The 67506-nt window shown below is 34.7% G+C and overlaps 8 non-coding genes across 8 annotated transcripts; 5 read left to right on the top strand and 3 right to left on the bottom strand.

Moving 5' to 3' along the window:
- The first annotated feature begins 17508 nt into the window (after window positions 1-17508).
- Window positions 17509-17580, top strand: TRNAH-GUG (transfer RNA histidin (anticodon GUG)). The gene has a single exon. It is a non-coding gene; the product is annotated as a tRNA-His (tRNA).
- An 812-nt stretch (window positions 17581-18392) lies between these two features.
- On the bottom strand, window positions 18393-18464 carry TRNAH-GUG (transfer RNA histidin (anticodon GUG)). Its single transcript has one exon. It is a non-coding gene; the product is annotated as a tRNA-His (tRNA).
- Window positions 18465-24928: 6464 nt separating this feature from the next.
- On the bottom strand, window positions 24929-25000 carry TRNAH-GUG (transfer RNA histidin (anticodon GUG)). The gene has a single exon. It is a non-coding gene; the product is annotated as a tRNA-His (tRNA).
- A 2561-nt stretch (window positions 25001-27561) lies between these two features.
- TRNAH-GUG (transfer RNA histidin (anticodon GUG)) lies at window positions 27562-27633 on the top strand. The gene has a single exon. It is a non-coding gene; the product is annotated as a tRNA-His (tRNA).
- A 4799-nt stretch (window positions 27634-32432) lies between these two features.
- Window positions 32433-32504, top strand: TRNAH-GUG (transfer RNA histidin (anticodon GUG)). Its single transcript has one exon. It is a non-coding gene; the product is annotated as a tRNA-His (tRNA).
- A 1634-nt stretch (window positions 32505-34138) lies between these two features.
- Window positions 34139-34210, top strand: TRNAH-GUG (transfer RNA histidin (anticodon GUG)). The gene has a single exon. It is a non-coding gene; the product is annotated as a tRNA-His (tRNA).
- A 3474-nt stretch (window positions 34211-37684) lies between these two features.
- On the bottom strand, window positions 37685-37756 carry TRNAH-GUG (transfer RNA histidin (anticodon GUG)). Its single transcript has one exon. It is a non-coding gene; the product is annotated as a tRNA-His (tRNA).
- A 10653-nt stretch (window positions 37757-48409) lies between these two features.
- TRNAH-GUG (transfer RNA histidin (anticodon GUG)) lies at window positions 48410-48481 on the top strand. Its single transcript has one exon. It is a non-coding gene; the product is annotated as a tRNA-His (tRNA).
- Window positions 48482-67506: the final 19025 nt, after the last annotated feature.

Raw genomic sequence — 67506 nt, 5'->3', positions numbered from 1 at the left:
TATTATTATTATTATTATTATGAAAACACGATTAATGAATTTCATCTTAGCTATATGGATAGCGTACGCCCTCCCCCGCCGTATTCGGTTCTTGGTAGGAGTTCACGTGGTTCGGATCCTGCGTTAAGCTGTAGATCAATGTTGTGTATAGCCTTGGTGCTGAAACCAAAATTAAATATGATTGCAAGACTCTTTAAAAAAAATCTGGTATCTTTGACCAGGGATGTACGCAGGGGTGGGTCGTGTGTGTCTGGACCCCTCCGAAAGTCCTACTTTTGTGTATATTCAGTCCAGTTTTAGGGGTAATCTTACAAATTTTAATGTAATTTATCCTCATATTGAATTTAGACTTCCCCAATATATATTCCTGGGCAATCCCTGTTGACTAGTATTATTAATAATATAGATGAGCACTATATTACACATCAGAATTTTTCTCCCATATTTTCATCGTGCATCGACGCAAGTTACACAAACTAACAAATATCTGGTCTGCATAATAAGACTTCTATATAACAACACAAATTTACAGTTATTTACAACATTTACTGTTGTTTGTAATTATTTTCGATATTATTTATTTCATCTAAATTTGAAAGAACGGAAGGATTCTTCCTAAAGGGTCCTAAAAGCATTCATACGTAGGGTCACTATAATCGAAATCTTTTCCCAACCAAGATCAATTGAAAGAGACAAAAAAAAACTTTCTGTGCATTCAAATATTATACAATTAGAATGAAACTATAACAGAAAGCAAAAAAAGAAAAAAAATCTAATTTGTTATTCTAAGTTGAATTTCTGTGTATATTAGTTAATCGGAACCAGCACCCACTGGACCTATTTTCTCAAAGTGGACGTAACGGCACTGGATACGTCTATCAAAAGATGATCCCGACAAATTAGAAATTCAAATTACCCGTAGTCTCACTTAATTTGGACTATAGACACACAATTCTTCACTATTATTTAGGTTTTACTTAAAGATTGAAACGTGATATAAATGATAAATATAGAAATGGTTTAAAATATATCATACCTAATTGATACTCTAGTATAAACATACGTGTCCCTCGCACTTGTGAAAATATTAAAAGAAATAGGTCTGATTACAAGCAGGATTAAAAATTCGAGGACAGTCAATAGTTTTTTTTAGTATTATTATTTATTTTTGAATATAAATCTATCTAGCATTATTGAAGATTTTTTTTTTTTTTAAATACACTGTCTTGCCATTACTAAAATTCGAAACCTTAGTTATTACACTAATCACTAGGTAGTCACGGGCCGCGCATTCTGAAGATCTTCCTATTATAATCTTCAAGAACCATTCAATGGAACACAAATTACGTGTAGTCTCACACCATACTTTTTAAAAATCTACACACGATAACTGAACACTAGGGGGAAAAAAACTCTTAGTGGAACACAGTTCTTTGAAGAAGAGAACAGTTGTCATAATTTAAAGATATTTTTCCAACATCATAAGGAAAATATCCACAATGTACGAAAAGGCATAAGTTTCAGAACGTCAATGCCATAAGTAAAATTACTTGCCTTGTGCCCATCCCCTCGCCGCTAATTTTATTAACTGTATATATTCTACGCCAACAACACTTTCGCGTAGTCCGGTACAGCGAGTTCTTATTGCGGAAGGGAAGGGAAAGCCTATTCTGTGAGGTAGGTGTTACTTAATGATCTATGCAGCCGACAGCAACACAGGATACAAGTACCATCATGGTCCAGACCCACATAAACACAGAAGGCTGATCATGTATACGTGAGCTCCTGTTACAGTAAGTGGCACAGATGGTCGTTACTATGTCTTACCTTAGTATGGCTATTCTCAACCTCTTGGTCGCAACACACTGTTGAGTCCTGACAAAGTACCTGGAGAGTCACAAAGCTCAACTACAATTAAGAGATGAACATGATTAACTTCACTTAAGTGTTATTTGACAAGTAACACTTTTGTCAAATATCTAGGATCAACATTAACAGACCAAAACCATATCCACTTAAAATGTCGTCTAAAAGCAAGAAATTCATGATATTATTGAGTCCAAACACTTTTCTTGGCGAATTTTGTAGAAGAATTTGAACCTTAAAATTAAAAGCGATAATTATGGCTCTTGTGCTATACGGTTGCGAAACATGATTCCTTACTTTGAGGGAAGAACAATGATCTCTATTGCAATTACCTATTATTTGGTTGTAGGCCAATTAAATATATAGAGATAGTATAAATATCTTCTAAATTGGACTCAATTATTCCAACTTAAAATATCCTGCATACACAAGTAGTCAACTTAAGAAACAATAATAGCCCGTCTATCGTAAGTAAAAATTCATAGGTGTTTGACCTCAGTTTCAACTGCATAGGGTCTGTCTGATTGAGGCTTAATGCAACGAGGTATTTAAATTTCGGACTCAAATAGGTATCAATAGTTAAAAAAATAAATACCTGTTGCCGGGAGCAGGATTCGAACCTGGCTTATTGCGGCCACAACGCAGTGTTCTAACCACTAGACGATCACGGCTATGGTGAGGCTTCAGAAATAATTTGTTCTTCACTGCTCTTAACTGGTTAACTGAAGTGAAACAGCCTTTTATTCACCATTACAGATAAGTTATTTTGTTTAATTAAGTTGTATGACGTTAAAAATTATTATTATTATTATTAATAATAATAATAATAATAATAATAATAATAATAATAAAAAGAAGAAGAAGAAGAAAAGATAGTTGATTGAAGTCGAAAATTCAGCTGTTATTAAAGATAAGGGCTGATAGTTTATACTTCGAAGTATTATTACTCCGGAAAACTCAATATTTGGCCCTCAACTAATTAATTGTAAATATTTAAGTCTTCTTGTTCGTAGTTTACGTCTATTCGTGCATCCTATAGGAAGAAAATAGTGATGGATTAGTGAACAATAGAAAAAATCAGTTTTTGTTAGAAATAAAATGGGTTGAATAATAATAAAAAAGTGTTTCCCTTTAGCGAAACTACTGTATCTCTTACATCAAGTGCAACTTATACAGAGCAATGAAGTCAGTTATACGAATTGATGAGGGTTATGTCAGGGATTTTCTTCCTAACTAAAATTTAGCCCACCTAGAATGAGAAAAAAATCATTCCTGGCAGGGATACCTTTCACCTCCTCTATTTTTTTTTTTCGAATTATCATGAAGATAGAAACAGGTAACAATTTTCATTTTATGTAACCAAATTTTATGTAACACTTTTTTAAAAATTAAAATAACAGACATCTCCCTTTCCAATCTTTTTTAAAAATCGACTTCAAGAAAAGGAGGAGGTACTCAACTCAATCCGTTCACATATATACACAAAAGATAAACCATTCATGTACAGGAAGACATTGTTTGACATACACTGCAATATAATTAGTTTAACAATGTTGGCAACCCAAACAAAGTTTTACATTTTCAAATAACGCTACGTTTAAGTTATTACAGATTTCAAATATATACATCAAACGAAAACTTACAAACTGACTGGAACTCATGCCGAACTTCATCAACTAGAGCTAAGCATTCACTGAGCAGCATTCCTCGCATCTCTTGTTTCTGAATTGATATCAATATGATATTACAATATCTTTATCATTATCAGATTTCTCTTAACGTCTTGGCAATTGTATGAAAGCGTCTTTGCTCTGCTCATCGGTTTCTAACATTATTGGTCTTCCATAAACTGGCATTCTTCCATGCGACAATCCGTTCTGTTGCATTGAAAATACAACTAGAACTGGATTTATTCTATACTATTAGCATACATCTGAAATAAAAACTTACAAAGTATAATATATGCTCTAACCTTTGAAAAATGCGTTTATATGCACTATAAAATTTCAAACTCGAGCTGTATTATTGTTGTTGAAATCCCTACCAAGTTTAACAGAGATGTATGTAACCAAACAAAATATGCATTTGCATAAAAAAAAATCCGAAGTCTAATAATCACACGAAGATCCACTACTAGAGTATATTCTTCTCATATTCTCAATGACGATCATCCATTCCAATCGAAATCCCTGATACAATGCGCAGTACAGCACCTGACTCCAACCGGATCTATTATCAGCATATCAAAGAAGCTCCACTCCTTCTTCTTCAAGTCCTCGCTACCATCTATAACTTTGTATTAAGCACTCGATTGGAAATTTGAAAAGGTAATTATGTTTAGTGCGTTGTCTACTTGTCTATTTATCAACTCACGCAATATCGCTAAACTGGTTTCCCTCCTCATTACAGTTTACTAGACAACTTGTTGCGTCTTAGCACCTTGATATCCAATCCTACAACAAATCGCTACCGTCCTGCATACTTCTGTTTGACCTGCAGAAGGCCTTTGATCATCTGGCAAGTTTGGCATCGTGAACTCATATATAAGCTGCATTTTTTTTTTTTTTTTTTTTTACTACTGCCTGAATACATACGTCTCATCTACCAAGTACCATTTCCTGTATAACCGTCCGATCTAAGTGTCTATCAAGGACAGCCTGTGTTACTCTATTCAGCAATTTGTTGGTGTTCCAGAGGGTTATGCATTATCACCGCTCATATACAGTATATAATCTCTTTGTAAGTGACGTCTCTACTATACTGGACACCATTCACATATTTACTTTCGTAGACGATACAGAACTTTTGGCCTGCGAAAGTACTTACTATTCAAGCACTCGCCGCAGTTCAAGTTGGTATTTTTCTCACCTTGATCAATAAATGGACATTCCAAATTAAGTTAGCAAGACTTATGCTACTGTATTTTAACCACCAAAAACTCGAAGTTGGATACGCCAAAATCCATCTCTCTTAAACCTGACTGTTAACAGTGACAAAATCTAGCGTACTACCACCGTGAAATTTCTGGAAATCACTTTCGATTCTCAGTTGACCTATAAACACCATGTGGACAGTCTGCACACCAAAACTAACCAACACCTCAATCTGCTCAAGTGATTTGCTGGAACTACCTGGAGACTTCATGTTGATACACTTATCAACACCTACAAGGCTTTCCTCTGACCGTGTTTAATCCATGGACATAGTCTGGATCAGTGTTCCCGACGGCTCTCTATCAACAACTACTTATATCTAAACACTATGCACTCCGATTGACCTATAGCATCAGGTTTCCAACCCTACACAACTAACTTCCTCTCTCTGCGTTTACTGTCTACTATTTACCCATTCTACGTCTAGACCTCATGCTACTTTTTTTTTTATCACGTTCTTTCCTCATGCCCAAGCATACATTGTTATTTTCATAGATCATTAACCTAGTCACTATTATTAATTCATCTCTAAGGAAGAGATAGCAAAACAATCTGAGGAAAACAGAACTAAAATAAAAAGATAAATAACACAGCCAAATGGTAACCTCAGGAAGTTGTTTTAACACCTCTTTTTTTTATTTTTTTTCTGTGCATCCACAGTTTAAGTCTAACGAGGACACAATATTAGTTTATACTATATGTAATGTAATGATAATAATGTTTATAGTAAGCGCAGAACGGAAAATGTTGTTACAACAACAACGTAATAGTTTGAATGACTATAAAATGTAGTTATACTAACATATTCACATATTACTTTAACCACCTTGGCATTTTGAATATGGTTACAACGGCTACACAAATCGGGGCCACAACACATCATATGCTTTTGGGACAGCCACAATAAATCCTGTGAAAATTTCGATAACCATTCTATATGATATTGGTAACTATGTAGCACTTTATAGTTAACAAAGTACAATAATTTACATAGTTGCTAACATCATAAAAATGACTGGGACAACAATACTGTTTGTTTACCTAGCAATACTTTTTAACAATATAAATTTGTACTCCCAACTATAAATATTGTTGGTGCTACATTATCAATCTAGTACTGTCGCATTCAATCACATTTCATGTATTTCCAACTATATACAATTTTTAGAGAGTACCACATTTGTTTTATGTTATTGTGGCTCCAGGTTTTCAGAACTGGCACATAGGAAAGATTTTTTTTCGAGCCCTGTGTATACAGAGTGTCCCAGGAGGAAGGGCAATATTTTGGGAAATGGTAGTATAGGCGATTCTAACAAGGGACATCACCCAATTGTCTGGCTCCGATTTCAATGAAATTTTTCTAGCTGATAGAAGACATATATGTGTTATTTGTGATGACAGAAATTTTTGCCATGGTGCATGTTTTCTATTTTTTATAATTTTTAAGAGTTGTGATGTGGTTATTAGAGATTACTGCAGAAGTCCCTTACTAACCTTTGTAAACGGAGCGTTAATGAAAGAACAAACATGTAGATACATATAAGGCCTAGGGGGAAGTTGTATGGTAGGTATGACCTTAATGGAAGCCATCTTAAAATCCGCCATTTTGAATTAAAGTGAAGTTTGAAAAATGAAAACCATAGCATGTGACACCTCATTTTAATAGCAAATTTTCCCAAGTAGCCAATGGTATGTTTATTTTTGTTCTATAATTAACCAGTGCGAATTTAGGACTGCTTCTAATGAGCACCAAACGTCCATTATTCGATCTTTCAAATTGGCAACACTCCTAATTTTCACCGCATGTTTCAAAATTCGAACTGGCACTTTGCAGTTGTTGCCATCGCTCATGTTTTATAAGTTTATTACACTTTTTAAGAGTTGCGATTTGTCAGTTCGCCAATAGTGTTGGGATAAAGCATCCAGCAATCTTTCAGAATTTTGAAGACTTGCAATGTAATTATTTATTTTAACCGAGAATACATGAAGAAGCTAAGGAGCTATGTGACGTAAAGAAATACAAATAAAATTATAACAAATTGGTGTTATACGAACACAAAATTATCAGAAAATGTAGCCTACATGTTGCGCAAACGATAAACAATAAAATATTTTTAATAAATACAACATTAAAGAACCAGCAGCAATGCTAGAAAATATCAAAGAGGCATTATATGACTGTTCCTACAACATTGTTTGTACCGTGAGCATTATATGAAAACAGGCAACTTGTTTATATAGAGGTGTAACTTAATTGAATGCCCGATCAATACTGATTATAAATTTTACAATCTTGAATCATCGACAACAATCGCTAGAAAACGAATGACTTTTTTGTCTGACTAGCTAAAAAATAACATAGAAAATAAATAAATATACAATATAGAAAAAATATAAAACAAAAGAAAAGGCCCTTCATTTACATAACAATCATATTTCGTTTTCGTTTTTGAAGTGAATTTTCATTTGATTTTTCGTCTCATCTACTACACAAGCTACGACTTCGGTATTACCTGAATGCAAAGTTGCAGTTGTTTCGTTGTGCGATGATTCATGTCAGTAAAGGACTTTTTGAAGGGCAGGTATAGGAAATAAATAATTACATGGCAAGTCTTCAAAATTCAAAAAGATTGCTGGATGCTTATCCCAACACTATTCGTGAACTGACAAATCGCAACTCTTAAAAAAATGTAATAAATTTAGAAAACATGAGCGATGGCAACAACTGCAAAGTGCCAGTTCGAATCTTGAAACATGCGGTGAAAATTAGGAGTGTTGCCAATTTGAAAGATCGAATAATAGACGTTTGGTGCTCATTAGAAGCAGTCCTAAATTCGCACTGGTTAATTATAGAACAAAAATAAACATACCATTGGCTTCTTGGGATAATTTGCTATTAAAATGAGGTGTCACATGCTATGGTTTTCATTTTTCAAACTTCACTTTAATTCAAAATAGCGGATTTCAAGATGGCTGCCGTCAAGGATATTCTTACCGTATCACTTCCCTCTTGGCATAATATGTATTACCGAAGCTTTTCTCTACTTATTATCATTAATACGTAGCTTAGAAGCGGAGGTAAGGAACTTTCGCACATAGTAAGCGAACAATTAAATGCCTGTAACTTTTCCCCAAATGGGTGTATCTCAAAACTAACTTCACCATTATCTTCCTAATTAAATTCTAGCCCGAAATTATGTATCATATAACCCTATTCCCATCTAAGAAACGCGACAATTCAAAATGGTGGATTTCATGATGGCTTCCATCAAGGTCATACGTACCATACAACTTCCCCCTAGGCCTTATATGTATTTACATGTTTGTTCTTTCATTAACGCTCCGTTTACAAAGGTTAGTAAAGGACTTCTGGAGTAATCTCTAATAACCACATCACAACTCTTAAAAATTATAAAAAATAGAAAACATGCACCATGGCAAAAATTTCTGTCATCACAAATAATACATATATGTCTTCTATCAGCTAGAAAAATTTCATTGAAATCGGAGCCGGACAATTGGGTGATGTCCCTTGTAAGCAAAAAAGTTCATATGAACATAGATCATAATTGAGAGCTACAGGTTGTGAACCATTTTTGACTTTATGTTGCCTATTGCTCACCCTCTTGGTATTCTACTGAGGTGAAATATAGAGGATTTGAAAGACGATGGAATTACCTTTCCAACGGCATGCAACATGCGGTAATGGTGTCTTTGGAAGAGAAGTTATTGAGGAATATTTGGGAATCAGTGTTTCTATCCAACTTGTTAAATAACCTTAACTTTCTCAAATTTCCCTCAATAACTTCCCTTCCAAAGACACTACATGTTGCATACCGTGTGAAAGGCCATTCCATCACCTTTCAAATCCGCTATGTCCCACCTCTGTAGAATAACTACAGGGTGAGCAATATGCAATAAAAATTTAAAAATGGTTCACAACCTGTAGCTCTCAAACCGTTGAGATTAGGATCCTTTTCATGTGAACTTTTTTGCTTAGAATCGCCCGTACTACCATTTTCCGAAGTATTGCCCTTCCTCCTGGGACACCCTGTATAATTTAATGACGTTATGGTTGATTGAGAGCTTAAAGTGTTTGTGGCTAAATACAACTTAATGTCTTCTTCATCTTCTAATAAAAGTAAACAAAAGACTCCTTACTTTCTTCACTTTTGCATTCACGGAGGTAATGCTCGTCTTCTATTAGCGTCGAATAAAACTCTTTCACTTTATCTTTGATAATACAAATGTTATTTAAACTTTTGTGTTCTAATTTTAATACTAAGTTTATCTGAAGTTTTCAACTTTCTGTTACTGTCATAAACCTTTAACGAAACAGCTTAAATGAGCTTACTAATCTTAGTTATTTTACTTCACTACAGTTGCCAACAAGTATATTAGAAAATAAAATGAAGTATTTCAGTTTAACGTTCCACGATTATGCTAAAGGAGACAGCACCACAAATTTACTTGACTGGGCGTCGAACCAGAGACCCCACCCACCAAAGATAAGCGCTCTGCCACTGAACCCCTGTGCCCCCCAAGTATATTTAGAAAGTAGCTAAATGGCACACAGAATTTAGCTAAAATTGCTAAACTCTTTTTAAAAAATATGGCTAAATTTATAGCTAACAGAATTTAACGGTTAAAAAAAGCAAAAAGTTTCATAATTTTGCTGACTTACTGTACATAAAGTCAAATCCTTTTTCATAGTACACAACTCAAAACTTTTCGGCAAGAGATGCTAAAAATCCCTTGAAACTTTCCTTCCTTCCCAGTTCTTTCTGTAATATTGGCTATGCATATATAGGATAGACAACACTAAAAATACACAAACACAAAAATACAATTTAAATATTCATTCCCAAACTAAGTAGGGGTTGAAATTAGCTGTTGGAAGACATAATATCCCAATTTGCCGTTGGACCGTAGTATAAGTGAGAATAATATTAGTAAGACACTTAAATATATTGTGGTGTGGCAAACTAAGTGAGCACTACTACAAACAGAAGGATTAATAAAACGGGTAACCAAATTTGATTTTGTCTTTATTCATTTCTATTAAAAAGCTCCGATTTAAGTACCACTGAAGAGAAATGTCTACAGATATCGGCAACAACTAACACAGAATTGGCTAAAATTATGACCCATAGCTAAATTATATTTTTACTTGTTAATCTTCATGTGAAAATGGCTAGATTTAGGAATAAAGTGGGCTTTGGCAACACTATTGGAGTTCAGGTGAGTTAAGTTACTTTATAGAGGACCCTTGACATCATAGAACTTAAATGAACCAATGATATATAATGGTGAGTAATTGGCTGTTTCATTTTACTAACAGTTGAAAGCAGTGAAGAAAAGTGTACCTTGAAGTTTCCTCGTAACTGTGATCGTGTGATGGTTAAGGGGCCAGACTACTAAATATTTTTCAAAAGCTAACAAATTTTCTTTTGCCAGTTTTTCGTAAGTGAAAAGAGATAATGAAATGTATCTTACCTCAGTAATAGATAATGTTATTCTACAGCCGAAAATACGAATCCGGAGAATTTTCAGTGTTGCCATCCATAGAAATTATAATGTGACCAGAATTTGAATTACCCAAAAATCTACGTTATTGCAGCGACTGGAAAAATGAACTCAACGGCAATTTATGACTTATCATGCTGTCTGTGTTCATTGTTAATTACTTTTTAAGAAATATTTGTATTTTAATTCTTTCTGTTTATTAAAGTTATTTATTTTGTGCTCTTTATTACAAAATAAATACAAATATTATTTAAAAAGCAGTTAACAAGGAATACAGACAGTGTAATAAGTTATCAGTTGCCATTGAGTTCATTTTTCCAGTCGCTGCCATGACCTAGATTTTTGGGTAATTAAAATTCTGGTCACACTGTAATTTCTATGGATGGCAACACTGGAAATTCTTCCGATTCGTATTTTCGGGTGTAGAATAACATGATCTATGATCTATTATTGAGGTAAGTTACATTTCATTATCTCATTTCATTTACGGAAATCTGACAAAAGAAAAATTGTTAGCTTTTGAAAGATATTTAGTAGTCTGCCCCCTTAAGTCAGTTCAGTCAGTCAGACAAAGTTTAGTAGTCTGCCCAACATTGCGTTTTGGCTCGAATCCTGCTCACGGTAATGAAAGTATAAAATGATAAAGAGACATTTATATTCTCTTATGCTTTTTTTTTTTTTAATCGTCTAGTAGTTAGGTCATTATATTGTACTTGCAATAACCCAAGTTTGAATCCTGGTTACAGTATCACAATTGTGAGAGGACTTTATTTATTCCATATTTTTCTCTTAAAAGAAGTAAAGTATACGCAGGGACATGCAATGACAGCCCAAGGTACGAGGATATTTCCAAACAGGTACGAGGGTATTTACAAAAAAAAAAAAAAAAAAAAAAAGTTCTAGCATGTCACTGAAATATCACGTCACTATTAATAAGCCGTTTATGGCATATAGTGCCACCTATGGAAAGAATGTTGTATCAGTGTCAACTCTTTAGCTACGTCAATTCATTCAAAGTGGCCATTAGCATCACTCGCTGTGCGTTGATCTCACATATTGCACGACAATCCTCCAACCCACATGATTGTTGTTGCCAAGGCTGCAGTGAAACACTGTAGCTTCGGGGAGTTTAAACACCCACCCAATAGCTCAGATTTAGCAGTGTAGCCTTGGCAACATCAGCCATGAACTGGAGCATCGGCATGCAGATTCATTGAGTATGCGAGCACAAGATTCATTGAGTATGCACAGTTACCTCCACAGATATTCAAATGGCTACCTCCAACAAACTGACGCAGCTAGACAGTTGAAACTGATGTATTTTTTCTTCTATAGATGGCGCTATAGACAATAAACGGTTTATTAACAGTACCGCCGCATATTTCAGTGTCAAACCGAAAACTTCTGGAAATACCCTCGTAAAGACTTCACATATTCTTGATTTCGGTACTTACGGAGGTTATATATGATCAGCAATACGCTTTGGCCTTCTTTACTTTCAGCACTTACGGAGGTGATATATGGTCAGCACTATGCTTTGGCCTTCTTTACTTTCGATACTTACGGAGGTGATATGGTCAGCACCATGCTTTGGCCTTCTTTACTTTTGGCACTTACGGAGGTGATATGGTCAACACCTTGCTTTGGCCTTCTTTACTTTCAGCATTTACGGAGGCGATATACGGTCAGCACAATGCTTTGGCTTCCTTTACTTTCGGCACTTACGGAGGTGATATATGATCAGCACTATGATTTGGCCTTCTTTGCTTTCGATACTTACGGAGATGATATGACTAGCACCATGCTTCGGCCTCCTTTACTTTCGGCACTTACGGACGTGATATATGATCAGCACTTTGCTTTGGCCCTCTTTAGTTACGATACTTACGGAGGTGATATGGTCAGCACCATGCTTTGGAATCCTCTACTTCCGGCACTTACGGACGTGACATATGGGCAACACCTTGCTTTGGCCTCCTTTACTTTCGGCACTTACGCACGTCATATATGGTCAGCACAATGCTTTGGAATTCTTTACTTTCGATACTTACAGAGGTGATATGGTCAGCATCATGCTTTGGCCTCCTTTACTTTCGGCACTTAGGCCTACGGAGGTGATAAATCAGCACCATGCTTTGGCCTTGTCCCAAGTACACATATTAAGAAGCCTGGTTGAACCTCTGGGACACATGATAGAACGGGAAAAAGTTGGCACCGCCACTGAGAATATAACCCAAGTAATCTAAAAATGAAAAATGAAATGAAATCTTTGAGTTTTACGTTCCACGGTTATGCTGGCTAGGCTAAAGGAGACGGTGATGATGAGAAATTAATGAAAAGTGGAGTGAAGAAAGTAGAAGAGCGCTGAGAAAACCCACGCACACAGTGTTTGTGGACCACAAAGCTCACTTGATGCGAGGTCCAGGTCAATTACACTACCTTCGTTCTATATTTTTCTATTTAAAAAAAATAAAAAGCAACGAAACAGCCAAGCTTTTGTAATTAACGCGATAATAAGTTTAGTATTAAAAAAAAACAAATATTGATATACTTCTATTTAAAAAAAAAATGCCTGGAATTAAATAAGACAGAATCTTCGATTAACTTTCTAAGTACGAAGGCTAGAGGAGAAAATTTTAATTCCGGAAGCACTTGATATATACAAAGCCCTTGACTTAATGTTCCCACCACCATCTCCATCACTGCGACTATTAGTACTACTACCACTACTACTATTACTACGTTCCATTCTTTATTTTCTCATTCTTTCATTCTTCCAAGAACTCTTCCCCTCCATTTCTTTCCTTTTTTTCTCTCTCTCCTTTTTATGAGGCATCAAATCAGTTTTTAAACACCACGCTCTCAGGATATTTTTCGCGGCTTTCACACAGATTTCAACTTCATGCCATAAATGCTCATTTCGGTCTCATTCATCCAATTTTCCAAGCACTACTTTGCATAAAAGTAATTGTGTTATTTATAATTTAAATAGATGTTCCGCGAAGAAAAAGGAGAAGAAGAAGAAAGAAAGGAACATTTTAAAGGGAAAAGTACACCCTGAAGAAGATTCGACTCAAGAAAGAAAGAAACGAAGGAAAAATGCTGCTCTCTTGACTACGAAGCACGAAATATGCAGCTAGAGACATCTATGCGGGAGTTTTACAAATTACTTACATACGATGGTGTGATGCGATGAGAACATTTCTAATAAAGCTTTCTTACATTACTTAATGATTTTGTGTTTTTTTTTTTTTTTTTATTTCTTTCGTCTTCAATTTCTTTCATAAAAAAAAAAACTTCATTCACTACATGTTTTCGTTTCCCATAAAGTGAAGGCGTTCCATTTACATTTTCTTTCGTTTTTAAGAAATAATAATAATAAAAAGAATGTACTCTGTTCCTCATTTCTTAAATAAGAACTAGTTCGTTTCTTAAAGTGAAGGCAAAGGCTAGATTATCTCCAATAGATGGCAGCACATTTTAGCCATCGTTCCAATGTATTTTGTATGTTTTTCCTTTCCAATGTAATTTTACGTAAATATGTTTTTCCCTTTCAATGTACATTAATCAAAATAAACCAATCAAATTCAAGAAATCAATATTCAAACTTTGCCCCGAAACAAATTGAATTGAACTATTAATAAGGAAATAATCCATGTAATTGTTAATTACTTTGTCTTAATCATAGTTCAGAGCACTTAATTTTACTCTTGAAAAACATTCCAACAATGAAATTTCTCTCAATGAAAAAAAAAAGAAAGAAATAAAATAATTAAAAACTCCAAGGATTATTCCCTAACTAGCATAATTACCCGCTTCGCTGGGTTGAAATGAAAATTTAAATGCATAACACCGTATCTCATGTGTTTAGTACCCGTGAAATATGCTGTTTTCGATTTTAATGGCAACGATTTAAACGGCATCGGAAAGATCATTGATCATCTCGTCGACCTCGGAAACCATAAATTCGACACTAATATTGGTCATTTTCGATCATTTTATTATATCCCCCTCTTCCAAGTTGCGGGGCTGAATTTGGTTTTAAACGGGATCGGAAGTGTCACTCTTCATCTCAACGACCCTAAAAACTACGAATTCAGCACTAATATCAGTCATTTCGATCATTTTTATAATATCTCTTTCTCTTCCTACCCCAAGTGGTGAGGCTGATTTTGAATTTAAACCGGATCGGAAATGTCACTGTTCATCTGAATGATCTCGAAAACTATGGATTAGACACTAATATTGGTCATTTTCGATCATTATTATATGTAGCTCTCCCTCCCTCTCCTCCGTGCTGCGGCACGCGGCATCAGAATTGTCACTGTTAATCTCAGCTACTTCTAAAACTATGGATTCTACACTAATATTAGTCATTTTTGATCATTTTTTAAAATGTTTATCCCCCTCCCCTACGTTGTAACCTCCCCCTCTCCAACTATCAGTGCTGAACTGAAGATTGAAACAGCTTCAGAAGTGTCACTGTTTTTCTCATCGATCCCGAAAACTATGGATTCAACACCAATATCGGTCATTTTTTATCATTTTTAAATTTCTCTCTCCTCCCCTTTCCCGACGTTGCATCGTCAAAGTGAATAGCTTAAAATAATCACTGCTCCTAAACTCATGTATGTTGAGAATTTGATTGAGATCGGTCTCGTGGTTCAAGAGTGATGAAGTCACAAAGACAATCATTTCTATTTTTAATTTTTGTTTACATATATATCTTCCCCTCCCCTAGGTTGGCTCGTCAAAATGAAACGATAGAAAACACCCAAGGCCCGACACTCATATATGTTGAAAATTTGATCGAGATTGGTTGGTGATTCAAAAGGTATTAGGTTTTATTAGTTTTTATTTATACGTTCCCCTCCCCTCCCCTTCCCTAGGATGTATCGTTAAAGTGAAATTGCAACAATGTTTCCAGATCCGAACCTCATTTGTCTCGAAAATTTGATTGAAATCGGTCGGATAGTTCAAGAGTTATTAAGTTACAAAAATAGTCACTTTCAGTCTTATATAAATTGATTTTTATATATCTCCCCTCCTTCTCTTCCCCTACGTTGCTCCGACAAATTTAAATCATAAGAACGATCCCAGGGCTGAATCTCATCTATGTTGAAAATTTGATCAAGATCGGTTGAGTGGTTCAGGAGTTATTAAGTTTTTTTTTTTATTTTTATACCCCTCCCCCAACACTCAGTCGTATACCATCAAAGTGAGTAACCTAAAACCAGCCCAGCCTGGAACCTCACCCAGCGCCGTGTGGACTTTGTGGTGGACAAACACCGTGCTCGTGGGTTTTCTCGGGGTTCTCCCGTTTCCTCCCACTTTCTTCATTCCACCATTTAACTCATCTCTCATTATCACCGCCTCCTTTAGCCTAACCGGCATAACTGTGGGACGTTAAACCTAAAGATTTCATTTCATTTTTTTTTCGAACCTCATCCATGTTACAAATTTGATTGAGATTGGTGGGGCTGTTCAGGAGATTTAGAGTCACAAACATAGTGATTTTCAATTTTATACATATAGATTAATGATTCAATTGGTTTTTTTCAATTTTATACATATAGATTAATGATTCAATCGGTTTTGGAGCAAAGTTTGAATATTGATGTTTTGAATTTGGTTGAATTATTTTGAACATTGCCGGACCTTACACTGAAAAGATAAGGAAAACATTCTAGCACGTATTGGTAAATAGCGCTGTTTAAATTCACCTTAATCGCTTCTTGTATTATATCAGTTTATATATATAATTAAACGTTATGTGTTTATTTTTTCAATGACCTAATAATAGAAATAGATGCTTATTCATGCAAATAGGTGGAAAATAATGTAACAGTGTGTATAAAAATCAATTAATTTGTTTAATTCTTAAGAGTTCATATAACCAAATTTTGTACTATTATGATCCAACTTAACTGTAGCCTGAATCGTCGGGCTACGATTAATCAAAATGCTATTTTGTACTGTATTGCATATAAGGCTACCAACTGGCTAACTTACAATCGTACAGTCGAAACAAAAGTCGCTCTTAATTAGACGAGTAATTTTATATACATATATGTAGTACAAGTTCAAGTTCAGTGATAAATATTCATTCGAAAAAACCTGACGTTTCCCTTTAGGTGCCTATTTTCACAAACACATATGAATCCATTACAGACTACACATCATACTTCTGGAGATTGGTATTACGTTAGAAATGAAATTAAATTTAAACTTCAGAAACAAACAGCGCAGTGGAATTTGCGTCATTTTTCATTTGCCCCCAAAGCAATTGTAAAAAAAGTTAGTGTAAAATATCTGAAAAGCATAGTGGCCTAGAACATAAAGAGTACTATGAGATACAGTGCTACTTATAGCTGAGAATTATGGTATGATAACTTACCTCATTGCTATATTTCTCATGTGTAAATAATATGTCTATATCTGAAAACCATGCCACTTTATTTTATATTATCTGTTATGTTCTAGCTCGCTATAACTTCCATCTTTTAATATTAACTTCTATTTTATAATAATTTAAAAGAGGAAAATCATGTCAATCATGTTGCAAATTGAATTTGTCATACATTGTTCATCAAGAACACCTGTCTTTGAAGATATAAGATTAAGAAGTTCAGTGAGAAAAAATTTGATGATATTCTCAACTCAGAATAACGTATAACATGCAAGACGTAGATGAAGGCTAAGGTTATATCCTGACCCTACATTGGCGTTCACAGTATTACCGCTATTGCTTACTAAAGAAGTAGATTCGTTATATTTCATGAAACTTAAGTTCGGACTTAGTTAATGTTCATTATCCAGAAATCAAAATTGTGAAACGGAGGGGTACAAAAGTATGTAATGCTTATATTAATAAAGAACAAATTCTAAAATTGCTTCTTTGTCCATTAATGAAGAATATTTCTTCATAATTACTCTTATAATACATTCTCCAAATTAGCAGTACATTCATTATCAATGATTTTCCTCTCTTGAAAGAAAATGTTGGCAAAAATATAGTATTGAATAACTGAATTGAAATTACGGAACGTTTTTCCCTATCTGTATCCATGACTAACTGAAAGTAGTTCAAGAACCGTGCCGCAATGATAAGCCAGTGTTCCACTTCAATAGATTTCCACTGAAGAATGCTGAAAAGAAAGTTCTTTAGTGGAGCCTCATCGTAGCCGTGATCGTCTAGTGGTTAGGACATTGCGTTGTGGCCGCAATAACCCAGGTTCGAATCCTGGTCACGGCAGTGCTAATATAGCGAGAGGTGTTATCTTCTATTTTCTTTCTTCCTATCCGAATAGTAGAAATAATTGTTATAATTATAAGCTTTCATGTTTTGTGTTTAATTTTATTTCTTTAAAGAAGAATTTACTTCAATTTGTCCCTTATAGAACTTTGGCAGTACCACGAAAAATATTATATTGGTTGATGGTGATCATACATTTTAATTTTCAGAATAAGTCATTTTTTTAACTGATCACGATGTCAGGAATGTTTCTCTAAAGAAAAAAAAATAACATTCGATTTTATCTCCTTTTAAGAAGATTGGCGAAATTAATACAATGAAAAAACACGTGTTACATAAGCTTATTTATTTTACCTTCCTTCATATTCTTCAATAAGAAGCATGTACTGTATTTCAGCTGAGAAAATAAATTCTGTGTTACTAATATTCTGTGAAGTTATATGAATCACATTGATTATGATTAAAAATTGAAAAAAAAAAAACACTTTGTGCGGGATTCTTCTTGATTTTATTAAGTTTGCCAACATTCTTAAAAAGGAAGAAAATCAGGCTTTTTTTAAAAAAGAGAGAAATACCCGCTGACATCATTGTAATCTGTCGAAAGGGTGACTTACCCGTGAAATATAAAATAATGATTATCTTCCTTATATGAAACATTTTTCTGGAACTGGCAAAGCTCTATAACGTACAAATTGAAGAAAATCCTTTTTACAATATAAAATTGAACACAAAACATTAAAGCTTATAATTATAACAATTATTTCTATCTGTATACGAAGAAAGAAAAACTTAATGCCTATTACCATTGCCATTGCCGTGACCAGGATTCGAACCTGGGTTATTGCGGCCACAACGCAATGTCCTAACCACTAGACGATCACGGCTACGATCTGGCTTTGATATTACACTTTCTTTTCGTTATTCTTCAGTGTAAATATATTGAAGTGGAACGCCAGTTAATCATCACAACACGGTTTTTGCGCGACTTTCGGTAAGTCATAAATGGATATGAAGAAAAAAATGAACATATTCCTTAGTTTCTATTCAATTATTCAATATAAATATTTTGACAGAGTTTTCTTTCAAGGGAGGTCAACCATTGATAATGAATGCACTGCTAATTTAATGAAGAAAGAAATGAATGGGTTATAACAAAATTTTCGAACAAAAAATCTTCATTTACGGATATAAAGAGGCAATTTTATAATTTGTCCTCTATTAATATACAAGCATTACATGTTTTTGTTTCTTTTTGTTTTAATTTTTTTTTAATTTCTCCATAATAAATATTAAGCAAGTACGAACTATATCTAAGGATCAATCTCGAGACCACCAAAGACACATGCGCGGCACTAGCCTCTAGACCAGCAAGGAAAGGTTGTAGGGGAGATAGAGACTAGCTTGTAAACAAGATTTTCCATAGATTAGAATGTTACCTATAGATCCTTCTAACTGCTCTAGACACTTTTATCAGATTTAGTATTTTTACTAATCTAGGTCAATACTTTACGAATATACTGGAAATACACCATGTCTAGATTCCCGATTGTTGGTTGAGAACGTTTGTTTGTTGAGAACTTTCTCGCCCATCATCTTAAAAATTAAAAAAAAAAAAAAAAAACATTTCAACATCTGTTTAAGTATTTATAATAAATGACCATCAGACCATTCCTAATAGAGAAAAGAGTATATTTCCAATTTTCGTGCCTCGAAAACATGGACATTCTGGAGACATGCGAAAAGAAGATAGCTCGTCAAGTAGCATTTTCCGTGGATGAGTGTTTAACGTTGTGGCTCTATAGCCGAAAGGTTCGAAACCTATCTCCGAAAGTTGTAAAAACTTTTAATCACTCGTTCTCAAAATGTTAAGATCATTTTCTTCCTGTGCAATCATCTGATGCTTCAAAAAGAGTTTTCTAGTTTAATTCAACAACTGTGAGTGTGATGTTTGCAGGTTCGACTGAGAAACTTTGACTCTTATGCTTCAAAAAATCACAATTTTCCTCAGAATATTGATGCTGACCAATCATCTGTTTCTCAAATTCTAACCTTGTGAATGTTTGGAATTGGAATAGAACCTTGGAACAGAAAGGGATATATGTGAATGTGTCCCTTTCTGTTCCAATATTTTGAATCTCTCTTCCTCTTTTCTCTTTCTCAATATCGTCCGTCACGAATTCACATGAAATGGGATTAAACACCCGACTCTTGTAAGTAGGTGTAAGTCTCTACTAATGGCCATTGTAACTCCCTATAAGTTTATTTTTAGTAAGCTGCGGATATTTAGGCACTTCAAACAGGAAATATACAGGGTTTTCATAAAGTCTGGACGGATTTAATTTGCTATTAATTTTCATAAAAATGCTCATAATGAAATCAAATAAAGTGCAAACGGTAGCGGAAGGATTAAATTTTTAGTTGGCAACACTGTTAGATAAGCGGCAACTCTGAACACGTTGAGAGAGGGAGAGGGAGGGCAAGGGTCAGTTTCTTACAAAATTCCATCCATTGTTGTTTCAATGTTGACTGTTAAAAGGTTTGCGTGTTACTTGCCACGGTGTTACTTGTCACTATTGGAATTTCGTGTTACTTGCCACGGTTACCTTATCGCATATTTATCTGTCTATGACAGCGTGTCCGTTGTCACGCACCTGCATCTATATTTGACCTTGAGGGGGTGGGAGTAATTTCCCAAGCAATTTTCAAAGCAAGGCAATCACCTGAAACGCAAGAAACAAAGCAAATTTCTGATTTAAGAAATAGGAACCTTGTTACAGAAGCGTCATTTCAAATTTTGCTTGGGAGGGGGGTAAGATCCCTTGAAATAAGTAAAATTTCGCGTTTTTCACTGATTTGCAACTATTCTGTTGATAAAATCTATATAAATCTCAAACTCAGGGGGGAAAATGCCCCTCCCTGCCCCTCTAAATGACGCCCCTGCCTTGTTACATTTATGCGTATCACAAAACTCACAAAACTCGCACGAAATACAAGAAACAAAACAAGATACTGATGAAAGCAGTATCCTTGCAAATCTACACAAACAAAAGTTCTTCAGTAATTCGAGCGCTCATTTTGCAGCCTGAAAGCATGGAAGAAACGCAAAGATTTATATATTACATCACATTCGATCCATACTCCTAGGTGGTTCCAATAGGAACCTTGCCACTTGCGCGTCGCACGTCATAATGATTATAAGTGGGGTTTGTGGTGGACAAACACCATGTAGATGGGTTTTCCCATTTCCTCCCACTTTCTTCATCTTGCCACTTCATTAATTCTCATCATCGCCGTCTCCTTCAGCCTACCCGGCATAACCGTGGAACAAAACTCCAAGGTTTCATTTCATTTTCATTTCAAAATGTAATAGACTCATGTGTAAATATCTGTGTTATTTTTTTCTTGGCTGGGAAGCTCATTCCAGTTTCTTACAATAGCGAAACACACTTTCTCCCACAATTTCTTCTCTCAATTTTTATCTGAATATTCTTGCAAACTTTTCTTTTTATATAACGCTGGGCGTTTCTCTATTTCCTCAATTTTTCATTGTCTTTACCACTAATTAAAGACATACATGTATTAGCTTCCATTGCGAACACTTCTTTTCATACTCTACACACGGAGCGAACTGTTATGTGAAAAAAAAAACTTGTAGAAAACATCTTTTTTTTTATCTCTCTGCTTGGATGTACCTCGGCAACTTTTCTGTCGCCATCGCCACAGTGAGCGGACCCCCATAAGACTTAATGCATCTTTAGATGTTACCCAACTGTTTCGTCGCCAAGCTGTTGCTTAGGCCTACCGCTCACTGGCAACATTTTGTCGGGCAACTATCTTGTTGCTCTGGCTAAATGCATTGAGTCTTATGGGAGTCCGCTCACTGAGACGACGGCAACAGAAAAGTTGCCGAGGTGTTGCTAAGTAGGGTGACAGCAGGGCAACAGCTCGGCGACGGAACAGTTGCGCAACATCTAAAATTGCATTGAATCTTATGGGAGTCCGCTCACTGAGGCGACGGCAACAGAAAAGTTGCCGAGATATCTCCAAGTAGAAAGGTAAAAAATAAATGTTTTCTACAAGTTTTTTCACGTAACAGTTCGTTCCGTGTGTAGCGCGTGAAAAGAAGTGTTCGCGATGAAAACTAATACATTCTTTGATTAGTGACTAGCATGTCTTTAATTATTGATAAAGACTATGAAAAATTAATTGAGGAAATAGAGAAACGCCCAGCATTAAAGAAGAAATATATATAAAGAAGAAATTGTGGAAGGAAGTGTGTTTCGCTGTTATAAGAAGCTAGAATGAGCTTTCCAGCCAAGATAAAACAACAAAGTTAAATTACTCCCACCCCCTCAAGGTCAAATCTAGATGCAGATGCGTGGCAACAGACACGCTGTCATAGATAGATAAATATGCGATAAGGTAACCGTGGCAAGTAACACGAAATTCCAATAGTGGCAAGTAACACCGTGGTAAGTAACACGCAACGGTTAAAAGTAAGTTGTAAGCTGTATTGGTGTGTGTATCTTTTAAAGAAATAAATAAATGAAAAACTCTGAGAATACTATTTTTTTTACCGTATCAAAGACTTTTTTTTTTTTTTTTTGGCGTCGGTGAAAGAGAAAGCGCAATGTGTTCTGTGGTACGCAGAGCTAAAATCACCAATTCTGGTGTGTCGAAAGTTCACCAAAGAGTTCAAAAAGCCGGCACCGACTGAGAGTGCAATCCGAAAGTGGCATGCTAAGTTCTTGGAGACAGGAAGCGTCCTGGACCGTCCTCGAAGTGGGAGGCCGCCAATATCGCCTGCAACAGTGAGCAGGGTAAGGGAAAGCATCATCAACAGCCCACAGAAGTCGATTCCTAGACGGTCCATGGAACTCGGAATTCCACAGACAACCGTGTTTAAGATAGCCAAGAAGACGATCAAGGCCAAAGGTTACAAAATCAAGATAGTCCAGGATCTGCATGATGAAGATTTGGACATCCGGTTCAACTTCTGTGACGCCATGCTCAAGCAGTTGGAACATGGCGACGTTCTCCTTTCATCCATCATGTTCTCAGATGAGGCAACCTTCCATGTCTCCGGGAAGGTTAACCGACACAACTGTCGCGTTTGGGGCACGGAAAACCCAAAGGAATTTGAGACACATGAGAGAGATAGCCCTAAAGTGAACATTTGGTGCGCTGTGTCCAATGATCATCTGATTGGACCGTTCTTTATTGAAGAGGAGACCATGAATGGAGATTCGTACCTGGATATGTTGCAGAAATACCTCATTCCGGAACTGGAGGCACGTGGAATCCAGAACGACATCGTGTTCCAAAAGGACGGGGCACCCCCTCACTATGTAATCAAGGTGAGACAGTTCCTTGACGAGAAATTCCCTAACCGATGGATTGGCCGCGATGGCCCGACCGCTTGGCCGCCAAGATCACCCGACCTTACCCCCTGCTACTTCTGGCTTTGGGGTCATGTGAAAACGGAAGTTTATGCAAAGAAACCAAGTGGTTTGGAGAACTTAAAGGACAAAATCAGGGCGTCTGTGGTTGGCATTTCGGATCAAACACGGCGGAACGCTGTGAGTGGATTCCAGCGCCGCCTACGCGAATGTGTGGACGTAAATGGCGCCCAGTTGGAGGTGTGGCGGTGAATGAACTGAGCTGGTGCAGATTACAGGTAAAAATTTAATCCTTCCGCTACCGTTTGCACTTTATTTGATTTCAATATGGGCATTTTTATATAAATTATAAGCGAATTAAATCCGTCCATATTTTATGAAAACCCTGTTTTGGAAATTTCGTTCTCCAAAATGCTTCTCACTGCGGGCGATCAATCATAGAAAAAGTGGATGACATTCTGGCAACAGTTGAGAAAGACCGGCATGTAAACAGTCATGACATAGCGCTTGACCTAAAAATCCATCACAAGTGTTAAATCATTCGGATAAAGTTGGCTGAAATGTTATATGCAACTCGCCTTACTTTGTTGAATTGCTGGTTGCAGTGCATTTTAGGACATGTTCTCACAGGCGTTGCAGTACCTGTTTGAGCTTTTAAAAATTTCTTAATTAGTTATTACTTTTATATTTTTTATGTGTATAAACCTAGCTTGGGAATATTCAATTAGTGAAAACCACATCAAAATATGACTAACGGTTCTCAAGCTAATCGCGTACAGCCATACCATACATACTAACATACACACATGTAGGACAAATTGAGAACCTTTTTTCTGAATCGGTTAAAAATATGATAAGAATCTTTTCTCTCTCTCTCTCTCTCTTTTGTTTGTTCTACTGCTTCCTGGTCAACGCACATTACCAGCTGTTTTCAAATGCACATTTCCTCTCAGTCTGGTTATTGCGAGATTTTTTGGATTTCAATTGCCGATGCAGCGCCTTTATATTTACGAACGAAGGGAACTAAAAGATCAAGTTTTAGGAAAAGATGGTGCTTCATTATAAAATATCTCTCAGTTGTAATACAAAAAAATATATATATTGGGACGAAAAATATAAGACAACAGCAGCAAGTGCTACTACTACTACTACTACTACTATTACTACTACTACTACTGCTAGTACTGCTACTACTACTACTACTACTACTACTACTACTACTACTACTAATAATAATAATAATAATAATAATAATAATAATAATAATAATAATAATAATAATAATAATAATTATTATTATTATTATTATTATTATTATTATTATTATTATTATTATTATTATTATTATTATTATTATTATTATTATTTTGCAGAAAACATGTTTCTGTACAGCATTGTGGTTTATCAGAGAAGCATAATTTAATATTTCTGAAGAATCTTCTTCATTTTATGAATTATTAATACATTTACAGCAAGTATAATTAGATAACCACAGTTCATTTTCTGCTACATTAACAGCGTTTTTTAAAAGATCTCGAGACTAAATAATTGGTTAGAAGATTTAATTCAATTCTTTGCTCTAATCAGTAGCTTATATAACTAATTAATTTCTATACGTCTAAAATGAACTGAGATATTCTCCAAAATTTTTATTTAAAAACAAAAGTCTTCGTTTTTAACAATCAGGAAAGAAAGAACTAACGCTAAACACATAGCTTATTTTTATTAATCCTCCTACGTCATTGTAAAAAAGAGGGTATCTGGTGATTTTATTTTTTCTGTAATTGGGACAAATCTATGGGTACCTTACACTAATTGAATATTTTTGTGGAACTGTCGAAATCCCATAACAGAAAAACTAAAACAATTCTTTCCTTTAAAACATAAAATTTGAACACAAAAATTAAAGCAATCAGATGACGCGAAAAAAAGAACGCAACTCGCGCTACTGCCGTGACCAGGATTCGAACCTGGGTTATTGCGACCACAACGCAATGTCCTAACCACTAGACGATCACGGCTACACTGAGATACTGATTACAAACTTTCTCTTTACCATTCTTCACTGCAAAGCCATGCAAGTGGAACCCTAGCTAATCATCGCCACAGTTCTTTATGAATTGGAATTCCTTGCTTTATGGTAATGTATTGAACATAACAGAGGTAGGAACCAAGTGGTTGCGCGATTGCAAAAGTGTTCGTGATTTATTTTTAAATTTGAAAATGACGCACGTCATTCACCCATTTCAATTTTACTTGTACGAATTCAATAGGGAATCAAATGAAAATTTTACATTCATTATTTCATAAAAGTTAGTTTCGGAGGTCTTCATCACCAGACCTTCCAGAAGTTAAGATAGAGCAACAAAGAAAAACTCAGAACATGTTATGTGTATATAAATAGAGAAAAGCTACAAAATTACCTATGCATAAGTTACTGAAGGTATCTTTTCCGAAAACTTTGATATATTCGTTATATATATATATATATATATATATATATATATATATATATATATATATATATATATATATATATATATATATATATATATTGGCAGTATGTTATTAATAGTTGGTCTTTTCTCAAACAAAATCTTGACAATATTCATGTTTGTATGGTAATAGTATTAAATAACTATATTTAATATTTATACAGTTATTTAATACTAATACTTTACTAACTAATTAATTAACTCTATGGCATATGGAACCCGGAGGTTCAATGCCGCGTTCACAAAAGCTCTCCACTGACTTCTATCCTTAGCCAATAGGATCCATTTTTTACTTTGTATTCCTATCTCTGCGAGATCCATCTTAATATTGTCGTTCCATCTGCGCCTAAGTCTTCCTAATGGTCGTTTTCCAATTGGTCTTCCAAACAAGACTTTGAAAGCGTTTCTATTTTCTTCCATTCTGGCTAATTGACCTGCCCACCTAAGCCTCCTAGTCCTGACGACCGTAACAATGTTGGATAAACCGTATAAATTATGTAGTTCCTCGTTATTAAGTTTCTGCCATCCCCCATTCCAGTTCCTCTTGGGTCCGAATATTCGTCTCAGGATCTTGTTCTCAAATACTTTCAGTCTATGTTCTTCCCTCAGAGTAAACGGCCATGTTTAGCAACCATGGCATGATTATCGTTTTATATATTTTAAGCTTCAAATTCCCAACACAATTCGCGACGACAAGAGATTTTGAACCGAATAGTAACACGAATTCCCTGCTTTTAGTCGACATTTAATTTCTCCGTAAATATGATTTTCCTATGTTAATATTGATCCTCGATATTTAAAACTATCCACTTTATCAAAAGTATTATTTAATATTTTAACGCATCCATAACTTGCTGTATCGGTCCCAACGCACTTCCATGTATTTAGTTTTCTCTGCATTTACTTCTAAACCCATGTATCTGCAAGCGTTTAATAAGATCTCTGCATTTCTTTCTATTGTTCTCCTATCATCCATTATTAAATTTACATCATCAGCATATGCCATAACCTGGTGAATACCGTTCAACTCTAGGCCCTGATTGCTATCTTTGATTTTCCTTATAGCGTATTGCAGGACAAAGTTAAATAATAAGGGCGTCAACGCATCTCCTTGTTTCAGGCCATTTTCGACGTGAAAGCTCGTGGACAAAAATTTTCCTACCCGGACTTTACTTTGGGATTCATTTAAATATATCTTAATTAATCTAATTGAGGGGATTAGCGCAACAGTGGTCTAACCCACATTTTTAAAAATGGAGAAAAATCAAATTAAACTTAAACACATGTGGGTTTTTGTACAATATAACAAAACAAGCACAAGTGGTTGAATGTGTCATACATTGTACATGCTGTAGACTATACATATATTACAAATACTATAGACCGAACGCTTCTACAGCCATGGGCCCACTCCTTGGTCAACGCGGTCTCCCCCCCTAACCCCTATGGATTTCTTCCTATGGGGTTATGTTCGAGTCTACGCCACACCCAGGGGCGGATAAAGGGGGGGCGATCGGGGCGATCGCCCCCCCCAGAAGAGGAAACTTTCTTACTTTATATATATAAATAAAATCTATCCCAGAGTTTGGAGCCCTTAAAAGTTGCATTATGACAACCCACCGCCCCCCCCCCAGAAGTCGGTCCTGGATCCGCCCCTGGCCACACCTGTACGTGGTATTCCTTCTTTTCGTCACAAATTGAAGAATTCATCAACTCGATCACACCGAACATGCTATGCAACATATAACGGGAGATTGAATGTCGACTGGACATTCTGAGAGCTACTAACGGGGCCCATATAAAACTGCATATATAGACAAAAAAAAACTGTTTGAGTTGCTCTGCAAGATGCCGCAAACCATTATTCTCTGGCATTAATAGTTTCCATGCAATTAATATTTGTAATCAGGGAAGTTTTATGGGGACACCCTGTATATATTATGGAAGGTGTTCATTGATTCCAACCTTAACAGATGAATAACTCAAAGAAGCAAAAGAACTGTAACAATCATTGGCTAGCGTTCCACTTCAATGGCATTACAGTAAAGAATGATAAAGAGAATCTGTATAACCGACGCCTCAGTGTAGCCGTGATCGTCTAGTGGTTAGGACATTGCGTTGTGACCGCAATAACCCAGGTTCGAATCCTGGTCACTGCAATAAAAGCAGGTTTTTTCTTTGTTACCCGACTTCTTTAATTTTTGTGTTCAAATTTTGTTTTAAAGGAAGGAATTATTTCCATTTTTCTGTGATGGAGCTTCGGCAGTTCCTCAAATTGTATTCAATTAACATAAGGTGGCCAAAGCTTTGTCCCAGTTATAGAAATGTATATACATAATGGCTAGATATCCTCTTTTTTACAATAATTTCCAAAAATTAAAAAAAAAAACAATATATTTAGTGTTAGTTTTTTTCTCCCTCATTGTTCAATACGAAGAATTTTATTTTTAAATTAAAGTATCTGGAGAATGTCTCAATTCAGCTTAGATGTTTGGAAATTATTTATTTAAACGACTCATTAGAGAAAAGAATTGAATTATATCTTCTAATAAATTATTTAGCCTTGAGATCTTTTTAAACACTGTTGATGTAGCAAAAGGTGAACTGTGGTTATATATATATATATACACTGTGATTATACTTGCGTGTGTCATAAAATGAAGAAGATTTTTCAGATGTATTAAATTGTACTCGTCTGATAAACCTCAAAGCTGTGGAAGAAACATGTTTCCGTAATGAATGATGACTGAATTAAAGTATATCTTATTGGAACAAGAAAGGATGTTGGAAAGATTGAGACATTTACATATAATCTTTTAAAAATCCTATAATATACATGAGATATTCGTTTAGTTAATTTAATGCTGATAAGAAACTTTTTTTCTTTTGTCTGTATAGCATTAAAACTTTATCACCGATATGTACAGTACATCCCAATTTTATTGGCATTGAAATTTATGGAATACGGTGTCTCCTAGATTCAAGTTGATATATTTCTTTTTTTCTTATTGTGAAATTTCAGAAAACAGAAGAAATATTTATCACTATAAATAAAAATAGCTGTAAGTAAAAAAGAAAAAAAGTAAATTTTTAGAAAAGAAAAAGTTGAAGGTATTGCATAAGGAAAGCGTTTCTGGTTGATTATTTTGGAGCTAACTTACTCTTTTACACTGAGATCATATGAGACATGGACCTACATCTTAAGGTAGGAACCGAACCACTAACCACAAGAGCTGCAAGTTCTTGTATTATTATTATTATTATTATTATTATTATTATTATTATTATTATTATTATTATTATTATTATTATTATTATTATTATTGTAGTAGTAGTAGAAGTAGTAATAGTAGTAGTAGTAGTAGTAGTAGTAGTAGTAGTAGTAGTAGTAGTAGTACTTGTACATTATTTCGTCCCAGTATATTTATTTTATATTGTATTACAACTGAAAGAGAACAATAACTTGAAATATTTTATGATGAAGTACATCTTTTTCCTATATATATCGTACAGTAACGGAATTAATTAGATTACTTCCTAATGAGCACCTGGATGCAGGGCCGTGCCGTTGGTGGGGGGGCGAGCAGGGCGACTGCCCCGGGCGCCGAAGTAAGGAGGCGAAAAAATCGGGATAGAAAAGAAAAAAGATATGAAAAATTACTTAGAATATACGTATGGGGGCGCCGTCATGTCGTTTCGCCCCGGGCGCTGATTTTTCACGGCACGGCACTGCCTGGATGAGTTTACAATATTGTACAGTACAGTACCTGTGAAGTTTGACAACGCTGTGGGCAGGGATTGGTGTTCTGGCATACGCGTAACTAATGCGTGTAACGAAGAATATACAGTTTTCATTGAATTTATTCTTGAATGTGTGGACTTTGTTGTGGACAAACACCGTGCTCGTGGGTTTTCTGGGGGCTCTTCCATTTCCTCCCACTTTCTTCATTACACCATTTCATTCATTTCTCATCATCACCGTCTCCTTTAACCTTCCCGGCATAACCATGGGGCGTAAAACTTAAAGATTTCATTTTTATTCTTGAATGTACTAAAGTGATATATTTATTGTTTTGATATTTAGAAACTTACTTATAAAGTAGCAAGTCATCGATCTCAAAGGGCAGTGGCGTGTTTAGGGGGGCTTCTGGGCCTAAGCCTCTCCCGAAATCTTATTTACTATAGTAAAGTGTATGAAATATCTTGCAGAATTTTCACATTTTCAGGCAAAGCCCCCCAAAAGTTAGCAAAGCCCCCTCCCGAAACAAAATCGTAAATAAGCCACTGTCAAAGGGTATGAGAAAATTGAAGTACAAGCTCTATCAAAGGCATAATATTGAAATTGGTGTTAGCTTGCTTGTGACGCCGCCGAAATAAGTTTAGTATATCCTTCCTGATTGATTTTAAATCAAATAGTGAAAATGATTTTGAAATCTAAAAGGAAAAAAATAAAATAAAACTGCAATGGAAAGGACATATTAATTCTACCTATAGAGCAAAGAACTTTTAGAGACTTACTTATTTGTAATCTTGTATATAAACTACATGGATTTTTATAATACAGAAAGGTATGTATGTACCTATGTAGCGTTACTCTACCAAATATTACAAAATGGTTATTTCTGCAAGTAGGAGGAAGGCACATATCATATTTAATTAAAATCATATTAGTTTTTCAAAAGATATCGTAGAACAGATGGATGGACACACAAATGCTGATCTAGTACAGTTGTAAAAGGTTCACTACGCGCAATTCAATGAATAAGTGAAAATAGCAAGCACTGACTATAGCGATGATTAGTTGGCGTTCCACTTCAATGTTCCACTTCTTCAACAGTCTGAAGAAAGTAGAAGGAAGATTCTATACTGAAGCTTCGTCATAGCCATGATTGTCTAGTGGTTAAAACAGTGAATTGTGGCACCAATAATATGAGGTCCCACAGTTTGAATATGTCTAAAGTCTAGTTTACTATTTTACCAAAATCCACTTAAATACTTCATCTTGATATTTCCTTTTATTATAATTACGTAAAGAAGGAAACTTTTACACCTTTTAAATAACATGCATGTAGATTATACAAGATGGATCCTTTATTTATATATCTCTCGTTGCTATGACAACTAACATATATCATCCAATTATTATGTCGACAGAACATTAATCATAATATCAGAAAAGAAAATTAATTCTAGTTCTTTTTATATTTTCTTCTTCTTCTTCTAGCTAGATAATGCGTATTTTAATAGCACATATTGCCCGTAAATACAAGTAAAGATATTAAAAATAAATGTAATGATATTAACATTTAAAAAACAGTTCTGACCAGGACAAAATGAATTATTTAATAACTATACGTTAAATAATTCATTTTGTTCTGGTCAGAACTGTGTTTTAAATGTTATTGTGATTATCCAGAACCATGGAGTTTATTTATTATAATGATACTAAAAATTACACAATATCGTTATAATAATACAGGTTCGAATTCTAGTTAAGGCAATGATAACTGCGAAGATATTACTATTCTTCTTCTACTCATAACAGAAATAATTCTTAAAGTTATCAGCTTTTCGTTTTAAATAGCCTTCCCTCGCTTACTTGAATTTTACGTAAAGTTTTTCATCTGTGAACAAGAATGGGCAAAAATTGGACAAAATTCTGAGGTAGTTAAATTTCAGATTTGAAGATGTGGCACTACAGATCATCAAACTGGCCCAAATTTTGAAATATTCCCCCTTTGATAATTTGAATGATACAAATTTATTCTAGGTTGGACAAAAATGGACAAAAATTGGACAAAATTCTGAGCTAATTAAAATTCAATTTGAAGATGTCACACTACAACTAAATGGACCCTGTTTCAGGAGATACTTCTAGATTTTTCTTTCGGTATTTTTATACTGCCACAGGACCACACAATTTCAAATCTACACACACACACACACACAACAGTAGCAACTTTAACTTCCGAGATGGGTGACGTGGAAATTTTGTTCTAGGTGATTTGACACCGTTATTTATATCTTATATATATATATATATATATATATATATATATTATAGAAAGGTGACATTGCCGGGAGGGTGAATCACTCACCCCTTTCTTATTGTCCTTTTACACGACCTTGGAAGATATTCGAAGCCGATAACAAAGAACCATTTCAAGGTCTTGAGTCTATTTATTTTAGAAACCTGAAATTGCATTTATGACGAAAGTTTAAAGCTTTTTATTCGATATTATTTTATTTTGTTTATTTCCTTTTTTTTCGCAAATTATAAAATAAAATGAGTCGTTTAATGCATTGTCAATCTAGATGTTTAATTATAGAATAGAATCTCACTTGAAAATCTAAAACATAATCTGAAGTTCTTAAGGCTAACTTGTCCATCCATAATAAATGTTTAAATAACCATACAACAAATTAATCTAAAATTATACCTATTTCACGATGCAAGATGAGAGCGTAGCCCAAGTGTGTCAGGACAGCATGGCTCTCTTGTCATCAAAAATTTCTGAAACATATATTTCGTATATACATTATTTTCGTTGGATCTTGAAGTTATTTCAGGAAATGAGGATCGAACCTGGGCATAACAAGAAATGTAGCATTAGTATTATTAGTATATGTATAAATTTACTGCATAGTTAGTCAGATTGATGTTGCAACATCCCTTTCAATAGTGATGCACCATGAATCTAAAGTTTATCGTGGGATTTGGGTAACATGAGCTCCCATCGGAAATCGAACCTGGATCTCTTGTGTCAATATCTCACTAATCATATCGTCCAGAGAACAGACTAGTACTTATGTTGCTTTTAATATATTACCATAACACAAGGAATACTAATTCATAAAGAATTGTGACAACGATTGGCTGGCGTTCCACTTGAATAGCTTTAGCATGACAAATGATCTTGGGGACAAGAGAAAGATCTTGGAGCAGAGCCTCACTGTAGCCGTGATCGTCTAGTGGTTAGGACATTGCGTTGTGGCCGCAATAACCCAGGTTCGAATCCTGGTCACGGCACTTAGAAGAGGTAATTTTTTTCTTGTCATCCTACGGCTTTAATTTTTGTGTTCAAATTTTATGTTTTTAAGGAAGGAATTGCTTGATTTTTCTTGTTATAGTGTTTAGGCAGTTCCACAAAAAATATTCAATTAGTACAAGGTGGCCGGCACTTGTACAAGAGGAAAGAATTATTACATCTTTTAACCAATTAATTAGATCTTTTTAAATGCTGTTAATGTAGCAGAAAATGAACTGTGGTTATCTAATTATACTTGCTGTAAATGTATTAATGAAGAAGAATGTAGAAGATTCTTCTGAAATATTAATTATGCTTCTCTGATAAACTATAATGCTGTACAGAAACATGTTTCCTGCTTCGAATGATTACTGGACCTAAGAATATTCGATTTCATAATAATATATACTTATTACAACAAAAAGGATGTTGGGAAAGATTGGAACAACTACATAATATAATTAAAAAATACTATAAAATAGGCGATATAATCATTTAGCTATTTTAAGAGTGAAAGGAAACTTTTTTTTTTTTTGTCTGTGTAACGTTAAAACTTTATCACGAACATATACAACTCCATTTTGTTGTCGTTTGAAGCTTATATGATTTCTTGCAGATTCAAGATGGTAATTTATTCTTATTGTGAAATTTCAGAAAACAGAGGAAATATTTCGAAATATTTATGACCATAAAAAAAGAGCTGTAAGAAAAAGTATTTTAAAAAAAGAGGGAGAGAGAGTTTAATGTACTGAATTGGAAAACCAAAAAAAAAAAAGTCCTGAATTATAAAATTACCTATTCATCCATTAATAAACATAACGTCTTAATTTTTTTTTGTTCACTATCTTAGCAGCTCATTATTAATAGTATCCTTTTAGTGAAACAAAATGTTAACAACATCTATAAATATAAAAATATTGGTATGACTTATTGAATAACAAATTAGCAAAGAAAGTGTTATAGATATACCACATTGACTTGACACCTAATCTACCGTTCCCAGTGCTGCTATTGGCGGAAGGCTCTCTCGCTTAGAACCCTTATTGGCTCAACGCGTTGCTGTGTCGGTGTGATCTTTAGTTCGCATTTTTGCCACGGATCAAGACATTTTGGCAGCACTATAGTTGCTTCTCACTTTAACAGATTAAGAGGCCTCATCCCTTCGAAATTAAAATACCGCTAATTTTACAGTAATTATGTGATATCTTCAAATAGATAAAATATAATCGAAATGTGGAACAAGAGCGCCCTAGACAATATTATTTTACATGAGATACCGTTATCACGACTCACTTATCTGCTTTCGATTTCGAGCCATTTTAAAAATCGGTATTTATTTTCGCGTTTCTAAACGGCTCAAAACGGAAAACCACTAGGTGACTTGTGATAACGGTACCTCACACAAAATAATATTGTCTAGGGCGCTCTTTTTCCACATTTCAACTATATCTTACCTATTTGAAGATATCACATAATTACTGTAAAATTAGCAGTATTTTAATTTCGCAGGGATGAAGCCTCTTAAGAATTGAAAGTAGCACAACAACCTTACCAGGATGATCAGCTGGCGTTTCACTTCAAATGCTTTGCATTCAAGAAAGGCGAGAAGAAAAAGGAATACCAGTACCTCGTCGTAGCCGTGATCGTCTAGTGGTTAGGACATTGCGTTGTGGCCGCAATAACCCAGGTTCGAATTCTGGTCACGGCATTGGTAACGTTAGCATGGCAAGAGGTACTGACCTTTTTATGATCCAGAGAAAAGAACCAGTTGTTAAAATTTCATTTTATTAGGTTTTGTTTCAATTTTGTGTGCTACAAAGCTTCACCAGTTCTACGATAAATAGTCAATTACTGTACAGCAGCGGTTCTCAAGCTAATTCCCATCACGCTCCCATTTCATCACATCCTCTTGCCAGCGATACCCTTACAATTTCTGGCTTGTAATAAGTTTGTGTGGGAGTTTTAATATATATATATTGGGAGATCTCACGATATCTATCTATTTCTACGATAGTAGAATCCATTTCTTGTAAATAGTGGATACAGTAACTTCCCTAAAAACGAAATTTGGTCAGTTCATTCATATTACAAATATCGCATCCGATCCGTCATACTGTATCATAATGGAGGTCGTTTGAAAATTTAAAACTTCGTAACTCCCTTAATTTTGGGTAATATGATAAAAAATAAAAAAACTTGGATAGTTTGTTAAAAAAAATATATTGAGTATTTTAAATGACTTGATAATGTGCGTTATGAAGATTGAACCGGACAATGCCACACTACTGAAATCACACCATGCTCAGCTTATCTCATTAGTAGAGACTGGATGTTTAGGCACTGAAAACCTGGAAAATATCCAGGCAAACAGATACTTAAAATTAGAAAGATAGTCAGTAAAATATGCACTAAAATGTAACTTGAAGTAATGGAGATAAATACTCAAAACAATTAAGAAAATAAATTCAAGTCATAGATAATGTTCAAAGAATACAGAAACACACCTGTTTGTTAATATCTTATTTTACTATATATAAATTAATAAAACGAAATTTGACATGTATTCCATGTATATTTGGTAAATACATTTTATACAGCACTTTATCGCTACACATAAGAGTCCAAATTTTATACACTTTATCAGTACACACAACAGTTCAATGTTTTATAGCACTTTATCAGTGCACATATTATTTCAAAGTTTAGGGCATCTTATCACTACGAACAGAACTTACATTTCTCGGAAGAGGCAGAATTCTTTCTTGAAATACTAAATTACATATTTTCCCCAATAAAGTCTTATTTTGAAGAAAATGCATAAAATAAGCAACATTAAGCACTAAGGCGATTATTTAGGCAGGAAGAGGCGAAATAGGCAAAATAGGCAAAATATGTTTGGCTTAAATTGAAATTATAACACCCTATATAAACTTTAAAACGTTATTTTTAATCATATCTTTTATATTAAAATGTAGGCATTTTGCCTAACATGCGTTCTCTACTCATTAGCTTTTGATTTTAATCGTATTTCAATATGCAGGTTCTGTTGCATTTGTACTTTTCTGGTATTTCAAGATGAAGTTCTCGTTAGTTTATTTAATATTTAAAATTATATTTAAAAATATATTCGGGTATCATATGATAATTATATTTATCTCTTCCGCTTATCTCTGTGACCCCCATGAAACCCTCTCCCGACCCTCAGGTTGAGAAACCCTGCTGTAGAGTGTAGGTGAAGATGTAATAGCTCAGAAAACAAACCGACATTCTTGAAAAAGGAAAAAAATATGTATTTTCCACGGCCTTTTTTCCCGAGAAATTTGGATTTTTTAAAAAAATATTTTAACCTGAACGAAGAAATAACAGCACTTTTCATTTTTCTTTTCTTATTATCACACGTTAAAACATTGAATAACTGCATTAGGAAGAAAAAATAAATTTGAGAAGTTCAATAATCAAGGATGGTCGTCACTGCTATTATTGAGGCTGTTAAAAATCGAGCAAGAAAAGGTTTAACACACTGTAGCAAAGTTTCCTACACGATATAACACTGAAGAAAGAGTAAATGTACATTAACTTTCACTGCCGTATCCGTTTAATGGCTTTAATTTTGTAAACTGAACTTATATTAAGTTGTTATAAAATATCTGAAGCCCACTATAAAAAGTATTTCCCGAACGAAGAACGAGATGTAAGAGTAATTCTATAGGAAAACAAAAATGGATTTGTATCTGTTTCTTGGTTAATGATATTCTTTTTCTTGGTTGTTTTCTGGTCAACAAAAATTATATTTTTTTAATTGTCTGCCAGTTTAAATTTAGGCAATCAGAAAAACATAAAAAGGGCTTAACTTTCAGGTAGTTGCAAGGTGGTTTGGTAACCAACATGACATACGTAGTATGTTGGGTTGCATAACTTACGCTTGGTGGCCTAAAATGAAACGTTAGTTGGAAAATCAAGAAAACATTGGAAAATAAAGAAAAGATGGACTGCACATAGATCTCATAAGTAATGGATGTTGTAAAGGCACCACTTTAATAATATGTACCACTGCAGAAAAACAAAAGTAGCACTTGAATATGAAAAATTAAAAACACGAAAAAGCAAAAATGTCCGGTTCTTTCTTCTTCTTCTTCTTTTTTAGATAAAAATGGTTTCTTATGGGAAGTATCTCCATCCTCCCCCCCCCTAAAAAAAATAATGTGTAGGTGATCCTATCCTTTGATACATCACTCATTTAAGAACTTAAAACGATGTACCAGATTTTTGTTTTAAACAAGCTCAACAGATATTTTTTATTTAAGTTTTTTTATTTAATTTTGTACATGAAAACTGAAAAAACAAGAAAAAAAATAAGAAAAAAGCTTTTATGTCTTCTCTTAATGTTATAAAATTCGCTAACATCACTGTAAGAGAAGGAGAGAATATTAGTTAACATTACAGTATTTTAAGATCTTGGATACGGTAGTTGAACTCTTAAAAAGATGCTATCCAGGAAAATAAAACGCTTGACTAATCTATACCAAGGGTGGCCAAACTTTCGTTTCAGTGATCTACTTCAGACTATGAAAATCTTTCGCGATCTGCCGATGTGAAATCGCTACTAGCGATTCCAGTTCCATTTCTCTTAATTCGCTTTCAGGACTCTATCTCTTCTTTTCGCACTAATCGCACTAAACTCTATCTCTTCTTTTCCGAAGTGAAATAATGAGTTTTCAAATTGTTTTTTTCTTCTTCTTTTTAAAAAAATCAGAGCTACTCAATCGTTGCACAATAAACACACTCACTTATTGTATGATAAAACAAAGGAGAAATTGTTTCCCCATTCTTCACGTAAATGGTATGGTTTCGTCCTTGAAATATTTTACTGAATTGAAAGTCACTTTAAAAGAAGAAACAAAAAAGCGGTTGATATGTAAGCTTCTTTTGATAGAATAACACTTTTTCTAAAATGTTTCGAAATCTAAGCGATATTTAGAATGTTAGCGATCGACTGTTTCACCAGGACCTGTCCTATAGAATGAAATATTTTTCTTAGAACTGTTAAAGTTTTATAACAAATTGAAGTAAATCCTACTTTTGAAAAATTTTAGAACACATAACATTGAAATTGATAACGTTAATAATTATTCCTACTACCCAAATATGAACAAAATGCCTGTTATAGTAACAACAAAATTACTGCCATGACCAGGATTCGAACCTGAGTTATTGCGGCCACAACGCAATGTCCTAACCACTAGACGATCACGGCTACAAAGAGGCTGCGCTTCACGATCTTCTTTTTACGATTCTTCTGTATAAAGCCACTGAAGTGTACCCAAGGTAGAGGCTACTTTCTTCTATAAAGGTGGAAATAAACTAACAACAAATTTCTTACTTATTTACCGTTCGATTATTTAACATTAATACTCATAGTTTGCATAGAATGTAGTCAGGATTCGTTTCAGACGACCAATTATTGATAACTCACTGTTAAGTTAATGATAGAAACGATTTGAGATATTGTGACAACATTTTAGGAATTTGTTTGAGCCAGTGGCGTATTTAAGGGGGGATTCCGTGCTTAAGCCCCCAAATCTTATTTACTATAGTAAAGTAAATGAAATATCTTGCAGAATTTTCACATTTCAAGCAAAGCCCTCCCCCCGAAAGCTAGCGAAGCCCCCCGAAACTAAATTCAAAATACGCCACTGGTTTAAGCTTATGATTTTCCGTGCTATTCTTTGTAGAACAGACATCTTCATTAAGAGATTAAATTGATTTATTTTTTTATTTTTTAATTCGCTCTATTAAAATTCTTCCTCTGGTCCCCTACTTTAACTTCTGGAAGGTACAATAATGAAATCATAATATAGGTAGCCCAAAACTTAAATTTCAATTTATAACGAAACTTCTCAAATCGTATTTAATTTCTGCTCCTCTGGAAAGTCACAGCGCTATAAGAAAGACGTGTTCTCGAATGAAGTACAGAGTAGTAATAGTAGTAGTAGAGGATGAGAATAATAATAATAAAGTCGCCCTGATAAAGCTGTTATATAGTGTAATACAACTAACAGAAATTCTAATCGTTATATAATATAATACAACTAAGGGAAATTTTACTTTGAAATCATATTTTATGGTAAGACGTCCTAGACATCTAGAGAATATAACAATAGTTCAGGACCAACCAATTGCAAAAGAAAATTAATTTCATAAGCATTTGCTGTATGTTACAGTTTTTATTTTTTTAATGAAAATAAAGTTTTTCTGATAAATTATAAAATCAAAGTGGCCATAGTTTAATGCATAGTCAACAAAGATGTTCAATTATAGAACAGAGTTTGGCGTTCACCAAATATTTAATTAGCGTACTATTCATGAATATACTGTAGATGCCAAGCAAGACTACATCAAATTAATATATAATTACACGGGATAACATATAAACATCTTCTTATTCTTATTATTAATAATATTTATTTTTATTTACTTTTACTTACTGTAATTATTCAGTAACAGAACGCTCACGCCTAGTAGGAATCGTTTTCGGTTCAACATTTAATGAGCCAACTCTGTGATGGCGAATATACTATCCATGTTCTATCGTTTGCTTCTCGTATTTTCATATCAAATCTTTCATATATTCATCATACTCCATCTCATTTTGTGTATAGTGCATAACCATGAAATAATATTATTTTATATCATTTCATTTAAAAAAAATAAGGAGCATTAAGTTTTAATATAGGTAGGCCTACTACACTTATCAAAACGGATATACTTGTCTATTTATTATTGGCTTTCTATTACCACAAAATCTCATTAGTTCTTGGTTTAAATATCTCCAATTAACTTGTGATGGTGTATTAATATATGAACTATAAAATTCCTTTGTTGCAAATTAACCCCAAAAACATCAAACGAAAGTAAGAAAGAAATTCAACAATATAGGATAGTATTACATCAGAAAAACAAAATTTATTTTTAGAACTTCATGTAGGTAATAGCTATTGATAAAATTATAATGTCCAAATTATTTATTAAGTGAACTTTGTGGTGGACAAATACCGTTTGCGTGGGTTTCCTCGGGATTCTCCCACTTTCTTCATTCTACCATTTCATTCATTACTCATCATTACCGTCTTCTTTAGCCTAACCAGCATGTACGGTACCTGGAACGTAAAACTCAAAGATATATATACAGTGGCGGATCCAAGGGGGGCTATAGGGTCTATAGCCCCCCTTGACGCTCAGGTTTACACTGGATAAAATGGGCTTCAATCCTGCTTTACACTGAATAAAACGGCAAAATATGGTTTAGCCCCTCCCTTGATCATATCCTGGATCCGCCCCTGGATATATATACGGGCCAACGCACTAAACCTTCTCGCTCCAATTCTTGAAACTAAATCATATTGTGCTGCAGTTATTAATGAAACATTTTCTTGTGAAATACGAACAAAATTATTAAGGAGTTTTCGAAAAAAAAAATCCCCAACGAAGATATTTCGAAAGGTAAACAACAACTTGTAGATTTAAGAAATTACTTATGCCTTATGGGTACACTCAGAGCAGAAGTGACACAAGTTCAGTTACCAAAGTTGTGAGGGAAAAAAAGAAGACATAAAGTTAGTACACTCCACTTAAATACGTGGTAAAGTTAACACTTTTTGTTTACATTATAAAAGTTATTTATAATATCTGGACATGAGTTTTTCAAGCATTGAAAGGAGATTCAGGTAGAGATTTTAAATATAGAACATACAGGGTGTTTCAAAATAATACCGACAACGTTTGGGAGATGATTCCTGATACCAAGATAAGACGAAAAGTATAGACCAACCTGGATGCACAAATGCTTCTTTTCGGAGTTAAAGGCTGAAAAAAAAAATTAAAAAATGAACTTTAAACGCCCATAGCTCCAAAGCTATGGGATCTATCATAGTCTGGTTAAGACTTCGCTTAGGAACTAGTATGTACCTTATCCAAATATTCATGTTTCAGAAGCCTAAGGTACTCACGCAATAATTTTCATAGAGGGAGTTTGGCTACGGCCATATAATTTGAAGTACTCACCAACTACCTCTATAAAATTGTTGCGGGAAGTACCGCAGGATTCAGAAACGTGAATATTTGGATAGGACACATACTAGTTCCTAAGTGAAGTCTTGACCCGATTACGGTAGGTCTCATAGTTTTAGAAATATGGACCTTTAAAGTTCATTTTTTCGTGTTTTCAGCAGCCTATAACTCTGAAAGGAAGCATTGTACACCCAGGTTGGTCTATACTTTTTGTCTTATCTTGGTGTCAAGAATCACTTCCCAAACATTCTCGGTGTTGTTTTGAAACACCCTGTACATGAAAAATTATCAAAAGTGGACTTGAATCCTTTGCGCACTGAGCGTCCCATATGTTACGGTTATCAATGAAATATTTGTTTACAAAATAATAATAAAATCATATAAATCGTATTTTACAAAGCTGTCAAAACTACTTCCAAGAATAACTACTTCTTGTGGGTATTCTCATGGAAGTAATTAGTGCAATATTATAAGAATACTAATGAGATATTTATTTATAAAATAGGAACAAAATTGCCTAAGTAATTTTTGAGGAATGGTTCGAAAAAAAAAACTTATCGACAGGAATAAACTATTCCTAATACATTTTCCGGACAATTGAGTTATGACATTTTATCAGGTTATTAACTGAGATATAAACAAAATCGCTTAAATCGTTTTTGAAAAAATCATTCGAAGAAACTCACCCCAAGTATCCGTCGTATATTTTTCAGGACAAATGATTTATGCCATATTGTCACATTATTAATGAAATATGGATAAAACCGCCTGAGTCATTTCTCAGAACATAATCTGGGAAAAAAGTAACCTTTAAGAATAAACTACACCTCGTAGATTTTTTCAGGACAAATGAGTTATGAAATATTGTCAATTTATTAATGAATTGTTCATTTATGAAACATAAGTAAAACTCTCCGAGTCGTTATTGAGGAAATTGTCCGAAAAAAAACTCCCAAGATAAATTTTACGACATACCATAGTAGGGTGTTGTTATTGAAAAATGAAAAAAATCGTTAGAGCCATTTTTGAGGAAATCGCATTAAAAAAAAATCACTCTATACTATATTATCCTTATTTCTAGGGATAGGAAGAAAATTAGAACTCTCTCCCTGGAGAATCACATAGAAACCTATAGTTTAAAATTTAGTTGAAATAAGTTGAAAGATATGGCCTCTATCGTTGAGCCTACTGATGAAGATTGCATTTCGGTAGGAGGTAGAATGATTAGGTGTATAAGATTTGTAGACGATATGGCGCTTGCAGAATCTGAAAAGAAAGTCAATAGGATGTTAGAAAACTTGAGAAAGAGCTTTCAAGAATATGGGATGAAAATAAATCTTAGAAAGACAAAAGTCATGGTGATTGAAACCAAGCGGTCTGTGTCAAATATAAAAGTAGGAAGAGAGAAAGTAGAACAAGTGAATAATTTTCGATATCTGGGTAGTATTCTTAGTAATGACATGAAGTGCGAACGTGAAATAAATGAAAGAATAGGGATGGCGAAAGAAGCCTTTAGGAGGAAGATAAGTTTATTTTGTGGAATATTCAATAAAGAGTTGAAAGAAAAAAGATTTATAAAATACTTCGTGTGGAATATTGTAATGTATGGAGCGGAAAGATGGACATTACGTAAAAGTGATTTAAAAAACGACTGGAAGTCTTAGAAATGTGGGTGTGGAGAAGAATGGAAAGAATTAGTTGGGTCGAGCGAGAAAGGAATGACAGAGTGTTAGAAATGGTGGGGGAGGAAAGAACACTTTTAGATATTATTGAGAAGAGGAAGAGAAACAGGTAAGAAAGAACTGCATTAGGAGAGACGTGCTAGAGATGTGCTAGTGGCAGGAAAGAGAGGGAGAGTGAGGTTACAATTAATGAACGATAGAAAAACAGAAAGTACATACGTGAAGATGAAGAGGTTAGCGGAAGGTCATGGAGCATGAAAGCTTCTCAGCTACGGCAAGTAACCTGCCAATAAAGGCAATACCCATGATGACGATGATATATGGTCTCTAGATGAGTGTACATCAGGACGAACAGACGGGTGGATGTCGAAAATTCACTTTTTCGGTAGTAGCTATGGGCCATGAAATTCGTAAATTCGTTGAATTCGTGTGAATCCGTAAATCCGTGTAAATTCCTTGAAATCTCGAATTCTAATTTTATTTACAATCAGCATACTTTCTTCTCTCCTTTTGTCACTCGAAAGTAAAAAGAAAGTAAGTGTGTAAAGAAGAATGAGGAGAGAATTAGATGGGGTCGAACAGAAAACGAATGAGGAGGTTGTAGAAGTAGTGGGTGAGAAAACAATTTTGGATGTATTAGAATGAGGAAGAGAAACTGGCTGGAAAATCGACTAAGAAGGAAGTGTATCTTGAAGGAGATACTAGAAGTCATGATAGAAGGAAAAAGAGGGAGGGGACAAAGAGACTAAAGTTGATGCACAACATTAAAACAGAAAACTTCTATGTGAGAACGAAGTTGGTTAGCTAAAGACTGCGTTGCATGAAACCTTCTCAGTTGCGGCAAGTGACCTACCAATAACGGTAGAATACCTATAACATGATGACTGCTGTTAAGATGGTGTACTACAACTGCTGCATTGTATTGGGCTGTATCAAAGTTGTGAAAATATTGTACTTTTATTTTAAAATGTGACGGTCTATTCAAACTATAAAGTTAATTAGTTTCTTCAATAATTACAATTATGGTAATCATGAGCTCTTCATTCAAGATTCAGGAATGGTAGACTCATTCAGAAAATTCAATGACATTTTTCAAAAATCGAAAATAGAAATTTCTTAAGAGGGTGAGGGGTAGAGGGCGTAAATATGCAAAATATGAGCATCGACAGGATTTTTTTCTTAGGTTAACACATTCTACATAAAACTAAAGCATAATGATCATACAACTTAACTTAGGTTATCATAAATAAAAATCAAAAAACGTGTATCTAGCAATAGATATGTATATCTTGTGATCTGTAACAAACGTAAAAAAAAATTTAAAAAAATAAAAAAAAATCATGTATAGATTAGGTTCTGTTGGCCGAGTGGAAGCATAATATCTTTAGTAATAATAAAATAGTGTGTGTGCTTGTGTCTGTCTGTCTGTGTATCATTAGCTTTTCCCTAGAAAGAAGTAACCTGGAGCCAGTAAATTTGCTAAACGGATATACTGAACCTTCACCAGATCTAATCATGTACAAAGCCCCTTTTTTTAAATTTCTGCACAATGGGGAGTCAAAATGTATGCATAAAGAGATATAATATATATCCGGGAATGTAAGGTAGTGTCAGGAATGTAAGGTAGTTGGTGAGTACTTTAAATTAAATGCCCGTAGTCAAACTCCCTCTATAAAAACTGTTGAGGAATTACCACAGGATTCTGAAACATGGATATTTGGATAGAGCACATACTAGTTCCTAAGTGAAGTCCTGAGCTGACTACCGTAGGTCCCATAGTTTTGGAGCTATGGACCTTTAAATTTCGTTTTTTTTTTTTTTTCATGCTTTCGTTCGGCAGCCTATAATTCCGAAAGGAAGCATTTGTGCACCAAGATTGGTCTATACTTTTTCTCTTGTTTTGGTGTCAGGAATCACATCCCAAACGATGTCTTGTTGTTTTGAAACACCCTATATATATAAAGGCGTGGAGATCACAGCATTAGCGGGGAATAGAAGGCCAAGCTCGAAATTTGAATTGAGAGTTTTTAAATAGTTGGCCTTCGACTTGACCTTGATGCTAGAAATCGGGACCAGCAATAATCTACTTCTCGTGTGATAGGCTAATACGTAGTTTTTTTTAAAAAATAAATCCGGTTTAACTGATAATTTTGGTGGTTTTCATAATACTGAAGTAGGTTTTCTTTTGCAAGCTTGTGTATAATAACGCAAAGTGGAAGATTAAATATGAGCGAAAAAATTAACATATGTTTGTGATTATGGACGAGAAAGCAGAAAGCTGCGAGCACAAGAGTGAGTAAAACATTTAAACACATTATGTGTGATGTATGTATGATAGAAAACATATAGCTTATCTAGTTATTGTTGGTAGATTTACTTAATTAATAAATCTCTTATTTATTGCAGATGTCATATCATATTTATGTGTGTGTGTGTGGGAGGGGGGTAAGACATCATTTTATCACATTTTGAATTATTTCACCTTCAGACTTTAGGCCCTGTTAACCAAATTTTATCCCCCCCCCCAATATAAATAATCTAATTCACACACTGCATACTTTCTTAATTTTAAATAGATACTAATTCATGTTTGTTGTATATACATACAATGCAAGTGCCTTTATTAACAAGAGCAAACTATTTTTTGTATTATAATATTTTTTAAAACTATTTCTAGCAAAGTATGTGTGTGCATATACCAGAGTATACTCTATACTATAATAACTTTAAATAGTACAGAATGTATTTGAGAACAACTTAGGATTATTTGAAAAGTAACGTAAATAATGGGGAAATGTATATAATTACTTGAGAATTAATTTGCGCCTCGAATGGGTTGCCAGCATTGAATAGGGATGAGTGTAAAACTTTGGAAGGACAACCGTGGGCTTCCAACACTATACTAGAATGTTAATCTCATATCCAAAGACATACACCACATATATGGTGGTGCGTAGTTCACTGGTACAGCGTTCACCTCAGGTGTTTGAGGTCCTAAGTTTGATTCCAGCTCTCGCTAAGTTGGTTTTGTCGAAGTTCTTCCATATTCTTCATTCCACCATTTCGTTGTCGTTCATTATCACCAGCACCGTCTCCCTTAGTCTCGGAAATTAATCTTTAAAATAAATTAAAACAATGTTTTAAATATCCTAAACGCACACGGATTCAGTTAGGATTTAATTTCAGTTCTGCGAGCAAGTTAGTATGGTAAAAGTAGGTCATTATTTTGAAACAAATTCTGTATTTCGTTTCTTTCTTTATGTTATGATTTCCCCCAGACTATAAAATCATCGCAACTTATCAAAATGTGAAGTGTTACCAAGCGGAAGGAGTTAGATGGACTTCCTACCTACTTTTCAAAAGCCTTATGTAACAAATCCATCCAGTTGCGCATTCAATACTTTTCAAAGTTAAGAGAGAAAAAAAAAAAAGTCGTGTGAAATCGAAAGACCTTTTTCTAGTTTTATTATTAGTAGTATTATTATCTCAGAACGAAATACTAATAATAATACAGCAAGTAGCGAAAACAAACATGCAAAATTCTCGTTTTATATGCTGATGGATTACTTATACCTGAATGCGCTTTCCATCTTCAAGCTGTGACGTGTCTTATCAATGAGTTTCCTCATCTCTTCTCTTCTCTTTTCTGTCTTCTTCTTTGTATAGTTTCTTGAAAAGTCAGCTTCGTCACACAATAGTAGAGAATTCTTTGAAATAAAGGTAAGCTCTCTCGCTATATATTGTCAGGGCTGAATTTAGTTGGGTGCACGTGCATCCTCCCCCCTTCATTGTAAATATACACTATCTAAAATGAGAAGGAGTGAAAATAGCAACACTGTCCGAAACTTTCTACCATTATTTTTCCGTTTGGAGCTTCAGAGAAAGCAGAGCTTTGGAAGAGCAATAATTTAATAAGCTTTTTTAACGTTGAAGGTAAAGGACTCACCAAGCAAAACAATATAACATTTGTTTTGAAGAGTTTCAGTGTGATTGGTTATTTTGGTAGTTATTGGTGCACCCCCCCCCTCAGAAAATCCTGGATCCGGCCCTGTATATTGTATATATACATATAGCTTGCACGTTCTTCCTTCTTAAAAGAAATGAAATAGAAGAAGTAATTAATATGAACGTCATAATAAACTTTGCTAAAACCAAAACCACTTGGTGTAAGATCTTTTTTTTTTTTTTTTTTTTTTGTCGGCCTGAGTCGTTTCAACGTCATCTGTTAGCGATCGGCTGAACTATGTACAGCCTAGCAACGAACAAGTTTTTTTATTCACGTGACACCCCAGTTTGCCTTACGACGCTAAGTGGATGCCGAAAATTGGGAAGCACCGATCGGGAATCGAACCAAGGACCACGCAGACCTGAGTCTAACTCTCTAACCACTAGACTACGTTGACCCCAATAAATTTTGCTAAAGACAGTAAAAAAGATGAGGACTAGATGACCATGAATTTTATCTGGTAGTTGTCAACAACTGGAGAGTATTTGTTGCCATCTAATGGCACGATATGTAACTTCTAGCATTCTACTCATATACACATTAGTTTCAATAGTAAAAATCGGATGGATAACCACTGTTAAACCCACAGTTACCCGTGAAGTTGTTTACAGATTGACTCCATTAACGAATTCGGCTAAACAATAGTTCTAGCTATCTAATTGAAACAAAAAATTCAATTCAAAAATTCGCTTTTGTTGGATTTATCATGCGGAATAACGAACAGACTCATTACATAACAGTACAATCTTATAAGGCCCACCAGTGTGATACTAAGAAATAAATAGCTTGGTGAATTACAAAGTCTAACTGACGTGTGCCACTTTCGAAACCCAAAAATACAACACCTGGTTACTCAAAGTAATCTCCGGGTGCAACCACTCACTTTTGCCATCGCTCAGTCAACGATTGGACACAATGACGAAAGAAGTATGGAGTCTCCGATGCGAGGAAGTCCTTGACCTCAAGTTATGAGCGGAGATCTTTCACGCCAAATGGTGATCGGAATGTTAAAAGAAGATGTAATCGGTAGGACAGACATCAGGCGAATGGTGAGTGAGGAATTGTTTCATAATGCAGTTAATGAAAATCTGCAATGTCCTTTAAGCGATATGTAGCCGTACATTCTCGTACATGAAAACAGTATGTGTGTTGACTACTGTTGGATTTTTTAAAAATACATTCCAATGCAAGAAACCTGTATCGGATTGTCACTCTATACACTCACTCTGTCTCTTCCGTACACTCCGAGAATTGCACAATTCCAGACAGAGCGATTCTTGTTGGTCGATGCCAACACAGGTGGCATTTTTCATCTCACCGATTCCTTGGAGCTGGCAAACTTTTAATGATGCAGTTTATACATTTATGGAAGATGGAAAAAAATCTACAACCAAATTTCGAGAAATTCTATCAGTAAATTATTTATGATGGTGGTTTCCAATTATTTCACAGTTGTGGAACTTAAAAAATAAAGAAATAAATAAGGCAAGCTGCTGACCCCATACCTTTAAATTTTGGTATCTGTGCAGATATAGTACTTGTTAGGGAGGTAGCAATATTAACAAAAATTAAATTCCTAACCTTGATTTGTGTTAGTAAGCATACAGAATCTATACTTCATGAGAAAAATCATTGCTGTAAATGTTTCAGACAATTCTTTCCACGCTTGGTTCAATAGTTATAAATTTTAAGATGTCAATGTTTGTTTATCAGCAAACGAAGTATTGAAACTGTTTGTTTAGAAATAAATGTGCTACAAAATGGAACTAGGTGTTTCAATGGCATTTTACCTTATTGCTTATACTCACAGAACCCTAAACTATGAAGAGAATACAATATTCAATAATGTAATCAGTCAATAGTTCGGAGCATCCTTTTCTTAACTATTCCTTGGGGCTAATAAAAAAAAAAAAAGAGAGAGAGAGAGAGAGAGAGAGAGAGATATTCCTACTATAAGTTTCTTTTAGAAATTAAATGAAAACAACAACAATAAAAAAAAAGTGATAAAGTAGAACTCCCAGTAAGAATCAGTGACACCATTAGATGACGTCACAGCTGCTGGAATCAACGTTCCATGAAACGAAAAAGACCGTACATTCCCAAGGTACTGAAGAATACAGAATTTAAGTCCTGTCTACCACATCACCTGATAGCCGTGATCGTCTAGTGGTTAGGACATTGCGTTGTGGCCGCAATAACCCAGGTTCGAATCCTGGTCACGGCAGAAGTGATAACCTTTTTTAATAATTTGTGTTATCTACATTTTTATGATTAATTATAGGAAATTTAATGCATGGACATATAGCTATTATATCTTTAAAATACAGTGTTCTAAATCATTACGTTTGTAAGTTACATGCGATTTCAGGCGAATTCTTTAAATCGTGTGCAAAGTAACCCCGTCTTACGGTACATCAAAAATTATCTAAAACTAATTTATGCTAATTTATTAAGACGTTGGGTATAACAAACGAAGAAATTTGTTTCATATTTTTGGTCATATTTAAAACTGTTTTGATCAGTATATACATGCCCAATGGATGTCGAGAGTTGACTCAATTGTACTTTTAATATCTAATGATTTTCACTACTGCAATCACTATTATTATTATTATTATTATTATTATTATTATTATTATTATTATTATTATTATTATTATTATTATTATTATTATTATTATTATTATTATTATGTAACGAAAATAAATGAAATAATATATAAGATTTAGAGACCAAACCATCCAGTACTTACGAAACATAAATTTACTAACAGATACTTCTAGTTACCTTCCCTTTTTACGTTTCAGAAATCTGTGAGTGCAGAATACGGGATGTTGATTATGGAGTATTAAAATTTATGTGTCACAATAGAATAATTATAATTCATTAATAGTTTTCTTTTATAAGTATTAGGCCTAATAGTCTACTTTTGAAATTTCCAAAGCATATTTTTTCTATTAATTAGTTTACTAAACCTCACGGGGCGTGAAGTAGTATCCAGTCTACTGAAGAAAAAATATTTAAAGAGGTAGAAAATCTTGCAGAGAATTGCAACAAAATGAGGTAGTTTTAACATGAGTTTCAAACATTATTATTATTGCCGGTATTATTTTACAGTAAATTTTATTGAATTCACATACGAATTTAGTCAAAAGGTCTTCAAAATTTAATGAATACCATATTCTACTGTACACTAGACACAGGGGTGGATCCAGGACCGACTTCTGGGGGGGGGCGATGGGTTGTCATACTGCTACTTTTAAGGGCTCCAAACTTTTGAATGGGTTTTATTTATATATATAAAGTAAGAAAGTTTCGTCTTCTGGGGAGACGATCGAACCGATCGCCCCCCCCCCCCCCCTGGATCCGAGCCTGACTAGACAATTACGCATGTCTCTGCAAAGATCAGTTACAAAATGCATCCTTTACTGTTGTAATTCTCTACAAGAATCAACGACGAACCTTTTGTATTGCAGTTTCCTGCAAAAATCCACTACAAAATTCATGCTCTTCTATTGTAACTCTGCAAAAATCAGCCATAGGATTCATGCTCTTCTATTTGGAACTCTGTGCAAGAAGCAATCACAAAATTCAGCTTTTCTATTGCAATTTCCTGCAAGAATCGATCAAAAAATCCATGCTTCTCAATTGCAATTTCCTCCAGGAATAAACCATAAAAATTCCAGTTTTTCTATAACAAACCTTTGCAAAAATCAGACTCAAATTATATTTTCAATTGCAACTCTGCAAGAATCAACCACGGAATTCACCGGTTTCTATTGCAATTCTTTGTGAAACTTAGGCACAAAAGTTAATCCTTTTCTTTTCCAGATTTCCTCAGTAAATTGCAGGCTATAAAGAGGAACCAAGTAATTTCAAACACTATACCAATAAGGCTTTTATTTTGAAACAATGTGGAGATGCAAGTAAACTGAACTAAATTTTAATTATGTTTGTAAATTGTTACTGAATGCGAGTAATAACAGAAGAATTGTCAAAGTGACAACGTGTAAAGAAACGGAAAAACATTGGATGCAATAATGATGAGTACAAATTCACATGATCTGAGATCGAACGAGGGGCCCCTTTAGGACTAAATCACTGTTCGTCCTATAAGCATTACTGACTATAAATAAGTTAATGAGAAGGTAAAAGCAACAAGACTGTTTGATTAATACAAATTATACTACTCCAAATTCCCATAGATCCTTACAAACATTTAAAAAAAAGGAAAAGAAAGAAAAAGAAAGAAAGGAAGAAAAAAGCAACAAAACTGTCTGCTGACATATTTGTCAATACTGCTCCGACAAAACTCTAATGCAGTTTTCGTGTCTTCGTCATGGGCCAAAGTAAGTATCTATCATAACGGAAAAATCCACATTTCATTGATGTGATTTTTTTGACCTACTGACACCTTAACCTTTGGGTTATGTAATCGACCATTTTCAGTGGTGTACGCAATTGAGGGGTTTCTGGGTTTTAATCCCTCTCTTTGAACAAAATATTGTACGAAATAAACATTTATCGTATTAAGATACGTATAGAAATATTCTGTAGCTTCCATATAATCTTGGGAGTTTGAAATGCTCCTCCCCATTCCCCTTGATAAAAGTCTGCATACACTACTAATCATTTGTCAATTAAAATATTATAGGTTTCTTTAATCGGGCAATCGTCGTAATGCACGAGAAACAAAACATATTTAGGGTAAGAAAGTAAGATTATCCCAATAATTTGACGGTGATTAGTGCTACTTTAGCGTCAGATATGTAAATTTAAAATGAGTGCAGCGAAATCACAAGAGGAGTACGAGATGAGATTATTACTCTCATGTAAAGATAGTACTCCAGTGAAACAGCGTTCACTCTGGTACGAAAAACCTCTGTTCTATCCTAGCCAATGTGAATTTCTAGTTCCAGTTTGTGGCTTCTTTTCGTTCTCCTGTTTCCTACTACTCTTTCCCACATCATTCCACATTCCACTTCCCAATTACCAAACATTTGCATTTATTGTCCGTTCTCTTTAGCCTAAAAGACATAACCAAGGGATCTTGATAAACTGAAACGTGGTCCCTCAAACGTGACGGGCTAAATGGCCATAGATTCCGAAAGCCCAGAAATCTAAAACCTAAATCGTAATCCTGAAGGTCTTGTTTCAAAAAGAAGATAAACTCTTCGGAACGTTTCCTGAGAAGGAATTGTCTTTTAGGGGGTGTTGGTTGGTTTGAAACTTTAAAGTACCGGTATCTTTCAGCACCAAAGGCTAAGGCCATATGACAAATGGACCTTCAACTTAAGAGGCCTCATCACTGCGAAATTAAAATACCGCTAATTTTACAGTAATTATCTGATATTTTCAAATAGAAAAAATAATAATCGAAAAGTGGAACAAGACCTCCCTAGACAATATTATTCTGCGTGAGATACCGTTATCATAACTCATTTATCTGCTTTCGATTTCCAGCCATTTAGAAACTCGGCATTTATTTTCGCGTTTCTAAATAACTGCAAACGCAAAGCTACTACGTGACTCGTGATAACGCTACCTCATGCAAAATAACATCGTCTAGGGAGGTCTTGATCCACTTTTCGGTTATCTTTTATCTATTTGAAGATATCACATAATTACTGTAAAATTAGCGGTATTTTAATTTCGCAGTGATAGGGACTCTTAACGTGAGATCCGAACCACATGAGTCCTCAGTGGTAATCGAAACCAGGTCTTCTGCATCAAAGTCGCGCACGGTAACCATACCGAGGAAGCACAGAAAGAGAGAAAATGGAAAATTTTACTATTGGTGGATGGTGTACTTATGAGAGTCTTAATAATGGCTTTATTAAGGCATTATTTTCTTTATGTCATTAATATTTAGACGAAATAGTAAAAAAAAAGAAAAAAAGAAAAAAGAAAGAAAAGAAAAGAAAAAAACTGGCATAGGAGTTACGTACATACACGTATAACAGGGTTATACAAGTAGTAATATGCTTTGCTGATAATATTGCTCATCTTGAGGATAATACTACTAACGTTGAGGAAAAATCTAATGTTTCGTCTGGAATATTGTACTTTTAATGCTTCCATGTAGCTAGGGGTTGCCATATTTCAAAAATGAAAATCCGGGACGCTACCAAATTACGAGAATCTTTGAAATGCTTAAAATGAAAAGAAGTGTTATATACTAATTTACTTTCTTCCATTAGATAGAGTTGTTCAAGTATTACGTAATCACATTTTTAGTCATTTTAGTAGACCTTCTCCTCCCTAATTAAGCAAACGTAAGACGATGATTGACCCCCTCCCTCCTGGTAAGCATTTTTTTTTAACTTCTCAGCGGAAATTACCAAAAATATGGGTAAATTCGGCCGGCATATTGATTAAAATATTTCAGAAGCAAGATGTAAGTAGATTGAAATAGAATATTAAGGATAACAATAAGATTGAGCAGTAAAACCTTTTGTCCCCGGTCCAATGAAACTAATGCTTCGTCCAATGTCAAAGTATTTAAATCGTGAACTTAATTAAATCCATGTTTTATGCATATATATTTTTTTTCTTTCTTCAACTTTTGAATTGCTGTATTCAAATCAGAAGTTGAAGAGAATAATTATATTACATAATCCTGTGAAAAATACATATAATTATATTACATAGTTCTTTATTTCTCTATGCTGAAATTCGGGACATTTAAGCGTCCCGAAGAATAATTTCGGGACGCCTGGACCCAGATATTGATTCCGTGACGGTCCCGGATTTCCAGGGACGAATGACAGCCCACGTGTAGCACTCCTACCTTTAACGTGCAAGGCCATAAGCTCGATTTCTGGTGTACAGCTTCTCAACTTGTTATAGTAGGCTAAGACAATTGGAAAGTTTGAACTAAGAGTAAATTCAGAAATAAACGTCTCTCTACATACCACTATAGCTTTAAAACCGTCTGGCCAACTATCCGTATTGACTTTCGCGCAAGAATGAGATGATTCTATTTTACGAAGTAGAAACGAGTACATTATCGGAAACGACGTAAAATTAGTAAAATCTTTGAAGGATTTAAGATTTAGGATTTAGATTTCTGGGCTTTCGGCATATCTGGCGATGTTAGCCCGTCACGTTTGAGGGACGACGTCCCTCGGTAAGCACACTATCCGGGGAAAGGGAAGGAAGAAAGGATTGGGGAAGGAAGTAAAAGCGGTACCATCCCGTCATTTTACCTGATGTGAATGTGGAAAACCCAGGAAAGCCTCATTCAAGATGACTGGCCGGAAAAAGCTTTTAACACTTTTTCGACCGAGTGCTCTCACGGGGAATCGAACCCGGGACTGCTCGCACCAGAAGTCTTTTAAATATGAGTAGGGGGAAGAATAGAGAAAATTATTTGGGTGTAACAAAATAAAAAAAGCCTGAGAAAATATTGCGGAAAGAGGGAGAGAAATTAATGTTAAAGATAATTAAAGGAAGAAAAGAATGATTAGGAAATAAGTTTTTTTTAAAAAAAAGTATAGCGTAACATGCTTATAAGGTGACGGTGATGATAAGATGGACGACAATAATGGTGAAATGAAGAAAGTGAGTGAAAACGGGAGATTTACGAGAAAACCCACGCATGCAGTGTTTGTCTACTACAAAGTACAATTGTTGCGAGCTGGGATCGAACCAGATATCCTACTCACGCATCGGAAGTGAGTGTTCTACCTCTGAATTACTACAGCCCCAGGAAAATTATGCAGTCGAGAATAAACTACGCTCTGAGAGAGATGATATTATAAAAGATATAAATGAAAGAAAAACTAGGGATATTTTGAAGAAAGAAGTTCGTTTAACACGTTATAATAAAATATGGAAAACCCTTATGTCGAAAGAAAGATTTCATTTGATAGTGGTAGGTGAATGCTTTTGATGATAATGATTATGTCGTTTATAATTTATTTTTTAAAAATAAGTGAAGAACATAAGTAAATGTTACAATGTACACAACGTGAAAAAGTTTGGTTTCTCACAGTGTACACAAATTGAAAATTGAAGTTTGAATCTTTACACTTTGTCTCACCCTTTACTACCTATTCAAAAACTTTGGTAAGATGAATGAATATTTGAAAATATAAAATATTTTAAGTCTTTAGATTTGTCGAATAGAAAGTCATTTAGTTTCATTTAAGCGTTGCATTCTACGAAAAGACGAGCATTTTGCATCCTGAGCATTATACTAACCCGCTAATGCTTCTTAGCATTGCGGGTAGTCTATCAGGCAAGGATAATGTTCATAATTACACCTATAGAAATAAATGGAGAACCAACCGATTTTTGATTGTTCTTACCTTGTGATCAACTATTATAGATGGATCAAACTTTTAACCCTACATCCTGCCCATGGTGATCCATCAACTAGTTTTTTTTTTCTCCCGAAAAGACACACGGACAGACAGAGTAAATACATATATAAAGGACTTTTGGTAAACCAATCTCCTTCAAAATTAACGAATATTATACTAAAACTTCTGACGTTCTTCAGTTACGTTTGGAAAATCGCGAGAATCTTAACGCACTGTAAGCGAATGATTTATCTGACGTAATATGTATTCTATTTTAGGCGCAGGCTAAATATCATAATAAATTCCATAAACACGTTTTTTTTTAAAAAAAAAAAAAAAAGAAACAATTTGTATAACTGGTTCGCAGATAGGAACTTACACAATTCTGTTAAAAATAGAATGTCTTAACCAGAGGTGGCTCGTAAGGGAAGTCACATCAGTGAAAATTAATGTTTCATTGCTTCAAACTAAGAGAGAAAAAGTTATTTAATGTCAGCGGTGCCCCCCTCATGTCCATGACGCACCCCCCCCTCAATTGCCTATCCGTATGTGTTCTTCCATGAAAAAAAAAATCTTTTCGATTAATTTTCACACCCTCTCAAACATATTTATATAGATTTTTACCCCCCCCCCAAATATTTCAATGACGCAGTTTGCGTCATACCCCCATTGTGGGCACCCCTGCTAATGTACTATTGTTGTATACATTTATTCTCTTTTAATCTGAAGTGATAAAACTTAATTTTTACTAAAGTGAACACAGTGGCTCAGTGGTAGAGAGCATATTTCTTGTGCGTGGAGCCCCTGATTCGAACCTCGGATTAGTAAGTTAGTGATGGAAAACACAGTGTCCGTGGGTTTTCTCGTTTCCTCCTACATTCTCATTCTACCAATTCTTCCATAGTCATTCATTTTCCTTAATCATCCGTCTCCTTTAGCCTAAAGGCTATAATCATGGCTTTATGGTGGACAAACACCGTGTGTAGGGTTCTCCCAAGGATGTTATAAAATAGAGGATCTGCCCATACGTATCTTCATCATATGAACTCAATGAAGCCGAAAAACAATCGCGCATCGTCTGAGCCGGCACGTATGATTGGCTACTCTCGTTTCCGCCATGAATGTTGGCTGGAAACATTGCAATCTTAGTGGTGAGGAGTGGGCAGAGTAGGTGTGGCGAAGCTGTGACGTAAGGCTTCACGATTTTGTTGTATAGGCGGATCCTCTATTTTATAACATCCTTGGGTTCTCCCGTTTCTTCCCACTTTCTTCATTTCCCCCATTTCATTCTTTATTTCACCATCACCGTCTCCTTTAGCCTTGCCGGCATAATCGTGGGACGTAAAATTTAAAGATTTTTGAAAGACTTCAAAACCTTAATTTTTACCGATGTAACTTCTGTGAGGCGCCTGCCGCCTCTGATTTTAACCACCATATCACGGTTACAACGAAGCTTGTCTTTGGTACACCGTTTCTTATTGTTCTTTCTGAATATTACATTTGTACTAGATTTTAGGATTTCTAGAATTTAATTTTAGCCATTTCATTTAAACTTGCATTTGTAATAGCAAATTTTGGCCATTTCCTGTCAATACTGTCATTATTTTATTTAAATATTTATTTATTTATTTTTACCCAGGAGTAAAAGTGGATCTGAAACGGTAGGGGAACGGATAACGTCACGCCATCCCCAATACCTATCTTTGCCCATTGTAATTTTTTTAGGAAGTGGAGGGACGCCATAGATACTTTTTGGAAGTGCGGTAACGGCGTCCTTCTGCATTCCCCCTCATTTTTCTCCCTGATTTTACTTAGGTAATGTCGATCAAGGAAGTCGGTAACAAAAGCTACATATAATTACTACTTATGCCGTATAAGTGCGTGTGTATATATGTATATTTTCCAATAACCAAGATGTTTCTGTCTTGAAATCTCATATCATTTACACACGACAGTATTCGTGCAATACAGCACTGGAATTTTGTCTACATTCACCGTATTTAAATGCACGCTCTGCGAGCTAATAACATTGAAACTTGAAAATTAATGTGGCGAAACGCGAAAGCCAGAACATCATAAAGGCTCCACGTCATTCAGTCAGTTCACAGTTGACATTTATACACATACATACACACACTCTGCCAAGTAAGAGTAAATCTTCCCCTTCCGCTCACCCCTACAAGCAGTACTTCTTAGTACATAGTACACAGTAAAAGCAAATGCTAGTCTCATGTATGCCATTAATAGGTCAGCCCTAGCATCTGTCATCGTACCAAAAGATTCATTTGACAGCTTTGTGCTACTGGTACTAAAAGCAAAAGGGCTTTTTACATGGTTGGAAGAATATTCTTGTAGAGTGGCAATTTGTATTCATGCCTTAGATCAAGTGGCAATATCAATAATTTTCTAATCTCTAATTATGCCTCATTTGTACACAAAAGTGTTCCTTGCTTGTAAACAGTAAACATGAGTTCCGCTCTGTAGCTGCAAAATGCATTCATATGTTTCTTGCTGTGCGTCGAACAAGGTTCTTCGCAAGATAAACATCAAAAAAATATTATCAGGGTTGGCAGAGCACTGAAAGATAATTGTAACATGAATAGTTTTGGTGCAAACTGAAAAAAGGGGGGGGGAAGAAATGTTATCTGTAAAGAAAGGAGGAATTCAATGTAAACTCTTCTTGAACAAAAAACACTTTATGTTTTATAAAAATCGGAGACTTTTCTGAGATTTTCAGGGATATATTTTACTTACAATCTGAGAAGAGTCATTCTTTCATTATTGATCTATTTCAAATACAAGCACTGAAGAGAATTGAATATCCTCAGAAAAATTTACGCTATATTCTAACAAACTCGAATAATTATGTTCTATGAAAGCTATTCCGCAACTTATATATATATATATATATATATATATATATATATATATATATATATATATATATATATATATATATATATATATATATATATAAAATTATAGTGTGTAAGTGTGTTGTTCAAAGGGCGTAAAGTGATTAATTATTGCTAACGACTTCTTGCCACATCAAACTGTGTCAAAATAGAATATGTTTATATGGGTAATCATGGAACACATCATTGCACCAGAGACAGGGGTGAGGAGTTCACTTTCTTGTTTTCGAGTAATTTTAAATCCAAGTAATGGGAATGATTGTGAAACGTTAAAAGATAGTAGCCTCTGGTATCATTTTTTTACGGAAGTTACTTTGGAACATTTTTTTAATTGGAGGGAGGGGTGTTCCACCCTAAATTATGGAGTTAAATTCGTCATTCATTCCTGATTGTTTTAATCGCAAGCACTGAGAGCTGTGGGAAACCTTCAGAAAAAAATATATTTTGAAATGGAATATTTTTTTCGAAAAGTATCATGGAAACTTTTTTTAAAGTGGGAAAGGGGGATGCACCTCTTTATTCTTAGCACCATCGAGAGGGGACGATTCTTAAGCCTCACAGAAAATATGCACTATATTGCATTAAAATCAAACAGTATATACACAGAGTGTTTCAAAACAATACCAACAACGTTTGAGAGCTGATTCCTGACACCAAGATAAGATAAAAAGTATGCATAAACCTGGGTGCACCAATGCTTCGTTTCGGAGTTATAGGCTGCCAAAAACATTAAAGAAATGAACTTTAAAGGTCCATAGCTCCAAAACTGTAGGACTTACCGTAGTCGGGTCAAGACTTCACTTAGGAACTAACATGTGCTCTATCCAAAAATACATATTTTAGAATCCTAAGGTATTCACGCAACAAATTTTATAGAGGGAGTTTGGCCACGGGCACATAATTTGAAGTACTCACCAATTACCCCTTTAAAAATTGTTGCGGAAGTACCACAGTTTTCTGAAGCTTGGATATTTGGATAGGGCACATAGACCTACTAGTTCCTAAGTGAAGTCTTGACCCAACTACGGTAGGCCCCACAGTTTTGGAGCTATTGACCTTCAAAGTTAATTTGTTTCATGTTTTCGGCAGCCTATAACTCCGAAAGGAAGCATTTGTGCAATTAGATTTATGCATACTTTTTATCTTATCTTGGTGTCAGGAATCAGCTCTGAAACGTTGTCAGTGTTGTTTTGAAATACCCTATATATATATTTACGAAAATCATCGCAGGACATGTTCTTAAATGAGGGATGAATATTTTGTATACTTTCTTTAAGTGAAAAATAGTAATCAATCAATAGTTTATTTGGACCATAAATACAATAATCTAAAATAAAAGTATATGGCCTGGCAACTCTGACGGTAAATACAAATTCATGTTTTGCTCTCTAGCAGCTCAACCATTTTGAGCAATTGTACGTAAATAAGTCTAACATAGACCTACACTAATAGTGGATAGCTCTAGAAATTAAAAAGAAGATATACTGCGTTGCTTTATTAGCAATCTCTGCAATATTAGATTTATTTGCAGCATTAATATGTAATCACTGACCTTAATTCCTTTTAAGCTGCAAGTAGGTTACTCCTGTGATTTAGGATAAGTATCCATTTGGCGTAATTCCATTGCAGTTGAGCATGCAAAACACGAACACTAGATTTTAGTAGTCCTTTCTTTTTAAGAAGTGGGATGCCAGCCATCTGTAACATAATTGTCTTGAAATAGCGTAGCAATACGGGCTACCGTACTAAACTTTCTCCTTCTGGTTTCGTAAATTAAATCATGTTATGCTACAATTATTACTGAAATTTTTGGATTTACGAAATACGAACAAAATTATGACATGAAATTTTTCAGGAGAAGCTTTATCCGAAGAAAACCCAACCTATCAAGTCGACCACACTTTTGGAGTTGTTCAAAAAGAAATGCATTACGGATCACGGTCTTATTAGGATACCGGTATTCGTGTAAGAGTGTAGTCTTAGTCTGGAACTCCACACGATAACTCTTGAACAAACTGGCACTTTCTTTTTAATAGATAGCTAGAGCAATTATCTAAGATCGATTTGTTAATGGAGTTAATCCGATAACATCTTCATCAGTGGCGGCTTTAGCGGGTAGGCCGGATAGGCACGGGCCTACCCAAAATTTTTTAAAAATATATAAAACGCTAAAAGAAACAATAAAAAGTAAATATATTTTCCACTATTTATATTAATGGTAGATAATTATTTAATAAATAGCATCGACTACTACTGTAAAAAAGTAATTTCCTACCGTCATTAATCAATCAAATATGTATATGTACCCATAAGCGAGGGGAGCGGGCCTACCCAAAATTAAAGTCCTAAAGCCGCCCATGGGTAATCTTCGTGGATAATGTTGACTTTAATGGTGCCTATTGGCATCGTTTTCTGCTATTGAAAAGAAGGTACGGTATATAATTCTATAGAATGGTAGAAGTTTACACATTGTGACGTTAGATGGCACCAGCTCCAGCGGTTGATAACTTCCGAACGAAATTAAAACTTCTGAGAGGCGTGTTTTTTTTTTTTCTTATATTTAAACTGTACCTAGTAGAGTTTATTTTAGGTTTATATTGAAATACTTGTACACAAAAGATCTAAAATATCATTGGGATCAGTTTCGAGAAAGTCGTTGGAAAACACACCCATGCCAGGATTCTTAGATTTGATCCTTTTATTATTATTATTATTATTATTATTATTATTATTATTATTATTATTATTGTGCCAAAGAGAGGGCGTAACCCTCTGAGAGGCTGGAGAAGTATATAATTTCCCGAATCCTATTATCTATAGAATACGTAAATTTTCTTTTCTCCTTTCCTTAAAAAAATATTACACTGGCTTACAGTGGTTTTGGTGCCGGGTGTTTCTTAGCTGATTTGAAGTAGAATTGGGACGCTGAATCCAAATATGGCGTTAGTTTTCCCCTAACAGCTTTAGTTTTTGAGATATAGGAATTGCAAGACTGACCTGCTACAACGTTGAAAATTGCATAGGTGCTGTTTTACTGTAAGTGAAAAGAAAACTATGACATTTAAATCTGTTATTTGGAACACTTTGAAAATAATGAAAACCATATAAACACAAACATCAAGTACATAATAACTCTGTAACTACATTTTATAATAGTTTTTATGAATAAAAAATCAAATAATTTGTTCAAAACGATCTATTCAACACTTCGGAAGCTTCGTTTTCGTGACATCCTTGAATGTTTCTTTGCACAGTCTCTTTTTAGGTTCCAGCAGTAATCTGCCATCATATGGGCATCCCATCTTCCTTGGTAGCGGTCCTCCATTGTTTTAATATCTTGGTGAAATCTTTCACCTTGTTCTTCACTCAGACTGCCTACGTTGTCTGGGAAACGGTCCAAATGGCTGTGCAGGTAATGAATTTTGATACTCATATTACATCCAAGGTTTTGGAATGCATTAAGCATCTGGTTCACTAGCTCAACATAGTTATCAGCTTTATTATTGCCAAGGAAATTCTTGATAACTTCTACAAATGAGGTCCAAGCTCTACGTTCAGTCTCATTCATGGACTCCACGAAAGCCGGATCTTTCATGAGTTGTCTTATTTGGGGACCATCAAATATTCCAGCTTTTAATTTTTCTGTGCTGATCTGAGGTAGCTTGTTTCCCATGTAAGCAAAGCACGGCCCGTTCTTATTTAGCGCCTTTACAAACTGCTTCATCAAACCGAGCTTGAGATGTAGAGGTGGCAAAATGATTTTGTCACACTCAACAATAGGCATGTTAATAATATTTTTCTTACCAACAACCATGTCGTCTCTCTGCGGCCACTCTTTTTTTGACCAATGGTTTGCTTTGTCTCTGCTATCCCACAGACATAGAAAACAAGGATATTTTGTGTAGCCACTTTGCTGTCCAAGAAGAAAGTTCACCATCTTTAAATCCACACAAATCACCCACTGATGGTCCTGATATTTAATTTTTTCCATAACCAAAGCAATTGCTTCATATTCTTCTTTCAGTCGTGTTGAATGAGCGATTGGAATTGAGCCATATTTATTGCCATTGTGTAGAAGGACGCATTTTAAACTTCGCTTGGAGCTATCAATAAACAGGCGCCAATCATCTGGATTGTATTCTGGAAGACCTATGAGTTCTAGGAGACCTCTAACATCGTGACAGAATACGAGATTTGTGTCTTCAGTGAAAAATGGTAAAAACTCCTTTTCCCTTGTTCGGTAGAATGTGATTTTAGTTCCTTGTTCTAGTACGTTTTTCTCCTTCAATCTAGAAGCAAGTAATTCAGACGATTCTTTTGAAAGATTAAGGTCCCTAACTAGATCATTTAGCTCATCTTGATTAAACTGTTGAGGAATTGTTGACATTCCCTCATAATCACTAAAGCCTTAGTATACGCGATACAAGTTATGATTTCAGAACAAAACTCACATGTTCCAACATGTCACTCCACCTGCAAGACAACAACTACGATCCACTAGCCAAGTAGAATACCAATGCAATCTAGTGGACGTTCCTGGAACTACTATATGACTAGTTTCCGTTTAGTACCGACAGATAGCAGCACTAATGAGAAAAGAGCGCCGTTCTTCCAAATAGAAATCTCTATAGAGCACAGTAGGATTTATTTGAGTTGCAGAGTTTATAAGATCATATTCAAACTTGTTATTACGAGAATATTTGTATTTCTTTTGCTTATTTTGTATACTATTGCAAGAAGCATGCAGAAATAGTGGTTACATCATTTATAATTTACATATTTATTTTGGATTGTAATATTTCTTCCACATACATTGTAACGTAAATAACACTACTGGTACAGTAGCCTGTATCTACCAAAGTAGAGCTGATAGAAAAAAACTGCTTACATTATTGGATTCAGCGCCCCACACATAGTTAAAATCAGCTCTAAAATTTTAGGCACCAAGAAAATTTTTTTTTTCTGTAGGCCTGTGTTATTATTATTTATTTATTCCTGTGTAGTTATTTTTGTTTTCTTTACATTTCACGTTGCTATGAGCAAGAATATAATAATTTTATAGGACCTAAAATGTCCTAATTTGGGGGCTAGGACCTAAAATATCCCAAATTAGCTTTTAGAACCAATAACGTCCTAATTGCTGTTTACAGTTATGTTTAACTTTTAAAATGGAAATTATTTTTTTTTAAACGCACGAAATATCAATCGTTTTCAACAATGCAATAACAAGGCTCACTCTAGGCAGTTTGTCCCTTTGTAATTTTGTGGTGGGTGGGGGTGAACAAGGACACCTGATTTCGCGCTGATAGAGTTCGTGGGTAAAGTTCTTCGTGGAGACAATATATATAAATCTATAGTGGAACTTCTAAGAAATATCCAATATGAAATACGCTGTAGAAAGCAGTTTTCCGGCATGAGAATTTTGACAGACGATAGAAAAACATTTACATCAGAGAATCTTTCTAAATATTTTGTTGTTTAGTGCCACTTTCAAAAAAGTGAACTGATTCTTTCGTTTGTGCCATTTATTTATTTTTATTTGTCATCAACACAACATGCATAAGTCCAAGTATAGTATTGGTGTTTTACAAAATTATTTAAAAATGAAAAATCTTTGAGTTTTACGTCCTACGGTTATGCCGGCTAGGTTGAAGGACACGGTGATGGTGAGAAATGAATGAAATGGTGGAATGAATAAAGTGGGAAGAAACGGGAGAAAATCCACACAGTTTGTCCACCACAAGGTTCAGTTGACGCGAGCTGGGACAGAACCAGGGACCCCATGCACCAGAGGTGAACGCTCTGCCACTGAGCCACGGCGACCTCATAAAATAGTTTTGTTGAACATATAGTTCGTATTACAGATCTCAATTTCTTTAAGCTCGACACATATTTTGTGCACAAGAAGAGCATATTCTTCAGATTGGTGGCTTCAATAATACGTTTGTTCTTGCTATTTTGCAATAGAATAAGCCAGAGTTATCAGCACGAGTTTTAAGTGTCGGGACATGAAAATTTAGTGTCGATATCAGATCCGTACCATTAAACTCTTTTTGTACTATTTTATAGAGAAAAATCATATTTATCACGTTTTGCCTTTGTTTAAGTGTAGGAATACAGAAGTTTTCTATAAATGTTAGGTAGTTTTCATAAGATGGCAATTATCTTGTTGCCAAGTGTTTCATAAATTTAAATTCAATTTTTTCAAGTTGATGTCGGTATTTCTGTTGCGATGGGTTCAAGATCACAACAGCATATTCCAGTTTTGATCAGTCATAGGAATAATACATTTTTGTTAGTGTGATAATATAATAGACCTAAATCAAAATATTTCTTCTTCAGTGTGATTCTAGGGAAGTGAAGTGTCATTTGTGCTGTGCATTTCAAACAGGAAAATTTTTAAAAATTCAAACTTTTAGGTTCATTGTAGTTCCAAACAGGCTATGCTTATAGAATCTTTCAAAATATTTTGTCATTCAGCGCCGGTCCAGAATTTAAAATGATTCATTTTTTTGTGCTATTCAGCAACGTGAAAAGTACCGGAAACGCAATAACTCAAAATATTTTCTTCCTCAGTGTGCTTCTAGGGAAGTGAAGTGATTTTTGTGCAATACAAGATTTCAAATATAGAAAAATAAAACTTTTAGGTTCGTTGTAGTTCTAAACATGCTATGCTTTCGAATTATTTTATTGTTCAGTGCCGCTGCAGAAAGTGGAAATATTCGAGAAAGTGATGTTTGAGTTGTATATTTCAAATGTAGGAAAATATGCTGTACCAGATTTCAACTATCAGCAATTTCAGGTGAGAGAAGTTTTATTAATACTTTTATTCCGTACAAGATTGGTCAGCTTCGAAGAATGCAACAACTAAGAAAGTGCTAAAATACAATGAAATGTACTAAAATGTCATTTTCTATAATATAAAACGTAAAGACCCAAACTATACTTTTTGAAAACCTTATAAAACTCTAAAATGCACTATTAAAATCCTAATTTGAACTTTTTGGAATGTAAAAATCCGAAGTCAAGTCATCATTTATACGAATTACTTCTACATAACTAATTGACAAACGAGTGATTAAATTCTGAATTCATTTTCTTTCTTTCTTTTTTTCTTTTTCAATAACGATATACTGCTTACAGTTTCAGTGGACCTGTCACATTACATCTGTTGCTACTTTTCGCTTGTTTCCTTTTTAGAAGGAAAAAAAATTGAGTAATGATTATAAACCTATTTTGTCACACAGTCAGCAGTGTCACAAAGAGGTAACGTCAACCACCGAATGAATAGATTTTTTTTTTCTCAAACGTTAAGCATTTCTTGATGACAGTAAAGAGGGTACTTCTCTCGTTCATGTGAACATTTTTTTTTCTTTTTCTAGTTTAAAAAATCGTGTTGTCTCTTTCAATAGATATTTTCTCCCCTACTGAGACACTAACTGGGCCACACACAAATACAAAAAGTTCTGCGGTCAACGTGTCACTTTCGTTTCTTTTCATAGGTTTTTATCCACATTTTTCGTAATACAAAAGGTGCAGCGCTACAAAATCCGTGAAAAGCAACAATGGCCCTATTGGTTTGGCAGGTGTGCCTATCCGTATGGAATTGAATCGAAAATAGAGAAAGAGAGAGAGAGAGAGAATGAATGAATGTAAAAACTGTGGAAATGTCAATTGTAATTTTATTTGATAGAAGTATTCCATTTAATATTGCAGCATTGGCCAAATATACGAAGATGCTAGTAACATAATGGCTTAGTATTAGAAGTAGCATGAGTTCCTTATGAAAAGCTGAAAGGTTATAAACGCAGTAAGTTATATAAAATGAAATATTAGGAAGTACGTACATCAAACTGCTGTTCCTTGTTGTAGAGCCACATGACTTCTTATTGTTAAGGACAAACCAATATTATAGCGAACTCCCTTCATTTAATGGGTCCATTAACTTTGCATCCGAACCAAAGAAAATCTCCAATATACCTTTTGCATGAGTTTGAGCTGGTACACTTGTTCACTACTTAAAGTGGGGGTGCTAAATTAGTTAGAGCCCAGTGGCTGATCTAGGCCAGGGCCGGGGAGCCTACAACCCCCAGTTTTTTCAGTGGCAAAATAATTTTAGCTATTATTTATATATTTTTGAAAGTTTATATATACCTATCATAGCCTGGGTACGGCTGCTCCCCCCAGTTTTTACCTTCTAGATCCGCTACTGTTAGAACCTCGCTACTAAAATTTTAAAAATCTAATATTAAGCAAGCGTTTGAGCTATGTTTGAGCTGAATGAATTAAGTTTTGAGGTTTCACCCTTGTAAAGTTAAGCACGATTTAAAGTGGGATGCTAATTTAATGCTGGCATCCATGATATTCAATTTCGTAAATGTAGTACATGTAATTGTTTGAGCTACATTAGAGTTGGTTTGAACTGAAGAAATTAAGTTTTGAGGTTTCACCCTTGGAAAGTTAAGCACAATTAAAGTGGGGTGCTAATTTAATGCTGGCATCCATGATATTCAATTTCGTAAATGTAATACACATAATTGTTTCAGCTGAAGGAATTAAGTTTTGATCTAAAATCATTAGAAAGTCATTCAGAATGTAGAATGCTGACTGAGTAGAGAGTTAGCTCAAAACCTAATTCCTTCAGCTCATGCCAGCTCAAAGCTGGATCAAACGGTTATGTATAATAGATTTTGAAAATAGAAAAGTGGGGGTACTAGCATTTACTTTAAACCCCCACTTTACATCGTAAATAATTCTGTAGGTGTGATAGCTCAAAACCTAATTCCATTAGCTCAAATCAACTCAAAGAATTACACATATTAGATTTTGAAAACTGAACAGTCGGTGCCACCATTAAGCTAGCACCCTATTTTAAATCGTGAATAGAGAGATAGCTCCAAAGTTAAATCCTTCAGCCCGCTCCAGCTAAAACTAACTTAAACGACTGTGTACATTAGATTTTAAAAATTGAATATTGGGGGTGCAAGCATTAAGCTTGAACCTCCATTTTAAATTGCCAATAACTTTTCAACGGTAATACCTCAAAACTTAATTCCTTCAGCTCAAACGAATGCAATAGGTATATTTGCAATTTTCTTTGGCGAGGCTAAGGAAAAAAAAAAAAAACAATGTACAGTACATTTCCAAAGTATAAGAAAAACAATAAACACAAATAAAATAAAATCTATATAGCAACAGTGCTTCGTGTTGTGTAGGCCTCTATGATGTAAGTAACGGGGGGCCCTACTGCGAGTCTGGTTCCTAAAATATAACTAATTTCTTCATTTCTGTCTGTAGGGTGCCTACGGTCATCTGGACACATAAAGGGCCCCATTACCTTTAACCCTTTGGGGATCCTATGGTACAAATTTGTACAGTCAGCGACAGTAGAAAATGGAGGTTGGATACATGAGAAATGATAGCTTTTTCCAGTATCAGAATAGTTTCACTCGATGTCTGATAGTTGGACAACCAACATGACAGCAAATACGTGCCCGAAAACATAACATGCCAGGATATTCCTCCACTCGGAGGAAAAAGTATTACTATCTGAGAGCATCATTTAGAGAAACAACCACGAGATAAATCTGCAGAAATTCCATTCACATTAAGTTCAAAGAGATAGGAATTAATGCAAAGAAAACGAAAAGAATAATACGCTTCATGCAGAAACCGAAAAAGTACGGATAGCTAAACAAAATGAGAAAAGAAGGAAAGAGGGAAAGGAAAGAGCAAAAGATATGGGAATAAATTAAATTTTAACGAAAAGAATAATACGCTTCATGCAGAAACCGAAAAAGTACGGATAGCTAAAGAAAATGAGAAAAGAAGGAAAGAGGGAAAGGAAAGAGCAAAAGATATGGGAAAATTAAATTTTAACACTTAACGATAAACAGTTTCCGTCTTTCCCCCTGCCCCCATCTTGGGTTTTCTTCCTTCATAGGATAAATCTCTTTCAGTATCAAACGCGAACATTATTTATAGTGTTGAATTCCTTGAAAAAACTTTAACGCAGTCTAGGCCGAGAC

The sequence above is a fragment of the Thermobia domestica genome, chromosome 9 (assembly GCF_964235325.1).
Source record: "Thermobia domestica chromosome 9, izTheDome1.hap1.1, whole genome shotgun sequence".
NCBI classification, from domain to species: domain Eukaryota; kingdom Metazoa; phylum Arthropoda; class Insecta; order Zygentoma; family Lepismatidae; genus Thermobia; species Thermobia domestica.
This window is presented reverse-complemented; position numbering and strand designations above follow the sequence as displayed.